The sequence below is a fragment of the Microtus pennsylvanicus genome, chromosome X (genome assembly GCF_037038515.1).
Source record: "Microtus pennsylvanicus isolate mMicPen1 chromosome X, mMicPen1.hap1, whole genome shotgun sequence".
NCBI lineage: Eukaryota > Metazoa > Chordata > Mammalia > Rodentia > Cricetidae > Microtus > Microtus pennsylvanicus.
In genome coordinates, this window is record NC_134601.1 from 43,072,046 (window position 1) to 43,144,134 (window position 72,089).

Consider the following 72,089-nt stretch of genomic DNA (forward strand, 5'->3'; position numbering starts at 1 on the left):
CTTTATTTATCTTTTGCCAGAGATTCATCCCAAGGCCCAAGCATACTAGGCAAGTACTCTATCAACTGAATTATATATGAATGTTATTTTTGAGACAGGGTCTCATGTAGCCCAGGGGACTTGCCTCAAACTCGCCTTGGAGCCACAGTTGACCTTGAACTTCTCACCCCCCCACCTTGCCTTCACCTTTCAAGGGCTGAGGATAAAGATGTGTGCCATATCTTTGTGACTAACTCTTCAAAATCCGTCTTTAGTGGGTTGTGATGACTTAAATCTAGATCAAGGTTCAGAAGCATAAAGAAGTATTAGAGTTGAGTCCCCAAAAGATTTGCAAGGCACTGTGGTGAGGTCATTTCAGTTTCTTCAGGCAATTCGTTTCCCATACAAGACTTAGACTCTTTAGGATAGAATGTTTACTAAAACATCTAGCATACGTTCCTTGCTTAATATTGTTTATGCTGGTTGAAATCCTAATCTTATACTTACTATCTGTTTTTAGTGTATATAGTTTCGTATTGGGTTTGGAACTCTCTTATTTAAGAAAAAGGGGAGGTGCTGTGGGAGTTTCTTCCATTCCTGTAGCCAATAGACTTTAAGATACTAGCCTACTTGGGTGTGGTCACTTATACTTACTATACTATGCTATACTTATACTTATACTTAAATGCAGCTGTAAAGCATGTGTGCTCTCATTCTTGCTTCTGGCTGCTAGACTCTGTTCCTGTTCCCCATTCTGTGATCTGTGAGTCTCCCCTAAATAAATAACCCTTTATTATACATAATTCTGAACTAGTGTAGGACTATTTGGTATCTTCCACAATCACATCTGCATCCACATAAACACTGAGAGAGCTTGCGAAGTAATTCTAGACACAAAAGAATATAGTTAAGAACAGCTTATTGATAGCAGCATATTCGCGGGTTGGCTCTGTTTGCTAGAGGAAAGTGCATCTCATTTAAGAGAGGCTTCCTGGCTCAGCTTTAGCTGCAAAAACCTTGCAGCTCTTTTAAGAGGCCCTGACACCAAACACTTAAATGGTGTTTATGAATTGCTGACAGAATTCTTCATGGTGGTGTCAGGGACCTTGAAATGCCATAGAGTTGTGGCAATAAACTTGGCTCTGGCCAGTACCTCTGCCATGAGGCTAGACTCTCAGAAAGCTAAAGAATGGGCTGGATCTAGCCGTCAAAGCTACAGGCTTTAATCCTAGCCATATAGCTTAGCAAATTAAAGACTTGTGTTGTCAAAAATGAGGGATATACAGTAAAGATAGATTCAAAGACAAAGAAACCTCTAAATGCTTTACACTGCATTTAAAAATATGTGTAGGCTTGGGAGGAAAAGAAAAAGGATAAAGTCCTTAAAAGAAAAAAAGAGAATAGTTGGGTGTGGTGGCACACACCTTTAATCTCAACACTTGGGAGACAGAGGCAGGTGAATCCCTGTGAGTTCAAGGACAACCTGGTCTACAGAGTGAGTGCCATGAAAGCCAGAGAAACCTAGCCTCAAAAAAAAACATAATTTAAAAATAAAAAAATAGAGTTTAAAATAAAGCCATATAAAGATGGAAAGTGCACACAAAGTCTGAACACTATATATGATTGTGTTGTCTTTGAACTGTATGAATACTGAGGAAGGAACGAAAGTTGCTATAAGATATTTGATTTTAAATGCTGCTGGATTAATCCAACATGTATATTTTGAAAATGCCTTGACTTCAAAATTTAAGTCAAAAGGTATGCTACTTTGGATAATAGATTTTGCTTTTGTCTCAAAAACATAAAACAACAACAACAAAAACAAACAAATAAACAAAAAGTTAAATCAAGGGGGGACGATTGTGCAAGAGGGGAATGCATATGAAATGAATGAATAAGGAAAAATTGTGACATATCTAAATAGAATATGATAATAAAGTAAATTACTCTGCATGTTAACATAAAATAAATTTTTAAAAAAATTATAAATTAATTTCAAACCAATAAAAAAGAATACTCAATTACTCATTTAAAGAAATAAATAAGAATAATGGGGCCTGTGAGATGACTCAGCAGGTAGAGAGATTGCCTCACAATCCTGGTGGATTTGAGTTCAATTTCTGGAAGCCACGTAAAAGTGGAAAGAGACAACTCATGCAGCAAATATGACTCTGACTTTCAAATGGGACGTGCATGTATGCCCTTCCACATCAGCACACACACACACACACACACACACGCACACACACACAAATGGAAAATAAGATGAAAAGGGAGAAATTATAGTATGTGTGATAGTAATAAAAAAGGAATATAAAGGCCTATTATTAAGACATTGGAAAAGTGAAAAGAAACCAATACATTCTAGAAACATACAACTTACTGAGGCAAATGAACCAGTGATTCAACACTATTGATGAGTTCTATTGTATGTTCAAATAGAAATTAAGGTTTGAGAGAGATGGTTCAGTAAGTAGGAGCAATTGCTGCTCAAACATGAGGACCTGAGTTTAGATCGAAGAAACCTGAAATTTCTGACTGCAGTGTGGCTGCAGTCAGACCTACAACCCCAGCACTGTATGGGTGGAGGTGGGAGGACCACTGTGGCTTTCTCGACATAAGTTCAAGCTCCAGATTCAGTGAGAGAGCTGGCCTCAGTGGAATAAAGCTGAGGAACAAAGAGGTAGAGAGGGTCACGAGACATCCACCTCTGGCCTTCAGGACTATACACACATGTAGATATACCAAATATACATGCACCACACTTACATATGCACAAGTGCACATGCACTAGCATACCCACATATAAAGTTAAAAGAGAATCAGGTCCAGTTCTTAAATTCTGTCAGGAAATGTCAGTAGAGGAAATCTACGTAAACCCATTTTATGATGTTGGCATAATGCTGGTACCAAAGAAAATACTCTCATTAGCTTGACACATACCATAAGGAAAATACCTAGAACTGGTGAGATGGCTCAACAGGTGAAGAAGCCTGCCACCAAGTCCTAGGACCTTGCTTGGATTCCTGGAGTATACATAATAGAAGAGAACTGACTCCTGTAGCTGCCCTTTGATCTTCATGTGTGCATGTATATATCCCTCCACCACAAAATAAGTAACTAAATGAACAAGATTTAAAAAGAACACTAGAGTCCAATAACACTAATGATGTAGATGCAAAAGTCCTCAATAAAATACTAACAGACTGAATTCCACAACCCATCCAAAAGATTACACACTATGATGGGGTGCGATTTATTTTGGGGATAAAATGTTACATGTTCATCAGTCAATTTGACACACCCAATGAACAGAATGAAAGACAAAAATGACATGGTCATCTCAAGATGCTTGACGACTTTCAGTTTCCATTCATGATAAAAATTCTCAAGATAGGAAATTTCCTAGCCAAATGCCATTTGTAACAAGTGCACCATTAACATCATATTCAGTAAGACAAATGGAAGTTTGACCTCTAAGGTCTGGTATATGGCAAGAATGTCTACTTTAAGCACCCTTATTTTTAATTTAAAGTTTTCTTCTCATTTGAGGTTATGGTTACTGATAGTTTTCCTGTGCTTCATTGGATAGCCCCACAACCTTTATTGGTTATCATATACACAAATGACATGAAATTAGTGGGGACCATTTTGTGTGAGACATGGAGGGAGTTAGAGGAAGACAGTGGGGGACAGATAATAATAATATTTCATTGTATACATGTATGAAATTCTCAATAATGAAGAAAACTTTAAAAATTTTGACCTTTTTTCAAATCAGTTCTGAAAATATTAAAGCAAGCAATCAGACAAGAGAAATAAATAAAACGCATTCATTTTTTAAAGAAGCAGATGAGCTGTCTATGCTGTCAGATGACATGCTGCAATATGTAGAAAATATGAAAAGACTCCATCAAAAAATTTATAACCAAAAAATATTTTGTAGCATTTTAGGACACAAAATTAACAGATAGCATTCAGTTGCATTTCATTTTCTTCTACCGCGTGCTACCATCCACAATGCTGAAAAGCAGATTCAGTTTCATGCATGGTAGGCAAGCATAGAACCAGGTGAGCGACAGCCCCAGCAGATATGATGAAAATGTCAAAATCCTATTTTCTAGCATTATAAAATGCGCAGAATTTTATTATTACACTTAATCGCCCACTGAATACTGTGGTGTCTTACTCCTACCATAAGAGACAATTACAAGATACTAACCACTAGATGAGTAAAATATTTTAACATTCACTCAAAAACATAGACAGCTTTAAAAAGACAATAAAAACATATATTGTACAAATAAAAAGTATAATTTTAGGACCATTTTCACTTTGAATTGTTTAAACTCAAAATTACATATGCATGTCACAAGTATATTTTTCATTGTCTTAGAGATTCATTATTTTCACGTGTTTGGGTGTTTTGCCTGTATGTAGTGTTTGGTTGGAAGTGTCACCCCAGACACTGGCATCCATATATCCAGAGTCTGGAATGTTTGGGTGGAAGTTTCATCCCAAGTCCCCTCCCCTGGAAGTTGCCTCAGTTCAGACTCCACCTCTGAGAAAGCCCACCAAATGATGACTCTTCCCCAGAGATGATCAAGACCACTCCCACCAGGTATTTAAATTGTACCCTAGAGACCAAACATGTGGTTTCATCCTGCCCTGTCTCCTCACTGCGTGGCTAGAAGGCTACCCGGGAGCATTGGTATCCATTAAACCTGGTCCTTTTCTAATTAAGATTGATTTCGTCTGATTTGGATTTGCGTCAGTGGAGAGGTTTATCGGGATGCAGAAACTTCTCATGTATGTCTGTACACAGTGCCTTCAGAGGCCAGAAGTCAGTGTTGGAACCCTGGGAAATGAAGGTATGGATGGTTAGGACTCAACATTTATGTTCTGGGATCCAAACCTGGGTCCTCTGGAACAGCAGACGGTGTTTTTCATTCCTGAACCATCTCTCCAACGCCTCTTTTTCATTTTTTATTTGCACATATTAATATTGCTTAAAGTTAATTCATAATAGCACTTCCATACCATGGGGGCCAGCCATGATAAGCTAAGTTCTTTACTTCCAAACATTCTACCTGCCAGAGAAGAAATCAGCCACCCATAAATTTAGTAAGAGGCCTGAGTCTCAGTAGTTTACCCTGAGGCAATACCTGGTTGCAGGAGGAAACACAAGCTGAGATTACCTGACCACTGCCCCAAAACAGACCATTCAAAGGAAATGCCTAACAGTCTAACCACTGTAGATAGGATCAGCTGCCAGTGCATGTTCACCAGGACACCCCAAGGCAAATGTCAACCAATCAGAGGTCCTGAACCTCAGAAACCCCTCATCCCCACCTTTACTACTATAAAAACCCAATTCTAATTGAGTTCGGGGCTCTTTAGTTATTCCAATTCGTTGGGCATACAGAGAGACCGAGTTTGCAAACTTGGTTAAAATAAAGGCTTTTTTTTTTTTAACATACAGGACTCGGTCTCCTTTTTTGCTTTTGCAGGGATTTTGCACATTTGGGCATAACATACATGCACAGAAGTGCTTTAGTCCCCCATTACTTTTTAATTCCTTCCAATCTGCCCTTCCTCCAATAGTCCCCCTTTTAATTTCATAGGCTTTTGTTAGACTCAGATTCCAAATAAGACAGAAAAAGGACTCTATTTGTTTTTATGGGAATAGCTTATTTTACTTAGCATCTATTTTCCTGAAAATGATATAATTTCATTCTTTATGGCCCAGACTAATTGAATACTTTTATTCTTCTTAATTACCCAGACTTAAACAGGGGGATGCAGGAGAATACAGATGACTTGCAAATCCACAGGGAGTCTAACTTCTAGGGAAGATAATCCACAGACCAAGCCTTCCAGGGAAGCAGGTGGACTCCCTCTGTTCTTCCTGATCCAATCCCCAGTCTTATCCCTAGCTCTGCTGCAGAAAAACTGCTGAACCCTTCCCTTCCCCAATGCCCCATCCCTTGTGTCTCCCGCAGACCTTTCCTTTCTAACAACCTTCCAGCCCCCAACTCCAGCAGGTGCACCCTGCTAATCCACAGGCTAGGCCTGCCACGGAAACAGGTTGGCTGACTGCAGCTGTTCACCTCGCCTGCTCTTCCATATTTGTCAGTCTCATTCCCAGCTCTGTAGACCACCTGCTGGGCTCTCCCTTTCCTCTCTGACCCCATCCCAGTGAATCACAAAGTTCCTTCAACCTTCCTTTTCCCAATTTATCCCATTATCCCAGTCTCCAAAAACAGTAGGGATTCCTTGTGAACACACCAGCTGAGAAGACCAGGGAAACAAATAAACTGACTACAGATTTTCACCTTTCTTCAATCCCCAGTCTCATTCCCAGCTCTGTGGGAGAACACATGTGGCAGCCCTCCCCCAAGTCCATTTCTAGTGAATCCTAAAGACCTTCCCCTCCTAACCAACCAACCTCATTTCCTCCACTTATTGCTTTATCTCAGCCCCCAACTCCAGCAGGCATCCCCTGCTAACCCACAGGCCACTCCCGCCAGGGAAGCAGGGGGGCTGACTGCAGAATTTCACTCTTTCTTCCATTCCTCCAGGTCCAATCCTCTAGTCTCAGCCTTGACTCTATATGAGACCTTCTAGCATGACCTCTCTCCACTGTCTGCTCCAATTCCAAGGAACCTAGATGAGCAGACCCTGTTGGAACACTCTGATTTCCTCAACCCTAGCCTATCCCCATTCCTAAATGTCAGTTGCTAATATCCAGAAACTCCTGGAACCCCCAGAGACTATCAGATGGTCAAAAAATTTCCCACCAAGCAAGACACAGCTACCACACTCTAAAACAAGAGAGGAATGAGAAACCAAGGGGAAAAAACACTCACCCAACAAAACCAACCAGATTTTATCAGCATCTACAATTATATTCTTACCAATCTCTGATGTCTAGATGCCAGTATAAAAACACAATAATCTCTAGGAAAATGCCTCCACTAGAGTCCAGCAACGCTATTACAGCAGGCCTTGAAAATCTTAATATAGCTGAAGCACAAATAAGACCTTAAAACAGCATGTATGAAAATGATAGAGATCACTAAAGAAGAAACTGTTATCATTCATAACACAGGTGACCCAAGGACAGTCCCACAAGGAGTGGCAGTAGGTGACGCGAGGCCTCAGGACTCCTAGTAGGAGGGAGACCTTGGCAGGTGACAGACAGACAGATGAGAGCTTGGGTATAGACTTTATAGTGGGTTATGGAGGTAGAGGGGAAGAGGAAAAGGGAGAGACACAAAAGTGGCCTCTCTAGAAGACATACTAAGAAGAGAAACACACACACAGAGAGAGAGACAGAGAGAGAGAGAGAGAGAGAGAGAGAGAGAGAGAGAGAGAGAGAGAGAGAGAGAGAGAGAGAGAAGGCTGGAGAGGAGGCCTGAGATCCCCTTGCTTTGGATGCAGGAAGGAGGAGATTGGAGTGGACAGGGTTTTTCTTTTAAATGGACAGTGTACCCAGGTAATAGGCCAGGCCAGCATATTTACTTTTACAACATAAAAGAATAAACATCTTAAGTAATGCAGGAAAACACAAACAACAGAAATAAATAAATAAATCCCATTTTAAAAATACAGGAAAATACAAACAGTGGAAAGAAATGTATAAAACTATTTAGGATCTGAAAATCAAAATAGAAACAATAAAGAAAACCTAAACTGAAGCAATTCTGGCAATGAAAAAAATCAGGAATTCAAACAGGAACCACAGAGACAAGCTACACAAACAGAATACAAGAGATAGAAATAAAATCTTAGAAATTGAAGATACATAGAGGAAATGGATACATTTGGTAAAGAAAATGTTAAATCTAAAAAACTCCCAACACACAACATCCAGAAAATCTGGGACACTGAAAAGATTCAATCTAAGAATAATAGGAACAGAGGAAGGAGAAGAAATAGAGGACCAAACACAAAAACTCTTTTCAGCAAAATCATAGAAAAAAATTTTTCCTAACCTAAAGAAGGATATCCCTATCAAGGTACAAGAAAGAAACTTACAAAACAACAAATACATTGGATCAGAAAAGGAAGTTCCCTCACCACACAATAATCAAAACACTAAATATACAAAACAAAGAATATTAGGAGTAACTTGCGTGGTGAGGGAACTCCCTTTTCTGATCCAATCTATTTGTATAGATAAAAGGGCTCACAATCTTCCCAGTACATCGGATTATTGCTGATATTCAGCAGCTTTAAATGGTTGGCTTGAGTGCACTCAGCTAGAAACTTGAAATCATTGCAAGAAAGTTCACAGAATGTTAGATGTTCAAACTGGTTGGTAGGACTCTTCAGAGAGAAAAAAGAAAAGGATTTCTAAAAGAAATGTGGACTCGAAGAGGAGAACTATATCTGTGAAACTAGAACAAACCGTTTTGCTCATCATCAGCAAATGATGTGAGCTTTCACACAATAGTCTTGTGGGTCTGTGAGAGATACTTTACCACCCTGGCAAATACTAGTTTAACTTTTACAATATGTTGAACATATTCTTATAAAGTTGTGTGAAAAACTTAGTGAAAATACTATCAACTTAGAAAATACAACATAACCAAAGGGGGAGCTAGTTCACCTGCTCAGAAGAGAGGGGACAGAAGGAGCAACCAACTAGAAACTCCCTTTGACCAGTCCATAAATAACAGCCTTTCCAGTCATGGCCTGAACCTTGGAGATTTTCCTCATGATATGACATTACCATATACGAGTGTATGACTATGTGCACCTGTGCCGGAACATAAAGTCTTTCAATTCCCCCTCTTTAACTCTCAATGGCCAGAGGAGAACTGCATTGTTCCTTTGACCTCAATATTTCTGGAATGAGCTCAGTGCCTACATGCTCATCTGACTATGCTTTTTGTAACTCCATTTTTGCCTTCAACTATAGAACAATACCATTCCATGGCTGTTTTAAAACTCCCAGCATTGCCCATTCTGAGGTAGAAGGAGAAAGGGTTATGGGAAGCTTAAGGATATCTAAGAATTATCTCTCTCATCGTAAAAACAGGCTGCTATTGGAAACCCAGTATTTATCCCAGGCCCTTATCTCAGGACAGTTTCAACATGATCTGTGATGGCAAAAGAATACAAACTGAGTTCATTTAGATGGTCCATACACCTCAGCTGTGAGACACAATTCCAAAACCTTTCTCATTCAAAGGTCTACAAGGGACTTTAGACTGACAAAGTCTGCTCAGGTGTCCCAACTGAGTCAAAAGGATGATGAACTCACTCAGACAGCCCTGAAACACTGACAGGTGATCAAGGCATTTGAGATCTAAATGGTTCAGAGTGTTTCTACGATCACCCAATTTATAGATTTACAAATCTCGGCAGCACAGGTGCAAAGAACCTGAACTCTCTTCTATTTTATTCAGAAGCAGAGCCAAATATTCACATTCCCTTAAGGTGCTACCGCTTCTGAGGGAAATGTTCACTCTTAATTCCATAGTCTTATTAGAGGGTTGAACCTCAGGATCTGAACTTGCAATAGGATACTGGTCCTTGATCTTCAAGATAGAGTGCTCCAAGTGAGCACAGGAGAACAAGCATGCAGGTGACATAGTATTGATCTCCAGCAGACGATCTTGCAGCCAGAATCCTCCCTTAAATCTAGGATCCTCAGTTTAGGGCTCCTGTAGGGAAAAGAGAACACAGAACACTAAGAGCTAGAAACATTACTATAACCAAGCTGTATCAATGACAACACGTAGTGACAAAATCATCTTTCTTTTTTTTCTTCCTTTTGTCATTCCATACACCAAATACCAGCAAGATTTTGTCATGTTAATACTATATCCTTTACTATTTTCTGTAATCAACTAATGTTCATAATACCTTGATATCCCTGTTTTCATGAAACATCTCCGTTTTGTATATTTATCAACAGCAGCCTCTCTCACCTCTATAACAAAATTAAAACCCTCTGTAAGACATCAGAGTTTTTAAGATAACCACAACTGATGTACCAACCAACTCACATAGATTTTCATTATTCACTGTTACCTAACTATGAGAGATTATCTGGTCCCCACTTGCAATAAGTTCCAGGATAATGTTTTGTTACCTTACCATATACATATTATACACATTCTTATTGAAAAGCTGAGTTCTTGGCAGTAAGACCGGAAGACTGAAGGCATAAGTCATTAACAATGCCACACCAGTTTGGAATTATGATTAATAGGGTGGTATTTATTTAAAGGGGAAAAAACTTACAGATCACCGTCAGCCCTCTGCGCAACCAGCAAGGGAGTCTAGTCGCCTGCAGAGCAGGAAGTGAAGAGAAGAGGAGAGGGAAGTGGCCGCTTTTTTAAAGAGAGAGAGACCACACCCCAATGGGCTGGTATCTCAGCAGCTATAGGCTGGAGGAACGGGAGGACCTCCCGCAACACCTCCCCCTTTTGTTTAAATAAGAGAGTTCTAAACCTACTATGAAATTATATACAATAAGTACAAATATCCTATTATAACTAGCTTAGGTCTTGTATAATAAATAACTTGGCCAAGTCATGAGAGAAAGTAACTACATTTATATAGTCTTCAACCCCATCAAAGATCTGAGAAGGGAAATAATGTTACCTGGGTAATTAGGAAGTTCAGTAAAACAACTTCCAAAACATGCAACACATCACAGAGACAACTAGCTACCTGGGCAATCACCCAAAGTCACGTTAGCAGCGTTGAAGCAACCAACTTTGGCTAAGGCCTAACATAACTGACATACCGTTTTCAAAGGCAAGCAACTTTTCAAAACTGTCTTACCCTGTCTAGGCAGGATATGACAGTCCTGTTTTATCCATTGATGCACGCTCTGTATCTTTGTCAGTGGTTGAGGTATGGGCATTTCTTTGCCCCAAGGCCAGTTCTGCCAAAAAGAAAGGCTCCAGGTGGAGTGTCTTTGGTGCTCAACATTCTCTCGGAGAATAGAGTGGTGTTGCCAGGAGCAATTGTGTCTCACTACCACAAAACTCTGAGTTAAGTTAAAGGTTATTTTCTACAGCTCTTTGAAGAAGTTGAAGATTATCTATCTATACTGAGTATAATCTCTATATATCTAAAGAACCTGATTCGTCTAATTATAAATGACAAACTTAGATGACTATTAGTCTATATAATTCTCAATATCTAACTTAAAGACTAAGACAATAAACGACTGTGAAACAAATGAGAACAATGACCTACAAATATAAACAATGTACAAATATACATTGCAGTAGGTAAATACATATCAATACAAAAACATTATATAAGTATCTTAATCAGAGGTAGAAATGTACACTGCAATATGGTAAATATATACAATATATATATCAATACAATATATGTCAATACATAAAAATGTTTTAAACAGAGGTAGAAACATGCATGCTTACAACAGTCAATATAATTTAACTTTGTATCAATATACAAGAATCTATACCAATATATTTGTCTAAAAACAGTAACTCACAATTACAAATCTATTATCCCATCATCCCTCTTTTTTTTTTCAAAATGGTCCCTGAGCTTATAAAATTCCTCCCCTAACCCTCAATCGTATACTAATTATAATCAACCCCTAAATGATGTCCCTAAACCCAAGGGCAAACTTTACTGGGAAAGGGAACGTGGTCCTCTAGAATTACTTCCAACTGTCATGGGGGCGACGTTCTTTCTGGGGGATCCTGTGAAAGTAAAATGATGGTTAAATTTCAAGATCAATGTCTTTTAAAATTGCCAATAGTCTCTGAGTATTTTGTGCAGGTCTGGCCAAAATGTTGAATAAGATGTGCACCATTTCAACTAACCAAGTTGGAACTGTCTTGTGCAGCTGGTACCCAAAGCAGTTCTTGTAGTAGCGCTATCAGTATCATGACGTCATATCAACCAGGTGGACTTGTTGTTGTGGGGCCCGATCTTCTTCCTGGAAACTTCAAATGTCACTTCAGGAAAAACTCATTGTTCATTGTGAAAAACTTAAACATTAATCATATAGACATATATAAATATATATATACATATATATATATATATATATTCACTGAAAGGCATGATAGATATATTCAATGAAAAGTATGATAGATATGAAGAAAAGCAAAGATGTTTTCTAAACTCATATTTCTTTCTGTCCCATATCATGGCTCTTGATATGAGACCGAAACTCCAGAAACTCTGGGTTTTTCTCTAACTAACAGGCTTGGAATTGGAGAGCGACTGAGCCAGAGTCCAACTTCAAAACAAGCTTTATAAATTTAGAAATATGGTTTAATATATTTTACTTACACAACTCATTCAGTTTTCTTGATATTTCCTATTGGGCAGGTATTTTTCCATCTGTCAGTATCCAAACATCCAGGGTCCCTTGAATTTTTCAAAGATGAGTGTTTTCCTGTGGAGATAAGAACAGAACCCTGCCCCCATTCTATATGTTTTTCTTACCACCTGTATGAATATCATCATTGTGGATGAGTTGTCATTTCTCCTTTCCAAGAGGTTTCTCCTCTTCAAATCGACACTTTATTAATTTTGATGGTATCCACAATTTTTCTTCTCCTGTGGAAACAAGAGCAAAACCCCTTCCCCAACGTAGCACATATACTGGCTTCCATTGAGAGGTCAGCACATCTTTGAAATAAATCGGTTGATTTAGTTCAGCAGAATTTTCCATTATCCAATGTCTTTCTGCTGTTTTCGTTCCATTCTCATTAGCATTAAGAAAATTTAAGTTTAATAAAGCATTATGTAATCTATTTCTGGGGGTATTTTCGGTCCCTTTCTGTTTGTTCAGCATATCCTTTATAGTATGATTTGATCTTTCTATAACTGCCTGACCTGTAGGATTATTTGGTATACCTGTAATGTGTTTTATATTATAATAATCAAAAAAGCGTTTCATTTTCTTAGATACATATGCTGGACCATTATCTGTCTTTATTTGTGCAGGTATACCCATGATGGCCATAACTTCCAATAAATGTGTGATTACTGAATCAGCCTTTTCTGAGCCCAGGGCAGTAGCCCATTGAAAACCTGAATACGTGTCTATGGTGTGGTGTACGTATTTTAATTTACCAAATTCCATAAAGTGGAACACATCCATCTGCCAGATTTCATTTCTCTTGGTGCCCTTTGGGTTACTCCCTGCAGGCAACAGTGTTTGATTATAGAAAGAACAAGTAGGACATCTCTATATAATGTCCTTAGCTTGTTGCCAAGTAATGGAAAATTCTTTCTTTAGGCCTTTACTATTGACATGATGCTTCTTATGAAATTCTGAGGTCTGCAACACACTTCCAATCAATAATTGATCAAGCTCAGCGTTGCCTTGGGCTAGTGGACCAGGCAGACCTGTATGGGACCGGATGTGTGTTATGTACATCGGACAAAGCCTGTTCCTGATTATGTCTTGTACCTGGACAAACAATGAAGTCAACTCTGTGTCATCTGGTATAAATTCAGCGGTTTCAATATGCAAGATAACTCTTTCTGCATATTGTGAATCTGTAACTGTATTAAGAGGTTCTTTAAAATCCCTTAGCACCATAAGAATGGCATATAATTCTGCCTTCTGGACAGAATTATAAGGGTTTGTTCCACCTTACTCAATTCATCTGACTTGAAACCTGCTTTCCCTGATTTATTTGCATCAGTATAGAACGTACGGCCTCCAGTTATTGGAGCATCACGTACAATTCTAGGAAGAATCCAAGAAGTTCTTTTTAAGAGGTTAAGTCTACCACTTTTGGGATAGTTGCTATTAATTTCTCCCAAAAAATTAGCACAAGCTCTTTGCCACAGTTCGTTGTCTTCCCATAACTTTTTTATTTTTTCAGTAGTAAAGGGCACTATAATTTCTGCTGGATATATAACTGCCAGTTGATGAAGTCTGAGGTTACCTTTTATAATTAACTCAGAGACTTTTTCCACATAAGTTTTTAATTTTTTACTTGGTTTATTAGGTATAAATGTCCACTCTAAAATAATATCTTTCCTCTGCATTAGAATCACTGTAGGAGAAATTCTGGAAGGCAATATGACTAGGATGCAGCTAAGATTTGGGTTCACCCTATCCACATGTGCCTCCTGTAATTTTTCCTCAGTCATTGTCAGTTCCTTTTCTGCTTCAGCTGTCAGTTTTCTTGGACTATTCAAATCTTTATCACCATCTAAGGTTTTGTTCAAATGAACTATTACATCAGGTGTTATCCCAACAGCTGGTCGTAGACTGGAAATGTCTCCTAACAATCTTTGGAAGTCATTAAGAGTCTTTAACCGGTCTCTCCTAATTTGTGCCTTTTGCATTTTAATTTTCTCTAACCCTATTCTGTAACCTAGGTAATTAATAGAATTTCTTCTTTGAATCTTTTCAGGGGCAATTTGTAATCCCCACCTAGGCAAGACTTTCTTTACTTCTTCAAACATCCTTTCTAAAGTATCTTTATTTGAATCAGATAACAAGATGTCATCCATGTTTGGGGAATTGTTTACGAATTATTTCCAATGGCTTACATACAAAATATTGGCACAATGTAGGACTATTGAGCATACCCTGTGGGAGGATAGTCCATTGATAACTCCCATTAGGCTGAGAATTATTATAAGTAGGCACTGTGAAGGCAAATTTTTCTCTATCCTTTTCTTGTAACGGTATAGTGAAAAAACAATCTTTCAAATCAATAACTATAAGAGGCCATCCTTTTGGTAACAGAGAAGGCAAAGGAATTCCAGATTGTAGTGGGCCCATAGGTTGAATTACTTTGTTGACAGCTCTTAAATCTGTCACCATTCTCCATTTACCAGATTTCTTTTTTACAACGAACACAGGAGAATTCCAAGGGCTGGTTGATTCTTCAATATGGTGAGCATCTAGTTGCTCTTGCACCAGCTGTTCCAATGCCTGTAATTTATCTTCAGCTAGAGGCCACTGTTTGATCCATATTGGCTTCTCAGTTAGCCATTTTAAATGTAGGGCTGTTGGTACCTCTAAAGGTTTGGTATTTGCTGTATGTTCTTGTACAGCCTGAATGGCTGGTGACCTTTTTCCATAATACCTCATCCTATCCTTCCCAGAATTATGAGTTCCTGGAAATACAGGAATGTTAATCTGGGTATTCCATTGCTGTAGCAGGTCACGGCCCCATAAATTTATGGCAATATTGGCTATATATGGACTTAGTCTTCCTATTTGCCCTTCGGGACCTATGCATTCAACCAATCTTGTGCTTTGTTTTACACGAGATAGGGTTCCAATTCCCAGGAACTGAACATCTACCTCTTGAAGAGGCCAATTCGGATGTCAAGATTCTGGGGTAATGATACTAACATCCACACCTGTGTCTAATAAGCCTTCAATAAAAGTGCCTCTTTTATTGAATAAATACAGACTCTTAGCTTTGGTCTTTGATCCTTAATAGAAGTCTGCCAAAATATATGTTTACTCTGTCCTACTGGTTTTTTTTGACTCATCCTCCACGTGTAATTCATCATTTATACCAGTATTACTTTTTACAGCAGAAATTGGAGCTTTTAATTTTCTTGGTGAGGCATGTTCTCCACTGTGACTGGGAATGACTGTGCCACTGTTGGCTTGGGGGCCTGCGAGAGGCCCCTCAAGGAGTTACCTGATGATATAGAATTGCCCTGTCTGTCTGTTGTTGACCTGCATTCGTTGGACCAATGCCGTCTTTAATGCATCTCCTACATATACCTGAAGGCCGAGGTCTCCTATTTTTGTCATTCCCAGAAGAGATATTATTACTAGAAATTCTGTGCCTGCAATCCCTTTGCAGATGTCCTAATTTACCCCAATAAAACACCTGGCAATTTGATGTCTCCTTATTGCTTTGGAAATGGCTTCTCCTACCCAAGATTCATCATTATAGCTAAACGTCTCAATATTCATTGTATGCTGAATCCATCAACTGATATAATGGGAGCTCACCAAGGCCTGCTGTACTGTTGCTTTCATTGGTTAATTAATAAAGAAAACTGCTTGGCCTGATAGGTCAGAACATAGGTAGGTGGGGAAGACAGAACAGAATGCTGGGAGGAATAAGGCAGTGAGACAGACGCCATAGCTCACCTCTCCAAGATGGACACAGGTTAAGATCCTTCCTGGTAAGCCACCAGCTCGTGGTGCTACACTGAGTAATAGAAATGGGTTAATCAAGATGTGAGAATTAGCCAGTCAGAGGCAAGATAATTGTAGTTACTCTCTACATTATTTAGTCACCTTGAAATAGAATGTTTAGCAAAACTTTTGTTATATGTTTCTTGCTTAATATTGGTTGTTATTTGTAATTTTATATTTGGTATCTGTTCCTACTGTATATAGTTGTATTGGGTTTAGTTCAATTTTGTTTAGAGAAAGGGGGAGATGATGGGGGACTTCAGCCAATCACATGCTGCTTAGGGTGTCCCCTGGGGCCACAGATAGCCAATAAAAGCATCCATGTGCTCTACCTCTCTCTCTTTGTGTCCCTATTCTCCTGAATCGCTGGAACCCTGGTTTTGTAAGTTTCCTTTCTTCTGTTTATTAAAGCTGAATATTATTTTAAGTTGGTTTGGTTAATTCCAACTTCTGATTGGCCTTGCCCATCAACACACAAATGTGATGTAAAAATTAGTTAATCAGAGGAATTAGTATGATGTGTTGAGATTTCCTATGCCAGACTTAGTCCATCACTTCTGATTTCAGGTCCCTGCAGCTCCTCAGGGTATAGACAGAATGCAGCCAGATTCTCTGAGAGGATGTAAGACAAATGGCATCTAACCTAGTTCCCAGTAGAGTCCTTGTTCCCCCTTGGAACCTCATGAGCACAGACTTTACTGTCTATGTTTCTATTGGCATTTTGGTCTTCCCATATTCCACCCATTATGCTTTACGTACAGTGTTCAAGGACTTTTCTAGCCAACAACTCAGAACTCTTCTACATTCCTCCAGTGACCTTATTTCTAAGGCCTATGGACTGCAAGGTCCCATTTATAACAATAATGATTCCCACCCTAGTACCAAGGTCCTGGCCTTATTTCATTTCTCATTTTCCTGACAAAATACCAGACCAAAGTACCTTCAGAAGACAAGGGCATAATTTGTGCAGGCTTTGGAGAGAATACAGCCCGTCATATTGTGATACCATGGCAGTGACAGTGGCTCCAGCTCTTGTGGCAGACTGTTGCGACAGCTCTTTATAATGTGCCAGTGGTGATGAGGCAGAGAATGATGATGCTCTGCTCAATTTGCTTTTCCCTTTTGTCCTCTTTGCTCACTCTTTGAGCCCAGCCCATTGACTGGTGCCGCCGACATTCCCCGGGTGTATTCCTTAAGAGCTGTCTCTCTAGAAATGTGCTACTCGACTGGCCCAAATTCACTTATGGTGGCAAGAAAGATCAACCACATAATCATAATGAAGACCATGTACGCCAACCTCTCACCAGCATTGTACTAAATGCGAGGAAACTGAAAGCATTTCATTTTGAAAAAGAAGGTGAAAAGTCCACTTTCTTCACTCTTACTCAATGCAGTGCTGAAATCTTAGTCAAAGCAATAAGACAAGAGACAGAAGCCAAAAGAAAACAGAAGTAGTCAAATTACCTCTCAGATACTGTACTTGAAAGATCCAAAGGAGTACTAGATCTCATAAGCATTTTCAGTAGCAGAATACCAAATAAACCTATAGAATTAGATTTTTCTCTTTATAAATACTGAGCTTACTGAGAAAGAAATAAAACAATTCCTTTAGCAATTGCAAAAATAGAAATACCTAGGAGACTGGACTAGAGAGATGGCCTACTGATAAGAGACCATGCTTCTCTTCCAGAGAACTAGAGTTTGGGTAGCTGACAATTTCCTCCATTTCAAGTTCCTTGAGATTCAGTGCTATCTTCTGTGCATTGAGGGCACTCGCATACACACACCTATACACAAAAACACATAATTATACATAATTAGACAAACAAAATAAGTCAAAAATTAACTGCCTAGGAATAAACCTAAATTTTAAGCTAAAAGTTTGTTCAAGGCACCTGAAATTATAATGAAGCTACGTGGTGGTGGCACATGCTTTTAATCCCAGCACTCTTGGAGGCAGAGGCAGGCAGATCTCTCTGAGATTGAGGCCAGCCTCCTCTACAGAACGAGTTCCAGGACAGACTCCAAAGCTACACATAGAAACCCTGTCTTGAAAAAACAAAATGAAGACACGTGCAATTAAAATTTTATTGTATTTTCCACTTCTTTCTTTGTGTGTGTGTGTGTACACATTCACTTCTTTCTTTGTGTGTGTATACACATTCACTTACCACTGTGAGTGTGTAGAGGTCTGAGAAAAACTTCAACCAAATAGCTCCCAGGAACTGAATGGTGCTTTTCAGACTTAGGAGCATATGCCATTACCTGTTCAGACATCTCTTTAGCCCTACAATTAAAAATGTAAAACAACAATTAGCAATTTTTATAGGACGGGGAGGGGAGAGGGTGAGTAGAGAAGTGGGAGGATGGGAGGAAGTGGAAATTTTGAATGACATTATTTATAAAGCAATAAAAAACCAAACAAATACAAAAGTAAAATGTAAAACATTTGGCCTGGAGAGATGGCTTGGCAATAGAGCACTGGCTGCTCGTCCAGAGGGTCCGGCTTCAATTCCCAGCACCCAGCTCACAACTGTCCAGTTCCAGAGGATCTGACACCTTCACACCAAAGCATATAAAATATATTTTCATAAATAATAAAAAGATTTAACAGACCAAAGAAACAATTTGAAGAATGACTTTCTGATATGAATTTAAAAATTAATATTGTGAAAATGGTGATCTTACCAAAAACAATTGACAGATTCAGTGCAATCCCAATCAAAATTAAAATGTTATTCTTCTCAGAATTCCTAAAGATCTTCCAAAATTCACACAGAGACACAAAACATCACACATAAACAAAGCTATCCTAAGCATGGCAACGCCCTAATTTGTTACACTACAGAACCACAGAGACAAAAACAGCATGCTACCAGCACCAAAACAGAGACAAAGACAAAGGAATAGAAAAGAGACTCAGAGTAAATCCACACAGGTACAGGTTGGCATGTGTGTCTGAGACAGGATCCCTTGCGGCCCAGGATGGTCTTGCCTTGAACTACTGATCCTCCTGCCATTATCTCCCAAGTCCTAGATTCACAGATGGTCATTTGACCTAACTTTTGACAAAGGTGCCAAAAGCTCACACCACAGAAAGTACCACTTTTTCACCAAATGGTGCTGAGAAAACTGTATGTTCTCCTGAAGAAGAATTAATCTAAGTCACTATCTCTCACCTTGTACAGAAGTCAATTAGGTTTGCCACAACGACCTTAATGGGAGGCTTTCAATTTTGAAACTGCTGGCCTGAAATGGGGAGAACACGTCATGATAGAGGCGAGGCATGGAAAGGACATTTTGACAAGAGCTCCAAGTGCTCAGGAGGCACAACTGACAGATTGGGTTTTCTAAAACTGTAGAGCTGCACAGCAAAGGGAATAGGCAGCAGAGTGGAGACACCACAAACAGAAAGAATGAATTTCTTGCTAGCTCTATACCTGACACTGAATTAATATACATAATATAGGAAAAACTCCAATATCAATATCCAAATTATCCGATCAATACATTGACCAATGAGCTAAACAAACGATTCTTAGAAGAAGAAAGGTAAATATGGCTGAAAAAGGTAGGAAAAGTGTTCAACATCCTTAGACAGCAGTAGGTCTGCAAGATCAAACTACATTCAGATTCCATCTCACTGCAGTCGAAATGGCCACCAAAAACAAAGCAGTGGCATCACATGCTGGCAAGAATGTGAAAAAATGAAACCTGGTGGAGATGTCAATCCAGCCACTATGGAAAATCACAGTGCAGGTTCCTCAAAGCACTGACAATAGAACTGTCACATGATGTATCTGCAGGACTTCTGGGAATCGCTGCAAGGGAATCTGAGCCAGCCTGTTACAGAGAGACGAGGGAGCCCCTGTTTCTTTTGTGGCACTATTCACAATGGCCAAGTTATGGCATCATCCTAGGTGTTCATCATCAGATTAATGGATAAAGGTAATTTGATGTCTCTCTCTCTCACACAGACACACACACATACAAGATATGAAAGAGGAAGAGTAACTATTTAGGGAGAGAAGGGGAACTAGGAGGAAAAAACAAAAGAGTAAAAAAGAGCATGAACAAACTACAATGATATGCGTGTATGGAAATGTCATATTGAAACTCATTGTTTTCTGTACAGTGAAAACTGTTAATTAAAAAATGTTCTATCTATAGTAAAAGCAATCACCAGGAAAACAAAGTAATTTGTAAGCTCTAATTACTTTTCTTGAATAGTCATTCCTACAAGGTCATCACAATTCCTGCATCTGTGTAGGACTATTTTGAATTTAATGCATCTTCAAGTGAATTTTGCCTGGCTTTGTTTCTGAACTTGTGACAAAGTAGCATCCAATTGCTTAAAAGTAACAGTCTTTAAATGGATCTCTATTTTGATTGCTTCTACAGACTAAACTTCTGTCACTGTGTGTCTATGTCTGCCTGTCTTTCTCTGTGTGTTAGAAGGTAAATAAAAAGCCCCTTCTTCTGTCATTTGTTTTTGTTTTTGTTGAGACAGGGTTTCTCTGTAGCTTGGAGCCTGTCCTGGAGCTAGCTCTTGTAGTCCAGGCTGGCCTCAAACTCAGAGATATCTGCCTGCCTCTGCCTCCCAAGTGCCGGGATCAAAGGTGTTTGCCACCACACCTTGAATTCACAAAGGTCTCTTTGCCTCCACCTCCCAGATTTGTGATTAAAGACATGTGACACCGCACTTTAAACTCACTGAGGTCTCTCTGCCTCTGCTTTCCAAGAACTGGGAGTAAAGACGTGTACCAACATGCCTTGAACTCATAGAGTTCTGCCTGCCTTTGTCTACCAAGAGTTGTGATTAACGGTTTATATCCCCACACCCATCTACTCTCTTTCTTTCTTTTGAATTTTAAAGACTTTAACCTTTAGCATGCATATATTTTTTAACACACTCTAAATCATCTAGAGGTTACTTCATATTGACTCTCTTATTACTATATATCTCTCTCTTTTTTCTGACCACATGATTCTTTAATTTCCTAAACAATATGGAAAGGATTGAGCCGTGGCTTCGACGGCTTGATCCAGCCCATTCCTTAGCTTTCTGAAATTCTAAGCTCATGGTGGAGGTATCAGCTGGAGCCATGTTTATTGCCACAACTGTATGGCATTTCAAGGCCCTTGCTGGCAAGCAAGCTGCAACAGTGTGTTAACAAACAACAATCAAATGCTCTCTCTGTAGCAGGACCTCCTGCCTCAAAGAGTCAGAGTTTGTACTGGTAAGACAGCCCAGAAAGCTGGCATTTTAAAATGGCACAGCATTTTTTCTGCTATCTCTGAAAATCATAATGTGTTTCACAAATTAGAAACAGAAGAGTCATTGCCAAATCTTTTATTTTTTTTGAAAAAACTACCACCTCCTCCAAGCCTCCCATTTCCTTCACCATCCCCCCTCCCTCTCCAGTCCAAAGAGCAGTCAGGGTTACCTGCCCTGTGGGAAGTCCAAGGTCCTCCCCCTTCCATCCAGGTCTAGGAAGGTGAGCATCCAAATAGGCTAGACTCCCACAAAGCCAGTACCTGCAGTAGGATCAAAACCCGTGTTGGAATGTCTTCAATTCCCACCTCTTCAGAACTCAGGATTTAGATAAGACCCTGTATAATAGAGACATGTTAAGACATAGGAGGTTACACCACAGCCTGCTTCTCTTGTTAGTCCAGTAACTTGAGGCCAATTTGTAAATAGTGTATCACTGTATGTAGAGACTGCCTGTTCATTCCCAGATGAATAATCCAAAAATAATCACTCAGAAACTATATTAATTACAACACTGATTGGCCTATTAGCTCGGGCTTTTAATGAACTGACTCTCACATCTTAAATTAACCCATTCCTATTATTTTGTATTTTACCATGAGGTTCATGGTTTACTGCTAAGGTTCTGGGTCATCTGTCTCTTTTGGCAGCTACATGGCATCTTCCTGACTCTGCCTTCTTTTTTCCTCTATATATACCTGACATTCCCACCCTGCTCTCTTCTGTACTGCCTTAGGCCCAAAGCAGATTCTTTATAAACCAATGGTAACAAAACATATTCACAGCATACAGACGGGAATCCCACATCATCTTACAATGTTGAATATGGAATGTAAGTGATTAAAGACACTGTTCACATGTTTGCATTATCATGTTATTATTGCATAGAAGAAAGACATAAATGTTAAAATTGCTGAGGATTGGTGGCAAACAAAAAAATGATGTGTGCTGTTTAGTGATAATTTTTGATCTGTTGTTCAGTGCTGTATCCTCAATTGAATGGGCATGAGAAGACACTGACAGCAATGGAGCTCCTTCTGCTCATTCAGCCAATAGCCTTTAAGATACCAGCTCACTTGGGCATGGTCTCTTTTGCTTTAAAAGACAGTGGTAGACTCGAACTCTCTCTCTTGCTTTGAACTCCCCTTCTGGCTAATAGACTCCTTTCCTGGTCGTGCAGAGGGCTGTTGTCTACGATGGTGATCTGTAAGTTTTTCCTTTAAATAAATAATCCTTTTATTAATAATAATTCCAAACTGGTTTGGGATTGTTTTGTGACTTATGCCTTCAGGGTATAGTCATTATGTAAGATCTGGCTCACTGTTAAGTTGAAAACCAGAGAGGAAGCAATGGAAATGTTTCTGAGTAGGTCATTTCATGCAGCTTGTGTAAATAGTAAAAGAGAAAATATGGCCCATCTGTGCAACTATGATCAATGTGTTCAATGGGGAATAGTCATCAGTAAATTATTGATCATAAAATCTAAAGTAGAGAACAGAAAACTGTATAGGAGAGTTGCTAATTGTCATACACACATTCATATGTACCGTGAAGCTATATACAAGGAGAAATGATTCTGTAACAAAATGCAAAGACAGTAAGAAAGGAGAAGCCTGAAGAAGTCTTCCATAGAAACAGACAAACTAAGAGAATAACAAAACAGGAACATATAACAACATTTAAGCCTAGATATTAATAAGTATTTTAAGCTTACTGTGATTCTGTAAAGATTTGAAAAGGCAAAGACTGAGGCTTTTATTTATATAACATTTAGAATTGTTTAGGTGAATTTCAAAAGCACGAGCTTAGGGTGTGATTTTGGTCAGAGCCAACACATGGTGTGCTTGGTCTGCATGTGTCAGGACATAAAGGGAATGCACACAATATTAATAAGTTTCTCTAGAAATCAAAGGAAACTCTCCCATACAATACATCCCAACCACAGTTTCCCCTCCCTCCAATCCCCTACTTCCAATACTCCCAAGGGAATACGAGCTGATGCCCTGGAGCAGACAACCACCCACCTGAGTGGGGCCCTAAGCCCAGCAATGGCTTCCCACCTGGTAAAAAACTGCAACTAGATGGACACAAGGCAAAGGGCAAGCAACTGTGTGCATTCTTGAGGACTCCAGTTTCGCTGGTCCCGAGTCCCATGGTCCCACATGTACCATGCTTTGATGGGAGAGGAGAATAGCCACAAGAAACCTTGGGCCTCATGCCTAGGCTACCCACCATCTGGCTTTAGGTGGTTGCAGCCCCACATTGTCCTCAGCTGGGAAAAGAGCGTGGCTGGGGACATCCACGACCTTGCACCAAGAGGCAGGCCTCCCAGGACCCTGTTGTGGGCACAAGGACACATTGAAAGAAGACACATTCCATCCCACCTGCCCCATTTCCTACTAGGCCCATGGCAGGCTCCCAGGCCTAGCACTGGCTGTCTTCTAGGCATCAGCAGGCAACCATTGTGAACTGCCTCCAGCTCTGTCATAATCTGTCCTCTCCCATACAGACCTCCCTCCATCCCCCACATTACCACCTTCAACCCACAGCAACCAACAAGCACTGTTGACTGAGGTTCCTGTCCTGTCCAGTTCCTGCATCCCTAAGTCCCAAAGAAGGCACACAGAGGTCTACATTAGTTATAAACTGATTAGCCCAGTATCTCAGGCTTCTTGTTAACTCCTACAACTTATATTAGCCCATTATTCTTATAATAAAAAGACCAAACCTAAGAATAATAGGAGTAGAAGAAGGAGAAGAATTAAAGCTCAACAGCCCAGAAAATATATTCAATAAAATTATAAAAGAAAACTTTCCCAACCTAAATAAAGATATTCCTATGAAGGTTCAAGAAGCATACAGAACACCGAATAGACTGGATCAAAGAAAAATCCTCTCACCATATAATAATCAAAACATATAGAATAAAGAAAGAATATTAAGAGCTGAAAAGGAAAAAGGTCATGTAACTTATAAAGGTAAACCTATCAGACTTACACCTAACTTCTCTATGGAAACCACAAAAGCCAGAAGGTCCTGGATAGATGTACCGCAGAAACTAAGAAACCATGAATGCAAGCCCAGACTACTATACCCAGCCAAGCTGTTGTACACTATCAATGGAGAAAACAAAATATTCCAGGATAAAAACAAATTTAAACAATACATTGCCACAAATCCAGCATTACAGAAATAGAAGGAAAATCACAAACCAAGGAATCCAGCAATGCCCACAATAACTCAGATATCTAGCGACTCTTCACCAGCACAACTCAGAGAAGGGAAACACACAAACTCTACTACCAAAAAGAAAATAACCCGAGTTAACACCCACTGGTCATTAATATCACTTAATATCAATAGACTCAACTCACCTATAAAAAGGCACAGGCTAAGAGGTTGGATACAAAAACATTCTGCTGTTACAAAAAACACGCCTCAACCACAAAGACAAACATCGACTCGGAGTAAAGGGTTGGGAAAAGGTTTATCAAGCAAATGGACCTATGAAACAAGTGGGTGTGGCCATACTAATTTCTAACAAAATTGACTTCAAACTAAAATCATTCAGAAGAGATGGAAAGGGACATTGTATACTCATAACAGGAAGTCTCAATCCTGAATATCTATGCCCCTAATATAAAAGCAGCCACTTATGTAAAAGAAACATTACTAGATATGAAGGCAAACATCAAAACCCACACACTAATAGTAGGAGACTTCAACACTCCCCTCTATTTAGGGCCCCACTCTTAGGGCCCCACTCAGGTGGGTGGTTTGTCTGCTCCAGGGCATCAGCCCATCTTCCCTTGGGAGTATTGGACGTAGGGGATTGGAGGGAGGGGAAACTGTGGTTGGGATGTATTATATGGGTTTCCTTTGATTTCTAGAGAAACTTATTAATATTGTGTGCATTCCCCTTATGTCCTGACACATGGACAGGTCAATCAGACAGAAACCTAACAGAGAAATAAGAGAATTAATGGAGGTAATGAATCAAATGGACTTAACAGGCATCTATAGAACTTTCCACCCAAATAGGAAAGAATATACCTTCTTCTCTGCAGCTCATGGAATCTTCTCGAAAATTGACCACAACTCGGTAACAAAGCAAGCTTCCACAGATACAAAAAAATATTAGTAACCACCTGTGTCTTATTGGAACACCATGGGATAAAGTTAGAATTTAACAATAATTCTACCCGAAGAAAGCCTACAAACTCATGGAAACTGAACAGTCAACTACTGAACCACCCCTGGGTCAGCGAAGAAATAGGGAAAGCAATTAAAGTCTTCCTTAAATTCAAAGAAAATAAAGACAAACATACCCAAACCTATGAGACACTATGAAATCAGTGCGAAGAGGAAAGTTCATAGCCCTAAGAGCCCACATTAAAAAAACGGAGGAGGCTCACATTAGAGACTTAACAGCACAGCTGAAAGTTCTAGAAAAAAAGAAGCAGACTCACTCAGGAGGAGTAGAAGACTGGAAATAATCAAACTGAGGGCTGAAATCAGCAAAATAGAAACACAGAAAACAATTCAAAGAATCAATGAAACAAAGAGCTGGTTCTTTAAGAAAGTCAACAAGATTGACAAACCTTTATCCAAACTAAGCAAAAGGCAGAGAAAGAACATGCAAATTAACAAGATCAGAAATGAAAAGGGGGACATACCCACAGACAATGAGGAAATTCAGAGAATCATTAGATCTTACTAAAAAGCTTATATGCCACAAAGTTAGAAAATGTAAAGGAAAAGGACTTCTTTATAGGTAAGTACTATTTACCAAAATTAAATCAAGACCGGCTGAACAATTTAAATATACCTATAAGTTTTGAGTAAATAGAAGGTATCATAAAAAACCTCCCAACCATAAAAGCCAAGGACCTGATGGCTTTAACGCAGAATTTTATCAAAACTTTCAAGAAGAGCTGATACCTATACTCCTTAATGTGTTACACATACAGAAACAGAAGAGTCATGGCCAAACTCTTTTTACAAAGCTACAGTCACCCTGATTCGAAAACCACACAAAGAACCAAACAGGAACGAAAATTAAAGACCAATCTCACTCATGAACGTTGATTCAAAAATTCTCAATAAAATTCTGGCAAACAGAATCCAAGAACACATTAAAAAATTATCCATTATGATCAAGTTGGCTTCATCCCAGAGATGCAGGGCTATTTCAACATACAAAAATCTATCAATGTAATCCATTATATAAATAAACTGAAAGAAAAAAACCTTATGATCATTTCAATAGATGAGGAAAAAGCATTTGACAAAATTCAACATCCCTTTAAGATAAAGGTTTTGGAGAGGTTAGGGATACAAGAATCATACCTAAATATAATAAAAGCAATATACAGCAAGCCAACAGCTAATACCAAATTAAATGGAGAGAAACTCAAATCCATTCCACTAAATTCAGGAACAAGACAATGCCATCCACTCTCACCATATCTCTTCGACATAGTTCTTGACCTTCTAGCAAGAGCAATAAGACAACATCAGAGGATCAAAAGGATTTGAAACGGAAAGGAAGAAATCAAACTTTCATTATTTGAAGATGATATGATAGTGTACATTAGTGATCCCCAAACCTCTACCAAAGAACTCCTACAGCAGATAAATAACTTCAGTGAAGTGGTAGGTTACAAGATCTACTCAAAAAAAATTGTATTGGCATAAAACAGAAATGTTGACCAATGGAATTGAATAGAAGACTCGGATTTTAACCCACAAATCTATGAACACCTGATTTTCGACAAAGGAGCTAAAAGTATACAATGGAAGAAAGAAGGCATCTTCAACAAATGGTGCTGGCATAACTGGATGTCAACCTGTAAAAGAATGAAAATTAACCCATATCTATCACCATGGACAAAACTCAAGTACAAATGGATATCAATATCGATCTGAACACAATGAACCTGATAGAAGAGAAAGTAGGAAATAGTCTACAACATACGGGCACAGGAGATTAATTCATATGTATAACCCCTGTAGCACAGACAATAAGAGCAACATTGAATAAATGGGACCTCCTGAAACTGAGAAGCTTCTGTAAACCTAAGGACACTGTCATTAAGACAAAAAGGCAACATACTGACTGGGAGAAGATCTTCACCAACCCCGAAACAGACAAAGGTCTGATCTCCAAAATATATAAAGAACTCAAGAAACTAGACTTTAAAATGCTAATTAACACAATTAAAAATATGGGGCACCGAACTGACCAGAGAGTTCGCAACAGAAGACATTCAAATGGCCAAAAGATACTTAAAGTCATGCTCAAACTCTATAGCCATCAGGGAGATGGATATCAAACAACATTGAGATACCTGTCAAAATGGCTAAAATCAAAAATACCAATGATAGCCTTTGCAGGAGAGGATGTGGACTAAGGGGAACAGTCATCTATTGCTGGTGGGAATGCAAACTTGTGCAACCACTTTGGAAATCAGTGTGGCGGTTTCTCATGGAATTCGGGATCAACCTACTCCAGGATCCAGCAATACCATTCTTGGGAATATACCCAAGAGATGCCCTAGCATACTACAAAAACATTTTTTCAACTATGTTCGTAGCAGCATTATTTGTAATAGCCAGAACCTGGCAACAACCTAGATGACCCTCAATGGAAGAATGGATAAAGAAAATGTTGAATATATATGCATTAGAGTACTACTCAACGGTAAAAAACAATGACATCTTGAATTTTGCATGCAAATGGATGGAAATAGAAAACACAATCCTGAGTGAGGTAATGCAGACCCGAATAGATGAATATGGAATGTACTCACTCATTAGTGGATTCTAGCCATAAATAGAGGACATTGAGCCTATATTTCATGATCCTAGAGAAGCTAAATAAGAAGGTGAACCCAAAGAAAAACATATAGTTCTCTTCCTGGATATTGGAAATAGAAAAGATTGTCAGGCAAAAATTGGTAATTTGTGAGTGGGGATGGGATGGAGGTAAGGGGAGATGGGGTGAAAAAAGTGAGAAGAGGAGGATGGGGAGAGATTGGGGGAATGGGATGGTTGGGATGGAGAAAGGGTAGATATGGGAGAAAGGAATTATATAGCTTAATAAAGGGAGCCATTTTATGTTTCGCAGGAGATTTGTCTCTAGAGGTGTTCCCAGGTGTCTATGAGATATCCTCAGCTAGATCCTTGGGCAGCTGAGGAGAGGGAGCCTGAAATGGCCCTGTCCTATAGCCATACTGATGGATATCTTACATATCACCATAAACCTTCATCTAATGATGGATGGAGATAGAGACAGAGACCCACATTAGAACACTGGACTGTGCTCCCAAGGTCCAAATGAGGAGCAGAAGGAGGAAGAACATGAGCAAGGAAGTCAGAAGGGTGAAGGGTGCACCCACCCACTGAGACGGTGGGGCTGATCTAATGGGAGCTCACTAAGACCAGCGGACTGGGAATGATGGAGCATGTGATCAAACCCGACTCTCTGAACGTGGCAGACAAGGAGGGCTGACTGAGAAGTTAAGGACAATGGCACTGGGTTTTGATCCTACTGCATGTACTGGCTTTGTGGGAACCTAGCCTGTTTGGATGCTCACCTTCCTAGACCTGGATGGAGGGGGAGGACCTTGGACTTCCCACAGGGCAGGAAACCCTGACTGCTCTTTGGACTGGAGAGAAAGAGGGAGAGGGACTGGGGGGAGGGGGAGAGAAATGGGAGGAGGGGAGGTGGTGGAAGTTTTTAAGTAAAAATAAATTTAAAAAAAGAAAAAATCAGTAGCCTGCCTATACACAAAGGATAGAGAAGCAGAGAGGAAATTCAGAGAAACTTCACCTTTTACGATAGCCAAAAATAGCATAAAATACCTTGGGTAACTCTAACCAAGGAAGTGAAAGATCTATTTCACAAGAACTGTAAGTCTTTGAAGAAAGAAATTGAAGAGTACACCAAAAAATGGAAAGACCTCCTATGCTCTTGATGGGTAGGGTCAACATAGTAAAAATGGTAATTCTACCAAAAGCAATCTATAAATTCAATGCAATCCCCATCAAAATCCCAACAAAATTCTTCACAGACATTAAGAGAACAGTAATCAACTCTATATGGAAAAACAAAAAACCCAGAATAGCCAAAACAACCTTATACAGTAAAGGAACATCTGGAGACATTACCATCCCTGACTTCAAACTCTATTCCAGAGTTACAGTAATGAAAACAGCTTGGTATTGACATAAAAACAGAGAAGTCGACAAATGGAATCAAACAGAAGACCCAGATATTAACCCACAAACCTATGAACACCTGATTTTTGAGAAAGGAGCTAAAAGTATACAATGGAAGAAAGAAGGCATCTTCAACAAATGGTGTTGGCATAACTGGATGTCAACATGTAGAAGAATGAAAATAGATTCATATCTATCACCATGCACAAAACTCAAGTCCAAATGGATTAAAGATCTCAATATCAATCTGAACACACTGAACGTGATAGAAAAGAAACTGGGAAATAGTCATAACATATGGGCACAGAAGAACACTTCCTATGTAGAACCCCTGTAGCACAGACAATAAGAGCAACATCGAATAAATGGGACCTCCTGAAACTGAGAAGCTTCTGTAAAGCAAAGGACACTGTCATTAAGACAAAAAGGCAACATACTGACTGGGAGAAGATCTTCACCAACCCCGAAACAGACAAAGGTCTGATCTCCAAAATATATAAAGAACACAAGAAACTAGACTTTAAAATGTTAATTAACCCAATTAAAAAATGGGGCACTGAACCGAACAGAGAATTCTCAACAGAAGAAGTTCAAATGGCCAAAAGACACTTTGGTCATGCTCAACCTCCTTAGCTATCAGGGAAATGCAAATCCAAACAACTTTGAGATACCATCTTACACATGTTAGAATGGCTGAAATCAAAAACACCAATCATAGCCTTTGCTGGAGAGGATGTGGACTAAGGGGAACACACATCCATTGCTGGTGGGAATGCAAACATGTGTAAACACTTTGGAAATCAGTGTGGCGGTTTCTCAGGAAATTCGAGATCAACCTACCCCAGGATCCAGCAATACCACTCCTGGGAATATACCCTAGAGATGCCCTATCATAGTACAAAAGCATTTGTGCAATTATGTTCATAGCAGCATTATTTGTAATTACCAGAACCTGGCAACAACCTAGATGCCCCTCAATGGAAGAATGGATAAAGAAAGTGTGGAATATACGCATTAGAGTATAACTCAGCGGTAAAAAACAATGACTTCTTGAATTATGCATAAAAATGGATGGAAGTATAGAACACTATCCTGAGTGAGGTTACCCAGACTCAAATAGATGAATATGGTATGTACTCACTAATTAGTGGATTCTAGCCATAAATAAAGTACATTGAGCCTATAATTCATGATCTGAGAGAAGCTAAATAGGAATAACTACACAAAAAGCATGTAGTTATTCTCCTGGATATTGGAAATAGGCAAGATTTCCAGGCAAAAATTGAGAGCTTGGGGGTATGGCTGGGATGGTGGTAAGGGTGATAGGGAGAAAGCAGTGAGAAGGGGAGGAGGAGGAGAACTTGGGGGTTGGGACAGTTGGGACGGAGGAGGAGTGGATATGGGAGCAGGGAAGTATATATCTTAATTAAGGGAGCCATATTATGGTTGGCAAGAGACTGGACTCTCCCACAGGCAGGGAACCCTGACTGCTCTTTGGACTGGAGAGGAAGAGGGAGGGGAAATTGGGGGAGGGGAAGGAAAATGGGAGGAGTTGAAAATTTGTAATAATAATAATACTAATAGAATGAAAAGGTGGGGAACACAGCAAGGGTGTCTGGGGAAATGGTTTGGAACCATGGCTTGGGGGGGACAACTGGACTCTGTGACAGGTCAGGAGGTAATCATGATTTCTACGAATAACCAAACAAACCCAGCAACTAGATGTCAGTTCTGTGTCTTTCTGGCACTGCCATAAATATATCCTTAGGAAGGATACCTTGGGCTCCAGCTATGCGGTTCATGGGTCAGAACTCGGTAAAGGGCCTCATGTCTTGAAAAGAACCAGTTTTACTCCCTGCCCCTTTAAACAATCCGCACATCATTATCGGTTTTTTCAAGACAAGGTTTCTCTTCATAACTGCTTTGACTGTCCTGGAATTCCCTTTATAGACTAGGTTGGTCTCAAACTCACAGAAACTCACAGAGATGCCTCTCTCTCTCTGCCTCTGCCTCTCTGCCTCTCTGCCTCTGCCTCTCTGCCTCTGCCTCTCTGCCTCTGCCTCTCTGCCTCTCTGCCTCTGCCTCTCTGCCTCTGCCTCTCTGCCTCTGCCTCTCTGAATCTAGCTCTCTGCCTCTGCCTCTGCCTCTTCCTCTGCTTCCCAATCCAGGCAGGAGGTGAGGTCCCTCCACCTCAGCAGCAGCCTCTGATGCCATTTTTTTTCTCTTTTGGAGCCCCATATAAATTTGCAGATTCCCTCGTAGAACAGATTGGTGGATGAAGGTCAAGGGACCCAGGGCCAGAAAGGGTGGAAGATTTTTCTCTGGTGAAGAGCACAGGAGAGCCAGAGTGTAAGCCTCTTCCCCGGGAGTGGTCACCACAGCCAGGTGCCACTTTGAAGGCTCTGTGGTACCGAGAACCCCCTCTCCTCTCGCCTGCAAGATCCTTCCCGACTAGTGGGGACCCCGAGGAGGGAAAGGGGCCCAGCTGCTACATTCATAGAGACATGACTAGAAAGAGCCAGTTACCCTCAAGGTTTGCCATCCTGCTGCCACGTCGAGTTCCATTCCATGGCATCTCAAAGAGGAGTGCACTCCATCCACGCCCGGGAATCACTTCCTCAGACTGGCGCTCTCCACAGTTGGCTAATGGCGCCCTCCAATAACTGCCCTTCCCTGCACTGTTGCCAAGGCTCAAAGGGCAGAATTTAGTTTAGGCCACTCAGCACCAGGCCTCCATCAGGAGGGAGGGGTGGGCTTTTCAAAACAGGGTTTCTCTGTGTAGTCTGGCTGCCTGGGAACTCACCAGGCTTGCCTAGAACTCAGAGATTCACCTATCTCTGCCTCCTGAGTGACCAGGATTTTAGACCTTTCCCACCACTGTCGGGTCACAAATCTTTTTTTATTTTTTATTTTAATTAAAAAAAAAAAACTGTTTTTAGCGAGGTGACAGTATTGGTTCAGCCCTTTAATCCCTGCACTAGGGAGGGGGAAGCAGGGAAATCTCTTTGAGTTTGAGGCCAATATTGACCACAAAGCAAGTTCCAGGACAGCTAGGGCTGTTACACAGATAAACAATCTCTTGAAAAAAAATTATAATAATAATAGTAATAATAATAATAAGTGAACAGTAGTAAAAATTGACAAGAGTAGTAAAATAATATAAGAGGTATTTCAGATTCAGGCAAGGATGTGGTAAAATGGAGAAAACTGTACCTTTGAAATACATAATTTACTTTATTTTTGTTTTATTTCCTTTTGGCTTTGAACTCATTGCTGTAGCTGAGGATTTTCTTTGACTCCTAATCTTCATAACTCAGCCTGATTACACTAATGTGTCACCATGGCTTTTTACCAGCTTCCTAAAGGTCTATCCCTTGTATATATTAGGAAAAGTTGTGATAATTAATATTTGGCTCTATTTTCTAATAACTTTATTTAATTTTAATTTTTAACTTTTAGCATATATTATGGGTATTACTTTGCTGCCAAGTAAGGCTATAAATCAAATGTATTCCCAGTGTGGTTCTTTTCAGTTGAGAAGATGTTACCTATCCCTGGAATCCAGAGTTACAGACAGTTTGTTTGCGCCTGCTATTTATTTATTTTGATTTGGGTGTTTTTTTTTGTTGTTGTTTGTTTTATTTTTCAAGACAGGGTTTTTCTGTGTAACAGTTCTAGCTGTCCTGGAACTAGCTCTTATAGACCAGGTTGGCCTCAAACTCACAAAAATCTGCCTGCTTCTGCCTCCTGAGTGCTGGGATTAAAGGTGTGCACCACTTTAATTCTGTATATGGTTTTTGTGTGTGTGTGTGTTTTGTACCAGGACATTGTATATACACATCTGTTGTTTTTCATTAACTTCAGTAGCTGCCCCTTAATCAACTGCTGTTCTAATCGATAATTGCAAATCTTCACCTATCATTAGGGGTTCTGCTGCACTGGCTGTAGCCTGGCGGGAATTCTAATAGGTCTCTACAACCACTGCGAAAGAGAACTTTATCTAGATCTCCATCCCCTTATAGAAGGAATTCCGAAGTCAAAGGTCAAGGTGAAATTCTACTTAGTCACAGAGGCTGAATAGCAAGTAGCTAATCTACTCTCCTATCTTGCCTCTCTTCCAAATAACCAGCACTCTTTCTGTTCAGCCTCCAGTTTAAGAACCCTAGCTATATATGGAGTGAGTACATATATAAGAATGGCCAAGATCAAAAACACTGATGACAACTTATGCTGGAGAAATTGTAGGGTAAATGGAGCACTCCTGCGTTGCTGATGGGAACATAAGTTGGTACAGCCCCTTTGGATGTCAGTATGGCAATTTCTTAGAAAATTAGAAAACAACCTTCCACAACAACCCAGTAATACCACTTTGGGTATATATCCAAAAGATGCTCAATCGTGCCACAAGGACGTGTGCTCAACTATGTTTATAACAGCATTGTTTGTTATAGCCAGAACCTGGAAGCAATCTAAATGCCCCTCAACCAAAGAATGGATAAGGAAAATGTGATATGTTTACATAATGAAGTACTACACAGCAGAGAAAAATAACGGCATCTTGAATTTTTCAGGAAAATGGAAAACATTGTAACATGAGGGCCTGCTTCATTTACATGTGAGCCAAGTGGTCCTGCTTGTTGGAGTTTCTGTCCTGCCCAGTTCCCACAGCAGGTAACCCCAAAGACATTCACACAGAGGTTTATATTAATTATAAGCTGATTGACCAATTAGCTCAGGCTTCTTATTAGCTCTATCACTTATATTAACCTATTATTCTTTTCTATGTTAGCCACATGGCTTGGTACCTTTCTCAGTGAGGCACATCACATCTTGCTTCTTCTGTGGTCTGGGCAGGACTTCTGAGAAAGCTTCCTGCTTCCCAGAATTCTTCTATTCTCCTTGCCCCGCCTCTACTTCCTGTCTGGTTGTCTCACTTATACATCCTTCCTGGCTAATGGCAAATCAGCATTTATTTAAATATTATTGACAGAATATAGAATTGTCCTACACTAAAACATCATTTTGAGTGTGGTAACTCAGAAAGAAGATGTCATAAGTGGTTTTAAACATAAAGCCAAGAAAAACAGCCCACAAATCACAATCCTGGAGAAAACAGACAACAATGAAGTCCCTAAGAGAGACATATATAGACCTAATCTACACAGGAAATAGAAAAAGACAAGATCTTCTGAGTAAATTGGGACCATAGGGTCTTTGGGAGAAGGTTGAAGGGGAGGCGAGAGGTAGAGAGGGGAGCCGAGAAAAATGTAGAGCTCAATAAAAATAATAATAATAATAATAATAATAATAATAATAATAATAATAATAATAAAATAAAAGTGAAATGTCACTACAATATTATAAAGAAAATAAACATTTAATGCCTGTAATATTTATTAGTATTTTTTCTAAGTTTTTGTGTTTGTGTCTGAATGCATGTTTAGGACATATGTCTGGCTCACAGAGGCCAGAAGAGGGCTGCTGAACTCCAGTACAGTTAGAAGCAGGTGTGAGCATTCTGATCTGAGTGCCAAGAATGAAACTCCAATACTCCCAAAGAGCACCAAGAGCCCTTGATCATTCCAGCATCTCTCTGTTGTCCAAGTACCTAAGCTAATGGCTGTGTAGATATATAGAATTGCAGAGAATACCTGTAGACCAAGAAGGAAATAATTTTTTATAAAACCTTGAGACAGTAGAAGCAGTTGAAGGTGGTAAGAATATTTCTCAGTCAAGTAACTAGTATTACCAGTACAATATGCAATATCTAGCAATGCTGTGTGCTGAAAAATTGCCAAAAGTATTTGAAGAGATCACAGATGCAAGTGTGGCCCAAACTTCATAGTGTATATTATAAATCAGAAACATTTAGAAGACCTACTAAAGCACAACTTGCATAGGTATGGTAGGCCAAACTTGAAATACCAGATAGGAAGATCAGAATTTGAAGCCACACTAGCCTACAACAGCATCAATGTAAGTTTGAAAAAGCCAAGGGCTATAATTTTTTATTTTGTAGTCATATTAATTAATGGAAGACACCAAGGAAGTAAAAAGCTACCATTGCCAGAGTTGGGTGACAGGGGAGCTATGGAGTGTGGAGTATCAGGACGTAAGTAATCTGATCAGGGAATAGGAAAAAGGAGTCTCTAATTACTGGTGAGGGAGTGGAATAAATATAGAAAAAGGAAGGTAAATAGTAGTAAGGATTTTTGGAAAATATATGAGAAATCCCTATTAACTATCTACACAAAAACAATACACTCAACTCACTCTCTCTCTCTCTCTCTGTCTCTCTCTCTCTGTCTCTCTCTGTCTCTCTCTGTCTCTCTCTGTCTCTCTCTCTCTCTCTCTCTCTCTCTCTTTCTCTCTCATGAATTTAAACTTTTATGGTACCATAAGAACATGCAAGCTTCCAATGGAGGGATGCAACCAACAGTCTTATCCTTGTAAGATACCTCTAAAACATGCCAACCATCAAGGCATGGTAAACTTAAGGTACAGTTTAAGTACTCATACCTTGACAGTAACCAACAGCTTGCCAATTGAATTAAATACCTCATCAACAAGAGAGAAATTATGACTGCTACTGAAAACCCAGCCAGCTACCCAGGTCCAATGCAGCCATGGGTTGTGAAGAAGAAACCACAACTACTTTATTATCTAACCAAAGTAATCTATACTTTTCCCAATTGTTTATTTTTCCCCCAGATAATTGTAGCCCTCAGATCTCATGCAGAAAAATCCTTGTAACAGATGTTGACTCTTACAAAAAAACACAACCAAAGAAAATGTATAGTTTTGAATCTGACCTTGCTAGGCTAATGTCAACTTGACTCAAGGTAGAGTTATCTGAAAAGGAAGGAACTCAGTTGGCAAAAAAAATGCATCCAGAAGACCCAGCTATAAGGCATTAGTGATTGATGGGAGAGGACCAAGCCCACCCCTGGGCCAGGGGTGATGCTGGGTTCTATACGAAAGTAGACTGAGTAAGCCATTGAAAGCAAGTCTGTAAGCAGCACCCATCCAAATGCTGTGACATCAACTCCTGCCTCCAGGTATCTGCCACGTTTGAGTTCCTATCCTGACTTCTTTCAGTGATGAACAGCAATATGGAAGTGTCAGCTAAGTAAACACTTTCCTCCCCAACTTGCTTTCGCTTATGGTGTTTTGTGGCAGCAATAGAAACATGGCTAAGCCAGGATCCCTGTCCCAATGGATACATCAACAAACCTACTCTCACATCTAAATTTTAAGGAAAATTATGGAAGGTATGAAAGACTTTAAGAGCCAGAGAAATGGAGAGTTCGCTGTGAGATTTTTATCTCTCTGTAATGTAAGAAGCTAAACCCATAAGGTCTCACCAAGCTGACTACCTTAAATGAGACCTGAACAAATAAGTCACCGTGTATGTGTATGTGTGTGTGAGACACAGAGATGTACTGTAGGGATAAGTCCCGCCCCTTAGGGGGCGTGTTCGCCTCGGGTTAATGTCTGCCTATAAATTTGGCAAGCATGCTCCCAGCTGTGGCTTCTGCTTTCCTGGTCTCCGCGGGAACGGTGGTTCTGTAAGTCTATTTCTACATTAAAACTATATATATTTTTACAATCTGTCTGCATTCGTTTACGCCGCAACAATATACATGTATGTATATAGTCACACAGACATACACCCATGTCCAAACAACTATTCATGAGAAAAAAAGCGTTTATTTTTTAAAGAGCAAGGAGAGGTATATGGGAGGTTTTGTAGGGAAAAAAGTGAACTGAAAAATCATGCAATTATTTTCATAATGTCATAAATTAAAACAAATGACTTGGAAAAATATCAATCCAAAATAAATTTTAAAAGTTTACAAATGAATCTGGTATTATGATTTATATGTACAATCTCAGCACTCAGAAATGTTAGGCAGGTAGCCTGCCCTTTGAAGCCAGTGTGGGCTACCCATTTTTGTCTCAGATGAGTCTTAGCTACATAGAAGTTTACAAAAAAGAAAAGAAAAATAAATGAATTAATCCATCAATGTTTAAATATAAATGTAAAAGGAATATTATTAATAAAGAAAATCTATGCTCCCAAAGTAGAAATATACCATGAGAATGAAGGGAAAAGATATCATATTTACTGTGTAAAAATATAAATGATTTTAATGGTAACGTTTCTTTAATTCTCTTTAAAAATGGTTCATTTTGAGTCTGTGTTTGGCAAACAACATTATAACATACAATGTTATAACTCTCATAACATGTGAAAAGTAAAGGGAAAATATTTCTGTTTTTAGACAGTCTATTAGGACTGCTGGAGAGATATCTCTGTAGATAAAGTGCTTACTGGGCAAGCTTTAGGGCCTGAACTGGATCCCCAGAAAACCTTCAACGCCCCTATGTGATGGCCAGTGAGATTGCTCAGTGGTTAAAGGCACTTGGTGCCATACTTGATGACTTATAGGGGATCCCTGGAACCAACATCATGAATGGAGAGTACAAACAAACAAATTGTTCTTTGATCTCCCATGTTCACTGTGGCAGGTCACATAATCCCTGAACAAATTAAATAAATAGTTCGTTTTAAAAATCTTTGAGCCATAAGGGTGTATACTTATAACCCTAGTGTCAAGGATGGAAAAAAGATAGGGGAATCCCTGGGACTCACTGGCAAGACAACCTGACCTAATGGGTAAAACTCAGTATCCAAAAGAGATTTGTTTCAAAGAAACATGTTGTTAGGTCCTATGTAACAAAACTAAATGTTGCCCTCTAGGTTTTACATGCACAAACATGTACAAGATTGCCTATGTGTATAAGTGCTACTGTGTACACATAAATATGCTCACCCCTCTGTACAGACAGAACTGTACACAAATGGCATTAGGAAAAAAGCAAAAAATAATTTCTCGGGTTCACAGTATTGAATTGCTAGATTAAATTAAATTGGTATGCAATCATTTTCTTACAGTCAGAGGTTTTCTCAAGTGTCTCCGTGTGGCCTGTCACAAGTCCTCACTGGATCCTTATTTGTGGTCCAGGATCAGCACACAATGAATTTCATAAAGAAAAAAACAAAGAACTACATAACCTTGCCTGGATTGGAGGCTCACAATAATAAATCCTGGCACTAGAGGGCAGAAAATACAGACTATGAAACTGAAGGCCAGTTTGTGCTGTACTGTGAGACCTTGTCTGAAAACATGAGAACAGTCAAAGGTTTGCTTTTGTAAAGCTTTGTTCGGAAGTGCGGAGGGAAACTTAGGGCAACTGTCTTAGTTGGGGTTTGTATTGCTTCAGTGAAACATTATGACCAAATTATCTCTGGGAGGAATATGTTTATTTGGTGCACTTCCATAGCACTGGATGAAGCTAGGGCATGAACTCAAGCAGAGTAGGAACCTGAAGGCAGGAGCTGGTGCATAGGCCATTGAGGGGTGCTGCTTACTAGCTTGCTCATCATGCCTTGCTCAGCCTGCTTTCTTATAGAAATGAGGACCTCCAGCCCAGAGATGGTACTAGATACAATGGTCTGGGCCCTCCCAACCAAAAAAAGGCCAGGACCTGATTGATGATTTAATGCAGAATTTTATCAGAACTTCCAAGAAGACCTGATACCTATACTCCTTAATGTGTTTCACATAACAGAAACAGAAGAGTCATTGCCAAACTCTTTTTACAAAGCTACAGTCACCCTGGTTCCAAAACCATACAAAGACCCAACCAAGAAAGAGAATTACAGACCAATCTCACTCATGAACATCGGTGCAAAAACTCTCAATAAAATTCTGGCAAACAGAATCTAAGAACACATTAAAAAATATCCATTATGATCAAGTAGGCTTCATCCCAGAGATGCAGGGCTGGTTCAACATATGAAAATCTATCAATGTAATCCATCATATAAATAAACTGAAAGAAAAATCCATATGATCATTTCAATGGATGCAGAAAAAGCATTTGACAAAATTCAACACCCCTTTATGGTAAAGCTTTTGCAGAGGTTAGGGATACAAGGATCCTACCTAAATATAATAAAAGCAATATACAGCAAGACAACAGCTAATATCAAGTTAAATGGAGAGAAACTCAAATCCATTCCACTAAATTCAGGGAGAAGACAATGCTGCCCACTCTCACCGTATCTCTTTAACATAGTTCTTGAAGTCCTAGCAATAGCAATAAGACATGATCAGGAGATCAAGGGAATTCTAATCTAAAAGGAAAAAGTCAAACTTTCGTTATTTGCAGACGATATGATAGTGTACATTAGTGACCCCCAAACCTCTACCAAAGAACTCCAATGGCTGATAAATAACTTCAGTGAAATGGCAGGCTACAAGATCAACTCAAAATAATCAGTAGCCCTCCTAGACACAAAGGATAGTGAAGCAGAGAGGGAATTCAGAGAAACTTCACCTTTTACAATAGTCACGAATAGCATAAAGTATCTTGGGTAACTCTAACCAAGGAAGAGAAAGATCTATTTGACAAGAACTTTAAGGCATTGAAGAAAGAAATTGAAGAGGACACCAGAATATGGAAAGACCTCCTATGCTCTTGGATGGGTAGGATAAACATAGTAAAAATGGCAATTCTCCCAAAGATAATCTATAAATTCAACACAATCCCCATCAAAACCCCAACAAAATTCTTCACAGACCTTGAGAGAACAATAATCAACTTTATTTGGAAAAACAAAAAAACCCAGGATAGCCAAAACAACCCTATATAATAAAAGAACTTCTGGAGGCATTAACATCCCTGACTTCAAACTCTATTACAGAGCTACAGTAGTGAAAACAGCTTGGTACTGGCATAAAAACAGAGAAGTAGATCAATGGAATCGAATAGAAGATCCAGATATTATCCCACAAATTTATGAACATCTGATTTTTGACAAAGGAGCTAAAAGTATACAATGAAAGAAAGAAAGCATCTTCAACAAATGGTGCTGGCAGAACTGGTTGTCAACATGTAGAAGAATGAAAATAGATCCATATCTATCACCATACAAAAAACTCAAGTCCGAATGGATTAAAAATCTCAGTATCGATCTGAACACATTGAACCTGATAGAAGAGAAAGTGGGAAATAGTCTACAACATACGGGCACAGGAGATTAATTCCTATGTATAACCCCTGTAGCACAGACAATAAGAGCAACATTGAATAAATGGGACCTCCTGAAACTGAGAAGCTTCTGTAAAGCAAAGGGCACTGGCATTAAGACAAAAAGGCAACCTACTGATTGGGAGAAGATCTTCACCAACCCCGCAACAGACAAAGGTCTGATCTGCAAAATATATAAAGAACTCAAGAATGGAGGTGGGTGGTCCTTGGACTTCGCACAGGGTAGGGAACCCTGATTGCTCTTTGAGCTAACGAGTGAGGGGGACTTGATTGGGGGAGGGGGAGGGAAATGGGAGGCAGTGGCGGGAAAGAGACAGAAATTTTAAGAAAGAAAGAAAGAAAGAAAGAAAGAAAAAAGAAAGAAAGAAAGAAAGAAAGAAAAGGATGAAAAAAAGAACTCAAGAACTAGACTTTAAAATGTTAATTAACCCAATTAAAAAATGGGGTACTGAACTGAACAGAGAATTATCAAAAGAAGAAGTTCAAATGGCCAAAAGACACTTAAGGTCATGCTCAACCTCCTTAGCAATCAGGGAAATGCAAATCAAAACAATTTTGAAATATCATCTCACACCTGGCAGAATGGCTAAAATCATAAACACCAATGATAGCCTTTGCTGTAGAGGATGTGGAGTAAGGGGAACACTCATCCATTGCTGGTGGGAATGCAAACATGTGTAAACACTTTGGAAATCAGTGTGGCGGTTTCTCAGGAAATTCGGGATCAACGTAATCCAGGATCCAGCAATACCACTCCTGGGAATATACCCAAGAGATGCCCTATTATATGACAAGAGCATTTGTTCAACTACGTTCATCGCAGCATTATTTGTAAATACCAGAACCTGGAAACAATCTGGATGCTCCTCAATGGAAGAATGGATAAAGAAAGTGTGGAATATATACGCATTAGAGTACTACTCAACGTTAAAAAAAAATGAAAACTTGAATTTTGCATGCAAATGGATGGAAATAGAGAACACTATTATGAATGAGGTAACCCAGACCCAAAAAGATGAATATGGTATGTACTCACTAATTAGTGGATTCTAGCCATAAATAAAGGACATTCAGCCTATAATTCATGATCCTAGAGAAGCTAAATAGGAAGGCGTAACCCCCCCAAAAAAACATGTAGTTATCCTCCTGGATGTTGGAAATAGGCAAGATTTCCTGGCAAAAATTGAGAGCTTGGGGGTGGGGGTGGGACAGGGGTAAGGGGAGACGGGGAGAGAAAAGTGAGAAGGGGAGGATGGGGAAAGCATGGAGGTATGGGACAGTTGGGATGGAGGAGGGGTGGATATGGGAGCAGGGAAGTATATATCTTAATTAAGGGAGCCATTTGAGTGTTGACTGGACTCTAGAGGGGTACCCAGGTGTCCAAGGAGATGTCCCCAGCTTGTTCCTTGAGCAGCTGAGGAGAGGAAGCCTGAACTGACCCTATACTATAGCCACTCTGATGAATATCTTGTATATCACCATAGAACCTTCATCTGGCAATGGATTGAGATAGAGTCAGAGACCCATATTGGAGCACTGGACTGAGCTCCCAAGGTCCAAATGAGGAGCTGAAGAAGAGAGAAAATGAGCAAGGAAGTCAGGGCCTCGAGGGGTGCGCAAATCCACTGTGACTTTGGGGCTGATCTAATGGGAATTTACCAAGGCCATGTGGACTGGGACTGATGAAGCATGTGATCAAACCGGACTCTCTGAACATGGCAGACAATGAAGGCTGATGAGAAGGCAAGGACAATGGCACTGGGTTTTGTTCCTACTGCATGTACTGGCTTTGTGGGAGCCTAGTCTATTTGGATACTCACCTTCCTAGACCTGGATGGAGAGGGTAGGACCTAGGACTTCCCACAGGGCAGGTAACCCTGACTGCTCTTTGGACTGGAGAGAGGGGGAAAGGGAATGGGGCGAGGAGGTTGGAAATGGGAGGAAGGGGGAGGTGAAAATTTGTAATAATAATAATAGTAGTAGTAGTAATAATAATAATAATAATAATAATAATAAGAAGAAGAAGAAGAAGAAGAAAAAGAAAACATAAAAAAAAGTGAGTAAAAGAATCTACACACATTCCCATAGAGTGGCTCAGTTTTTCTTTATTTCATACTTATTTGCCAAGGGTTGCAAAAATGAACAGACAAACAATACAAGGTTCCTGCCACTCAGATGCTTAATATTTCTGTGGCTTATCTGTTTATCCAGAGTGTATTAGTGCACAGAAGGAAGTTGTTTACCCTCTTGTGTCAGGAGCCATTTTCCCCCCAAAATTATTACAGGAACCATCGCCCTGGGGAGCCTGCAGAGAACCCCACACCCCCCAATTACATTGAGAAACTGTTCTATTGACAGAGCCTACCCCACACCCAATTAGCTGTTAATAGAGAGCTATCTCTGTTAGTGGAACCCGCCCCACATTCCAGACTATCTAGAAAACTAGGTGTGTCAACTCGTGACTTTCTGGCCTATGTGACCTGACCTTTCGTAACCTCCTGGCCTATGTGACCAACGTGAACCACGTGGCAAGAGCCCAGGCCCCTGTGCCCCCCCCCCAAATTCCTTATCCTATATAAGCTGTAACCCTGACTCTAATAAACGGAGGCTTCAACAAATCTGCCTGGCCTTCTTCCTCTCTCTTGCTCAAGTCTTTTCAGATAGTGCCTTTTCGGGACCCTGGAATTACTGAACTGCAGGGTGGGTTGCAACCCCTAGACTAAGTAACCCACCCAAGGCAATTTATACTTTTGGACCACATTTTAGTTCCCTTGTTCTTGGTACATGCTCTGTTCAAGACAAAGTGGACTCTATTACGTTCAGTCTCTTCCCACAGAATTAAAGGTTTCCATGTTCAGCCATCTTGGATGCTTTCTCTCACCTTTGTTTGATGTTTGCCTTCTGTCATTGTGGAAAATGTCTGACATAATAGACTATAGTAAGGAAGAGAAGTTTGTTTCCCGGATTTAGATGTTTCAGCACGCTTGTTTAATTGCACTGCTTTGGAACGTCAACAAGGCAGAACATGGTAAAGAGCTTGTGGCAGGGAGGATCCTGACGGTTCATGAAGCATGGAACCAGAGAGAGCAGGAGCTTGAGTCCTTACATAACCTTCCGGAGTGAGACTATACTGATCTGCATCCTTGAAACAGCCTGCTCTAAAGTTTCTACTACCTGACCTGGAGCCATTCTTGAACTAGCCTATTCAAAATTTTAACTACCTGCAATGAGCCATCAGCTTGGGTCTAACTTTTATTGTATTAGCTTAAGAAAACATTTAGGAGAAATGCATAACTCTTCCTTCATGCTATACATGATTGTGATAGAATGTTCTGCTGTCGATTTTGTATTAAAGTTGCCACAATTGCTATAATATTATATAACAAATATGTACATGGAGTCCTTCATATTTGGCACTTCAAAATGTGATTACTATACAGAGAAAAGCATGTCTGTTCAAGATATTCTACAAAAGAAGCATAAAAATCCAACTAATTAGTAATGTATTTATGTGCTTAATGTGTTGATGTGGGAAAACACAGCATTGCAAGGACATAGAAAAAGTGTATAAAATTTTGTTTGTTCTTGTCACATGCTGAAATGTTAACACCACTGCATTTTCATTATTTACTAAGGAAAAGAAATAAAAATAACCATATATGCAGGTTTTGAAAAAACCTAAGTGCAGTTTAAAGTTCTAGTTAATGTTGTAAGGAGGCCACTTGTTGGTTTCCGGCTGCCTAGACCCTAAATAATCACATAGAAACTATATTATTTAAATCACTGCTTGGCCCCTTACCTCTAGCTTCTTATTGGCTAAATCCTGCATATTACTTTACCCATTTCAAGTCATCTGTGTATGGCCACGTGACTGTTGCTTACCAGCTAAAATTCTGGCATCTGTCTCTGGTGGGGCTACATAGCATTTCTCTAGCTTCACCTTTCTTTCTCTCAGCATTCAGTTTAGTTTTCTCCACCTAGGTATATTCCCCTATAGCTCTGCTATAGGCTCAAAGCAGTTCTTTTATTCACCAATAATATTCACAGCATACAGAGGGGAATTCCACATCAAGTTAACAAAAACAAAATCGACGTTTCTATATTACTTCACACTTTAAAAGATAACATACTGGATTCCAGATCAACCAACAAAAATATAGTTATAAGTTGCAGAATTTTATTCATAGTTCCTCCATATTGAGATGATATTGAACTTTATTTTAGAGATATACTATATAAAAATACACCTACAAAACTGAACTTTGAATGATTACATTTACATGACAAAAGATTACCAAAGTCAAGAAGATATCACTAAAATCCACATGCAATTTTCTGGCATATGATTTATTTTTGTCACTCACATATATGTGATTTTATCGATAACATTATTAAGAACATATACAACACATATGTTAAAATTATTGATTCAAATTCAGAAGGTACATAGCAAAATTAAATTCAAATCAGTTGGGACAAGGTATGGGAACACGTGCCTTTAATCCCAGTACCTGCTAGTCAGTGGCAGAGACTTGCCTGTGAGTTCAAGGCCAGGCTGTTCTACATAGTGCCAACCATGGATGTATATTAAGACCTTGTCTCAAAAAAATTAAATAGGAAGAGTAAGATTACATTAACTCCTAAATGCATGCTTCAATATTTCTTTAATTATTTTAATTTTTAAGAAAGGATATATTTTCTCTTTTGTTTTTCTTTTTTTCTTTTTTTTTTTTGGTTTTTCGAGACAGGATTTCTCTGTGGTTTTGGAGCCTGTCCTGGAACTAGCTCTTGTAGACCAGGCTGGTCTCGAACTCACAGAGATCTGCCTGCCTCTGCCTCCCAAGGGCTGGTATTAAAGGCGTGCACCACCACCGCCAGGCTTCTCTTTTTACATACCAATAATATTTCCTGCTCCCTAACCTCCTTCCACCCCTGTCAACTCTCCCACCATCCACTCCTCAGAGAGGGTGAGGCTTGCTATGGGAAGTCAATAATGCCTGGCCCATTGCTTTTAGATAGGACAAAGACCTTCCATACTATATTTAGGCTGAGCAAGCTATCCCTCCAAAGAGAATGGGTTCCAAAGAGCCAGTAGACAAGCAGTATGGTTAAATCCTGGTCTCACAGGTGCCACAGTCATACAACTGTCACCCACATTCAGAGCGGCCTAATTCGGTCCTACGCTGGTTCCTCTACTGTTAGGCCTGAAGTAGTGAACTTCTAATTAGTTCAGGTAAGCTGTGTCACTGGGTATTCCCATCATGGTCTGACTCCTGTTTTCATATTATCACTGCTCCCTCTCTTCGACTAGACTTTGGAAGCTCAGACCAATGCTAGCCAGTATATCTCTGCATCTCTTTCCATCAGTTGCTGGATGAAGGTTCTATGATGACATATAAGAGAGTCATCCATCTGATTATAGGGCAGGGACAGTTCAGGCACCTTCTCCACAATTGCTTGGGTTGTTAGCTGGGTTCTCCTTGTGGATGCCTGGAAATTTCTCATACCAGGTTTCTTGCTAGCCCCACAATGACTCCCTCAATCTAGATATCTCTTTCCTTGCTCTCCCTCTCTGTCCTTCCCCCATCTCAATCATTCCCTTCTTTCATATTCTCCTCCCACTTCCCCTTCTCTCCTCCTCCTCCTCTGCTTCCCTCACTATTTCGCTCACCACTATGTTCCCAATTTTCTCTGCTAAGTATGACAGCATAGCACAATCCCTGACAAACATATAAATAATCAACAACAGAAATGAACCCTTCCCAGGGGAAGGCAATGAAAATATTGCAGACCTAAAGTATAAAGTCACCTGCTTGGCTAAGATAAAGAACCTCAGGGGCTCTATTGTTCTCCTGCCCCTTCCCTCTGATTGTTCTATTTCTTCTACCTAAGCAGCCAGAAAATAAGTGAGGGATAAACAAAACCAGTGAAGTCTGGGCCTTTGACCCAAGGCTGGGTCCAGCAGCATGCAGGTGGTCATAACAGGGGATTCAACTGGGAAAGAATACTGGAGGTGCAGAGTACAGGGAATGGAGGCAACAAACTCCACACTGATGGTGGCCTTTAAATGTCAGTTGCAAGACTGATGGTGTGGCTCAGCAGTTAGAGCCCGCTTGGCAATTCTGAGAGCACGGATTCCACTCCCAGCTCTAGATAACAAAGGCTATTATAACCACTCCTGCCTTGGGATTTCAGTGCCTTTACTCCTTTATTTTCTACCATGGATCTGGTCTCAAAGGGATACCCCTGAATCAGACATCCGTACGGAAAATAAATTAAAGAAATATTTTACAAAAGATCGTTTTAATCGGGCTTTTTTTGTCTGTGATTCTGATGGTGTGACCTCATATGCTTTTGCTGATCCAGGAGACAATGCCATGCCCAAGGTCTAAAGATAGTAAATACTCTTTGGATTAGTGCCTTTCCCATGTAAAAACACAGAAGCCAACTTGCCCTCCATCTCCACCCCCTTCATGAGTATTTCCCTAGCCCTAGTCTCCCCAGGGCCAGTTACCAGGTAAGTCTGGACTCATTTACTGAAATCATTCAAATTAACCAATCTTTAACCTGCTCACCTAGCCGAATACCCTTCCTACCTACACAAATCACAACAAGTGGACTTTTCTATTACACCTTAATAACAATGTGGCCAAATTCGTTCTGAGAACCTATGAACAATAAACTGTGTTCTTAGGAATCCCTATAAGCACATAGTTAATAGAATAGGTTAATTAAGGCTCTCTGAACTAGCTAAAAAACAAATCCAAGAGATTGACTGAGCATTTATAATTAATAAGAAGTACCTGTGTGGTTATTTGGGAAAAGTCCAACTTCAATACGCAAAGATAGCTGCTTGTTGTAACTTTCTAAACCAGTATGTGATATCCAGATTCTACAGGCATTCAACCTGTAGGAGCAAAAAGGTTGTTGCTTTTGCCCTAATCAAAGGCTAAGCAATAGGCAGTTCTTTAAATGACGTAGGGAACTAATAAGGAAATGTAAAGAATGAGAGACTAATGTAAAGTTGTACAGACTGGGATATAGCTTAAACAGGAGATTCAGTTTTCAGCATATTCACCCTTAAAAGGATTAAATATTTAATGATATGCAAATATATTTTCAGTAACTATAAAAAAGTGAACAAAATAACTAACAGACCAACTTCATTAAGATACATGCATTAAAATATTTATCAGTAATTTTACTTGGTGATGTATAACTTCAGCTACTCTAGAGATAAAGGCAGGAGGGTAGAAAGTTCTAAGCTAGCTTGGAATGCTTACACAGACCTTATCTCAAAACATTTTTTTCAAATTCAAAAGTGCTAGGGATGTAGTCCAAAATTACCTCACTCCAGTGATGAACAAAAAGACACACAATTAAGTAAATAGAGAGAATTATAGATTCCTAATAAAGGGCAACTATGTTTTTAATACCAGCACTTTGAAGGGAGGCAAAGGTAGATGGATCTCTTGAGGTCTAGGCCAGCCTGGTGTACATAGCCAATTCTGGGACAGAAAACACTACCAAAGGAACCCTGTCTCAAAAAAGAAAAAAAGAAAGAAAAAGAAAAATAGCCATTATTATTATCACTATCCCTTTCTTGTGATGTTGGGAGCTAAACCCAAAGCTCAACACAGGCAGCAATTTCTGCTTGGAAAGAAGTGTGATGAACTCAATTATTAGCACAATCATGAAATGATTTTTCCAAACAGTTTTGCTTGTATGCACAAAACACACACTTTGTGGGACTGATGTCAGGCTCTGTTTCACACATGAAAATAATTTATGTCTTTGCAGATGAGATGTGTGAATTTATCTAAAATAATATGTGAATTTGCCAAAAAGTAAGCATGAGGGTCTCTTTTCCCCCTCTAGCCGACAAGACAATTTTTCTCTCACAGCGTTCAGTGTGACAAAAAAAAAAATGATACAGATTATCGAATTCTGCTATAAGTTCTGTGCACTTGTATTTTCTTTGAACATCAAGGCTTGAACTTAAAAATGGGCATTGCCTATTTCATTTCCCTGTAGTGAAAGCTATGATGCTTATATTTAAGAGCATACTTTTGCTGATACAGTTCAAGAATATCACTAAATAATTCTAAATAATAATTTCTGCCTGTAAGCCAACAAAGATGATAATGGACTAAAACTTGGAAAATGTAAACCACCCCAATAAATATTTTGTGTTATAAGAGTTGTCATCTTCATGGTGTCTTTTTGCAGCAATAGAAATCATAAACAACCCTGTTCACATAGTTTAATGGAAATTATTCCATCTTGGGGATTGATGTTCTCCCATGGAAGTACAGACTTTTGAACAAAAATCTGGAGCCAGCTGTGTGAAACATCCCTTTAAGTTTTGTGGTTTGATGTTTCAAGAGATTCCCCCAGAACAATACAGGCTATTGACATTGGTCTGGCTGCCTACCAGAACTTGAGGACTTGACCCTATTGCTGGGCTGGAGAAATGACTCAGCAGTTAAGAGCAATCACTGTTCTTTCAAAACACCCAGGCACAATTCCCAGGACTTGTAAGGCAACTCACATCCAACTGTATCTAGAACTCCAAACCCACGGGCTCCAGTGCCCTCTCTCGTCCTCCTCTGGCCTCTGTGGACACTAGCAATGCATGAGGTATACATGCATACATTCATACGTTCATACATACATGCAAAGTATCCATAGGAGTATGGAAGCACAAAACTTTAATCCTTATTAAAATTTATTTAAGCTTGTGTTTTTCCGTAAATGCTTTCGAAGATCTTGAGGGTTAATTTCCCATTGTATGGGTCCTACTGTCCTCCCTTTGTCTCACATAAGGGAACCAAATCCTTTCTAAGCAAATTGCAAAGAAACCCACATGGCATTCCCAGGCCCACAGGTCCCCGCCCCTTTGAAACTCCTGGGCGGATCTGCTCTAGCTCTGTTATCCCCTGGGCGGGGCCAGCATTCAAAGGGATTGGATTACCTACCCCTTTTTTTCCCTACTTATCCCCAGCTAAGCATAGGGAGACTGTGGAGAAGGCGCAGAATGGGTGCTGCTGGCTTTTGTAGCCTTCCAAGTCTGAGATTGGAGCACAGGACAGTCTGGCCTCGACAAGGTAAGATTTTTGCATCATCCGCAGCCACCCTGTTGTGCCTGAGTGTGTGACCCTGAGCGTGGGACCTTGGGCCTTGGATCTCACTGGGAAAGCGCCGGGAGTTGGTGGTGGAGGCACCACGTGGTTTGGCCTAGGTCGTGAGTTTAGAAACACTGCAGTTTTGTGCACCGGGCAGCATCTGGAAAGCCTTGCCAGTAGGGTCTCCCGGGAAACTTGGAATCACTTCCCTGGGTCAGAGGACACTGCTGGAGGCCTGAGAGGGCTCAAGGACCTGCACACTAAGCAGGGGTCCCATTACTCTGCTCCTATGCACCGCCCGAGAAGCGCGGGTGCTGTGGTGGGTTAATCAAAGGGATTGATAAAGCCTGGCTAAGCAATTGTTAAAGTGTGGCCGCCCTGTGCATGGCTTTGTTCCCCAAACTTACTGGTAAGGACTTTTAATGGGAAGGATCTTTCAGGGAGGAAAAAAAAGGCAGCAAAAAAAAAACCCTAAAAAACAAACAAACAACCAAACAAAAGCCCTGCATTACTGTCGTTTACTGTGCAAAACTGAACATCAGCTGCTGTGTATATTCAATGGACAGAAGAGTATTAAAATATAAAAAAGCATTTACGCAAGTCCCTTGGCAAGTTCACGCAAAATCGGGACCATTAAGTTATTTTTTCTTTTTTGGTTTTCTGAGATATGGTTGTTTTGTGTAGCCCAGGCTGTATTGGAACTTGCTCTGTAGACCAGGCTGACCTCCAACTCAGAGATCCTTCTTTCTAAGTCTCTCAACTGCTGGGATGAAAGACACACAACAAAGGGCATTCACACTTTCACTGATCCAGATTCTAGACTCTAGGGTTTTATGAACTACAGAAGAAATGAAGTTATATTCATGAATATTTTACAGCACTCATTGGGGATACCAGCACCTTGCTTGTACAAATAAAACTACCTTGTCATAGAGTCACATGTTCCCAAAGATTTTAAAAAGGTAACAAAAATTAAATTTTAAATTTTTTGGAAAAGAAATAATTTCAGATACCAAGCTCTATAAGAAAAATAATGTGGCTAGGTTGAGGAAGTCTTATTGAAAAAAATGGCCAAAATGCTAATTATTTGCAAATAACAGCATTGTCTGTATTTGTAGCTGTTCCCGTATATCCTTGCATTTCTTGTTAATCATCCTGAAGCAGTAATCTCCAAAGCTGAATTATTGAAAATTTTTAATTTCTGAATAGATACATATACTAGTTCCTACTTTATTTACCATTCTGAATATCATGTACGCATCTGTCCATGGCTTTTGATTTTTGCACTTTTTATTCAAACATAGAAATACTTAAGCTTTCTCTATAGTCTTGAATGATAAAGGAAAGAACTAATATAAAAACAATAGAAAACAAAATAGATCTCCATTTCAGGTTCGCAGCCCTACAAAGTTCATCAAGGTTTATTCTTTGAACAAGGCTTTGAACATGAACCATTCCATGTTTCTTAAGTTGGTGCATACTCCAAGCTGAAGCTGTGGGTGAGTACTTTAAGGTTCTCTTCATTCAAATTTTTCTCTTTTTCAGACTTAGTGCCTTGTAACCTAACACATTCTTGCTTTCATCAAACCAATGGGGAGAAAACAGGCATTTCTAATACATCCACAACTGCAAAATTGTTTTGGAAATTATTTTATTTTTGAAACTTATGTGTGTGTGCAGAAGGTGTGTGTGTTCTCAAAGTCTATGTAAATGAAGTGCCTAACCCACTCTATTAACGGAGGACAGAGGAGATCTTTCTGAGTTGATTGTCAATTTCAACCTTGTCTGGCATAGGGTTTCTCTTGATTCTATATTTACAAAGCAAAACCAAACGTAGACAATCTATTTTTTTAATTTATTCAGAACCATTTTGAATTCCTGTTGCTTATAAAACAAAGGAGAGAGACATGGGCAGGTCTATCCGAGGATATTTATTTCTAGAAGCTAGTCTTAAGAGTCGAGAGAATCACAGGTGAGGACATAGTGTAGGAATGTTGAGGGTAGGGGTATCATATGTGTGCTAGTGTTTTATCATGAAGGTTAGTAGGCAAAAACATTGTGCCTATAGAAACCTGTTTCTGGTCCATGGGTCCAAAAGTGACCCATGAGGAGAGCAGTTTATGGGGACCATCCAAAAGTGGCAGTACCGTCATTATGATTGGTAAAATTGATGACATTTCTAGGAACTCAGAACTGGCTGCCAAGCACAGACATATGTCCCATATGTTGGTGTTTTGCCATACAGGTTTCTGGTCAGACGGACTCTGTCCATGGCCACACGTTTCTGTTCCATGGGTCTGGGCTCCTTGTATGTGGGGAAGCAAGGATATGAAAAGCCCTGGCCTGTGGCCTATGGATTCACCTGGAATCTTTTAGGATGTCACGAAGTAACTGGGATGGATACGTGCTGTAGGCATCCAAGTGCTACAAGTGAGTATAGCTCATTTCTACATTGGTGTCTAGGTGTCCTATCCTAGGTCTAATCGTATCCATGATTTGGAATTTGAATCCTCAGAATCCTAGAAGTGGTCTGTGAGAAGGCACCCCCCACCAACACCATCATGGACCACCTGCTTGTGCATACCGAGTGGGCAACAAGCTCACTTCGGGTTGATGGTTGGGTGAATCCGAGTAGAAGTAGCCAGGTCAGGGTATGGAATGGAGGCTGCCGAAAAGAGGCCAGGCAGGCCTGTGGGTACCATCCAGGCCAGGCTTCACTGCCCTTGCCCTCCAAGGCAAACCCCGGCTCTTTGATAAGGGGCGCCCGTGCAGGCGGCATACACCTGTCTTCTCCCGCCGAGGACACCCTGAGTAACTCCCAGGGAGAAGTCACAGGGTCTAGGGTCCAAAAGCCCCTTCACCAGCCCTGGGCTGTCCAGGCATCAGCTCAGCTACAAGAATACTCAGAGAAGACTCTGAAATTAACAGAGGGTATCAGTCCTGGGACATGCCCTAAGAAGTGCCTCAGAGGTCACAGCGTGTAACAGCTCTGTTGGTCAGCTCAGGCTTAATGGTGTATGGCACGTAGGTGAAGACTTTTAAGGCTGCATCCTTCAGTTCCAGCTCATGTGGGTAGAAGTATGGCGTTGTCCAGGAAACGGTGCGTTTTGGTGGGGTCAGGGGCTGTCTGTCCATGTTTCTTGATGGATGAGAGCAGTTTGTGGGAGCCACCCGGAAGTGGCAGTACCGTCGTTATCATTGGTCACACTGGCATTTCGAGGTTCTCAGAGCCGGCTGCCCAACACAGACATGTGTCCCTGCCACCCGCCCCCCCACACATTCCCTGGGGGTTCCATTTCTAGCCTCAGTGCAGAAGACTCCGGGAGGCTTGGTGGAGAGGGCGACTTGGAAGAGCTTAGACATGGTTGTCTCCAGGAGGCGGGGAGAGGGCTCACCTTTAAGTCCCTTCATTGACGTTCTCGGGAGTGTGGACCTGTGGAGGCCGGCCTCTGAGTGCCCACACGGGTAGGATTCCTGTTGGGCATGAAAAGCAATTCCCAAATGAACTCCGTCTCTCACCTGGTGTCCAGACAGGTCCAGCTTCCTAGGATACCACGGATGGGACTGTGCCCAGATGCCAGGGCTGGAGACAGCCGAGATAATAATGGTAGAGGTGGATTCGGAGGATAGGTGGATAGGCAGATACATAGATAGAGGGAAGGAGACGGGGATGGGGCGGCAGAAAGAGACTGAGTCTGGCCCGTTGGGTGTTTTTTAATGTGTGTTGGCGTTTTGCCTTGCCGGTGTGTGGGCAGAGGCACTCTGTCCATGGCCATGCGTTTCTTTTCCATGGGTCTTGGTCCCTTGGGGAGGGGCGGGGGATTTGAAGGCCCCTGGCCAGGGGACTTGGATTCACCTGGATCTTTTCGGAAGGATGTCACAGAAAAGGACAGGGGTGGGTATGTGCTGTAGGCATCCAAGTGCGACAAATGAGAAGAGCTCATTTCTCCCTTGGTGTCTAGGTTGGCTGTCCTGGGTCTCCTGGAATCTTTCGAGAGAGCTGTGAGTCCCCTGGCTGCCTAGGCCCGTCCGCAAGCAGGTATCTGAGAGGATACGGAGAGTTCCATGTCTGGGGGTGGGGGTCTTGGCGACTTTGGAGACAGGAGAGAAAAGTTTCTTGAGAGGTGCCTGGTGGTTGCTGTGGGTTGAAGGTGGTGGTGTGGGGGATGGAGGCCTGTGGGGGAGAGGACCGATTGTGACAGAGCTGGAGGCAGTTCACAATGGTTGCCTGGCGATGCCTAGAAGAGAGTGCTAGGCTTGGCAGCCTGCCCAGGGTTTGGTAGGCAAGGGGGCACGTGGGATGGAATGTGTCTTCTTCCATGTGTCCTTGTGTTCACAAGAGGGTCCTGGGGGCCTGCCAGGTGCGAGGTCGCAGATGACCCCTGGCTTGCTCGGGTCCCAGCTGAGGCCGCTGTGGGGTCACAGCCACCTGAAGTCGCATGGCGGGGAGCTTGGGCATGAAGTCCAAGGTGTCCTGTGGCTCTTCTCCTCTCCCCTAGGAGCATGGGACCCATGGGACCCTGGGCCTCGGGGCTCAGGCCGGCGAAACTGGCTCCCTCACGAACGCACACAGCTGCCTGCCCATTGCCTTGTGTCCTTCCATCCCGTTGCTGCCTTCTGCCAGGTGGGAAGGCGGTCCTGGGGCTGCGGACACACTCAGGTGGGTGGTGGTCTGCTCTGGGGCATCTGCCCATCTTCCCTGGGGGCCCTAATTCGCAGACTGGGCCCACCAGTCCCTACCTAGGTGCTGCCGTAGCCTAGGAGCACGGACGGGGTCAGCCTGGGAGGCAGGCCCCTTCTTGGCTGGCCACCAGGACCTGGAAGCTTGGTTTTTGCCCCGGTTTAATTTAAGGTGTCAGCAGACCCAAGGCCTACCTGGCAGCCTTCTTGTTCACACAGAGGGACAGGGTCAAGGAAGGAGTTGCTGCACCTGTGACAGGGCCAGGGGGCGGCTCTCAGAACACTCTGGCTGCACAGCTAGGTGGGGACCCTGGGCCCCATGTTCCCAAGTCCACGAATTGGAATTTGCTTCTGAGGCTCCTCCCCCGTGGTCCAGATTGGCATGCAGTGGCCTGCAGGCTGGCAAGCAGAGCACCCCTGGAACCAAAGGCAGAGCCTTCAGGGGCTGGCCTAAGCACAAAGCCCAGTGTCTCCCTCCAGGCAGTGTGGTGGAGAAGCTTAGAGGTTCCTGGAGCCCATCTCCGCACGGAACTCCTCCACCCCTCAGGGTCCACAGGCCCTTGGATCCCTTGCAAAAGGCCTAGGCACCCATCTCTGGCCAGGCCTGGCCCAGTGGGTTGGTTGGGGGCGGCCATCTTGGAGCTTGGCTAACTGGGCTTGGCTTTCTCTTTTTTCTGTTCGGAAAGGGCGGAGGGCGTGTGCCCGAGCCCCGCTACAGTAGGCATTCGCGGTGCACTACTGCCATCAAGAGGAATTGTTTTGCCGATCCCGCCAGCAGCTTCCCGTGCTCCCGTGAACATGGCGGCGGGCTGGCTAAAGGGCAGCTCCCCAGTGCTACTAAGATGGTTCCCCGCAGTTTCCTTGACCCACGAGAGGTGTGGGAGCAAGCCGGACCTAGGTGACCCGCGCCGAGCGCCACCGCCCATGGTTTGCTGGGCACCGGGAGCACAGCCTCCCGGGTCCTGAGGCCTCCATGTCTGGCAGGATCAGAGAACCTTGCTCCTTGCTCGCTGCAGGGCATTCTGCATCCTGGGCCTCCTCCGGGTTCCTTTGGGGACCTCGGGGTGCCCGCCACCCCACGTCCTGTGCACAGGCCCGCCCAGGGAACCTCTAGCTTTTGGCTCAGCCTCTCCAGCAGCACACACAGCTCCTGCCTGAAACCGTACACACAGCCCAGCATCTCTGGCCAGGTGCTCAGGGTCTCAGGGCCAGCTAACCATTGTGACACACACAGTGTCTGTCATCCACACAACTCCCTCCCTGCCATCCTCTCTCCTCTCTTTCGCTTTCTGCAGGGCCCTCCTTCTTTCCCTTTGCTTTCTCTGTGAGATGGCTTTTCCTTGAGCCGTGCTGGACTAGCAATTCAGGGACCGGGACCGGGACCGGCCAGAAGAGGTTTCAGATCCACAGCTAATTCCGCAGAACCCTACAAGGGGTCTGTGAGAAGGCACCCGCCACCAACACCATCATGGACCACCTGCTTGTGCATACCGAGAGGGAAAGGAGCTCACTTCGGGTTGATGGCTCAGGGTGAATCCGAGTAGAAGTAGCCAGGTCAGGGAGTGGAATGGAGGCTGCCGAAAAGAGGCCAGGCAGGCCTGTGGGTACCATCCAGGCCAGGCTTCACTGCCCTTGCCCTCCAAGGCAAACCCCCGCTCTTTGATAAGGGGCGCCCGTGCAGGCGGCATACACCTGTCTTCTCCCGCCGAGGACACCCTGAGTAACTCCCAGGGAGAAGTCACAGGGTCTAGGGTCCAAAAGCCCCTTCACCAGCCCTGGGCTGTCCAGGCATCAGCTCAGCTACAAGAATACTCAGAGAAGACTCTGAAATTAACAGAGGGTATCAGTCCTGGGACATGCCCTAAGAAGTGCCTCAGAGGTCACAGCGTGTAACAGCTCTGTTGGTCAGCTCAGGCTTAATGGTGTATGGCACGTAGGTGAAGACTTTTAAGGCTGCATCCTTCAGTTCCAGCTCATGTGGGTAGAAGTATGGCGTGGTCCAGGAAACGGTGCGTTTTGGTGGGGTCAGGGAGTGTCTGTCCATGTTTCTTGATGGATGAGAGCAGTTTGTGGGAGCCACCCGGAAGTGGCAGTACCGTCGTTATCATTGGTCACACTGGCATTTCGAGGTTCTCAGAGCCGGCTGCCCAACACAGACATGTGTCCCTGCCAACCCCCCCCCCCCCACACACACACACGCATTCCCTGGGGGTTCCATTTCTAGCCTCAGTGCAGAAGACTCCAGGAGGCTTCGTGGAGAGGGCGACTTGGAAGAGCTTAGACATGGTTGTCTCCAGGAGGCGGGGAGAGGGCTCACCTTTAAGTCCCTTCATTGACGTTCTCGGGAGTGTGGACCTGTGGAGGCCGGCCTCTGAGTGCCCACACGGGTAGGATTCCTGTTGGGCATGAAAAGCAATTCCCAAATGAACTCCGTCTCTCACCTGGTGTCCAGACAGGTCCAGCTTTATAGGATACCACGGATGGGACTGTGCCCAGATGCCAGGGCTGGAGACAGCCGAGATAATAATGGTAGAGGTGGATTCGGAGGATAGGTGGATAGGCAGATACATAGATAGAGGGAAGGAGACGGGGATGGGGCTGCAGAAAGAGACCGAGTCTGGCCTGCTGGGTGTTTTTTAATGTGTGTTGGTGTTTTGCCTTGCCGGTGGGTGAGCAGAGGCACTCTGTCCATGGCTATGCGTTTCTTTTCCATGGGTCTTGGTCCCTTGGGGAGGGGCGGGGGATTTGAAGGCCCCTGGCCAGGGGACTTGGATTCACCTGGATCTTTTCGGAAGGATGTCACAGAAAAGGACAGGGGTGGGTATGTGCTGTAGGCATCCAAGTGCGACAAATGAGAAGAGCTCATTTCTCCCTTGGTGTCTAGGTTGGCTGTCCTGGGTCTCCTGGAATCTTTCGAGAGAGCTGTGAGTCCCCTGGCTGCCTAGGCCCGTCCGCAAGCAGGTATCTGAGAGGATACGGAGAGTTCCATGTCTGGGGGTGGGGGTCTTGGCGACTTTGGAGACAGGAGAGAAAAGTTTCTTGGGAGGTGCCTGGTGGTTGCTGTGGGTTGAAGGTGGTGGTGTGGGGGATGGAGGCCTGTGGGGGAGAGGACCAATTGTGACAGAGCTGGAGGCAGTTCACAATGGTTGCCTGGCGATGCCTAGAAGAGAGTGCTAGGCTTGGCAGCCTGCCCAGGGTTTGGTAGGCAAGGGGGCACGTGGGATGGAATGTGTCTTCTTCCATGTGTCCTTGTGTTCACAAGAGGGTCCTGGGGGCCTGCCAGGTGCGAGGTCGCAGATGACCCCTGGCTTGCTCGGGTCCCAGCTGAGGCCGCTGTGGGGTCACAGCCACCTGAAGTCGCATGGCGGGGAGCTTGGGCATGAAGTCCAAGGTGTCCTGTGGCTCTTCTCCTCTCCCCTAGGAGCATGGGACCCATGGGACCCTGGTCCTCTGGGCTCAGGCCGGCGAAACTGGCTCCCTCACGAACGCACACAGCTGCCTGCCCATTGCCTTGTGTCCTTCCATCCCGTTGCTGCCTTCTGCCAGGTGGGAAGGCGGTCCTGGGGCTGCGGACACACTCAGGTGGGTGGTGGTCTGCTCTGGGGCATCTGCCCATCTTCCCTGGGGGCCCTAATTCGCAGACTGGGCCCACCAGTCCCTACCTAGGTGCTGCCGTAGCCTAGGAGCACGGACGGGGTCAGCCTGGGAGGCAGGCCCCTTCTTGGCTGGCCACCAGGACCTGGAAGCTTGGTTTTTGCCCCGGTTTAATTTAAGGTGTCAGCAGACCCAAGGCCTACCTGGCAGCCTTCTTGTTCACTCAGAGGGACAGGGTCAAGGAAGGAGTTGCTGGACCTGTGACAGGGCCAGGGGGCGGCTCTCAGAACACTCTGGCTGCACAGCTAGGTGGGGACCCTGGGCTCCATGTTCCCAAGTCCACGAATTGGAATTTGCTTCTGAGGCTCCTCCCCCGTGGTCCAGATTGGCATGCAGTGGCCTGCAGGCTGGCAAGCAGAGCACCCCTGGAACCAAAGGCAGAGCCTTCAGGGGCTGGCCTAAGCACAAAGCCCCGTGTCTCCCTCCAGGCAGTGTGGTGGAGAAGCTTAGAGGTTCCCGGAGCCCATCTCCGCACGGAACTCCTCCACCCCTCAGGGTCCACAGGCCCTTGGATCCCTTGCAAAAGGCCTAGGCACCCATCTCTGGCCAGGCCTGGCCCAGTGGGTTGATTGGGGGCGGCCATCTTGGAGCTTGGCTAACTGGGCTTGGCTTTCTCTTTTTTCTGTTCGGAAAGGGCGGAGGGCGTGTGCCCGAGCCCCGCTACAGTAGGCATTCGCGGTGCACTACTGCCATCAAGAGGAATTGTTTTGCCGATCCCGCCAGCAGCTTCCCGTGCTCCCGTGAACATGGCGGCGGGCTGGCTAAAGGGCAGCTCCCCAGTGCTACTAAGATGGTTCCCCGCAGTTTCCTTGACCCACGAGAGGTGTGGGAGCAAGCCGGACCTAGGTGATCCGCGCCGAGCGCCACCGCCCATGGTTTGCTGGGCACCGGGAGCACGGCCTCCCGGGTCCTGAGGCCGCCATGTCTGGCAGGATCAGAGAACCTTGCTCGCTGCAGGGCATTCTGCATCCTGGGCCTCCTCTGGGTTCCTTTGGGGACCTCGGGGTGCCCGCCACCCCACGTCCTGTGCACAGGCCCGCCCAGGGAACCTCTAGCTTTTGGCTCAGCCTCTCCAGCAGCACACACAGCTCCTGCCTGAAACCGTACACACAGCCCAGCATCTCTGGCCATGTGCTCAGGGTCTCAGGGCCAGCTAACCATTGTGACACAGAGAAGACTCTGAAATTAACAGAGGACACCACCTGGCTCTCTTGAACTTTGAACTCTTGTGTGTGTGTTTGTGTGAGTGTGTTTCTGTGTTGGTTTGGTTTATACTTCATCCGTGGACAGGAGACAAGCCTGGGACAGGCCGTTAGAAGTGCCTCAGACAATACCATCCCTACTTCAAACTCTATTACAGAGCTACAGTACTGAAAACAGCTTGTTATTGGCATAAAAACAGAGTAGTCGACCAATGGAATCGAATAGAAGACCCGGATTTTAACCCTCATTCCTATGAATGCCTGATATTTCATAATGGAGATAAAAGTATACAATGGAAGAAAGAAAGCATCTTCAACAAATGGTTCTGGATTAACTGGATGTCAAGCTGTAGAAGAATGAAATTAGATTCAATCTATCACCATGAACAAAATTCAAGTTCAAATGGATCAAAGACATCAATATCAATATGAACACACTGAACCTGATAGAAGAGAAAGTGGGAAATACTCTACAGCATAGGACACTAGAGTTTGCTTTCTACATATAATCCCAGCAGCACAGACATTAAATGCAACATTGAATAAATGGACCTCCTGAAACTGAGAAGCTTCTGTAAAGTAAAGGGCACTGTCACTAAGACAAAAAGGCAACCTACTGACTGGGAGAAGAACTTCACCAACTCCGCAACAGACAAAGGTCTGATCTTCAAAATATATAAAGAACTCAAGAAACTAGACTTCAAAATGGTAATTAACCAATTAAAAAAATGGGGCACTGAACTGAACAGAGAATTCTCAACAGAAGAGGTTCAAATGGCCAAAAAGGCACTTAAGGTCATGCTCAACCTCCTTAGTGATTAGGGAAATGCAAATCAAAACAACTTTGAGATACCATCTTACACCTGTCAGAATGGCTAAATGAAAAACACCAAAGATAGCCTTTGCTGGAGAGGTTGTGGGGTAAGGGGTACACTCATCCATTGCTGGTGGGAATGCAAACTTGTGCAACCACTTTGGAAATCAGTGTGGCGATTTCTCAGGAAATTCAGGACCATCCTACTCCAGGACCCAGCAATACCACTCTTGGGAATATACCCAAGAGATGCCTGATCATATGACAAACGCATTTGTTCACCTATGTTCATAGTAGCATTATTTGTAATAGCCAGAACCTGGGAAAAATGCAGATGCCCTTCAATGGAAGAATGAATGAAGAAAGTGTGTAATATATAAATATTAGAGTACTAGTCAGCGGTGAAAAACAATGACATCTTGAATTTTGCATGCAAATGGATGGAAATAGAAAACACTATCCTGAGTGAGTTAACCCAGACCCAAAAAACATAAACATGGGATGTACTCTCTCATAATTGGTTTTTAGCCTTAAATAAAGGACATTGAGCCTATAATTTGCGATCCTAGGGAAGCTAAATAAGAAGGTGAACCCAAAGAAAAACATATAGTTATCCTCCTGGATATTGGAAATAGATATGATTGCCAGGCAAAAATTGGGAAACTGGGAGTGGGTGGGATGGGGGTAAGGGGAAATTGGGAGAGAAAAGTGAGAAGGGGAGGATGGGGGGAACTTGAGGGAATGGGATAGTTGGGATACAGGAAGGGTGGATATGGGAGCAGGGAAGTATATGTGTTATTTAAGAGAGTCATCTTAGGGTTGAAAAGAGACTTGACTCTAGAGGGGTTCCCAGGTGTCCAGGGACATGTCCCCAGTTAGTTCCTTGGACAGCAGAGGAGAGGTAACTTGGAATGGCCCTATCCTATAGCCATACTGATCAATATTTTGAATATCACCATAGAACCTTTATCTGGCGATGGATGGAGATAAAAACAGAGACCCACATTGGAGCATTGGACTGAGCTCCCAAGGTCCCAATGAGGAGCAGAAGGAGGGAGAACATGAGCAAGGAAGTCAGGACCGCGAGGGGTGCACCCACCTACTGAGACAGTTGGGCTGATCTATTGTGAGCTCACCAAGGCCAGCTGGACTGGGTCTGAAAAAGCATGGGATAAAACCGGACTCACTGAATAAGGCAGACAATGAGGGCTAATGAGAAGCCAAGGACAATAGCATGGGGTTTTGATCCTACTGCATAAACTGGCTTTGTGGCAGCCTAGCCTGTTTGGATGCTCACCTTCTTGAACCTGGATGGAGCGGGGAGGACCTTGGACTTCCCACAGGGTAGGGAACCTTGACTTCTCTTTGGAGTAGAGAGGGAAGGAGAAAGGATTGGGGGTGGGGGAGAAGAGTGGGGGGAGGGGGAGAGAAACGGTAGGTAGGAAGGAGGCAGAAATTATTTCAATAATAAAAAAATTTAAAAATAACTCTTTTCAAAATTTAAACACTGCAACAAAAAAAGTAACTCAGAGGTCACAGTGTGTAACAGCTCTGTTGGTCAGCTCAGGGTTAATGGTGTACTGCACCTAGATGAAGACTTAGGCTCCATCTTTCAGTTCCAGCTCGTGTGGGTATAAGTATTGCATTCTCTAGTAAACGGTGCCCTTTTGTGTGGTCAGGGGTGTCTGTACGTGTTCTCTGATGGATGAGAGCAGTTTGTGGGAACTATCCGAAAGTGGCAGTACCGTCGTTCTCATTTGTCACACTGGCATTTCTAGGAACTCAGAGCTGGCTGCTCAACACAGACATATGTCCCTGCAAACAACCTCTCCCCCGCCACACACACACACTCTCCCTGGAAGCTCCATTTCTAACCTCAGAGCAGCTGCCTCCAGGAGGCCTCTTCATGCCCAGAAGAGTAGGATTCCTGTTGTACATGAAAAGCATTTTCCAAATGAACATGGTATATCACCTCGTGTCTTGACAGGTCCATCTTCCATGGATACCAGGGATGGGACTGTGCCTAGGTGCCAGGGCTGGAGTCAGTCAAGACAATGGAGGAGGTGGAGGCAGAGTATAAATCTATAGGTAGATTCATAGATAGAGATAAGCTGACTAGGTTTGTACTCTGTCTCGTTCCTGGACCATAATCTCTCATCTACACTAGTATCTTTTAAATATATATGATGATGGTCTTAGGAGAACATGAGTGTGCAGAAAATATATGTGTCAATATACAAACCTTTTTAGTGTCTGTGAACTCAAATATGAAACCTCTGAATCATGTCACAATTTTGTCTTCTAGTTTGATGGGAAATCATATTGCTTTCAATCATGCATGAGTAAAAATACATCCCAACATAGAATAAAATATGATTTCCTTTAATTCATAACTTCAACATTTATAGTTGATTCTCATTTAAATTTTGGTGGTACATTCAGCATATGCATATGATTTGTCATCATTGTAGGGAAATGTGGTACAGTAGTGGTGTTGGGATATCCTGAAGCCAGGATATACTTAGAGCCACAATAAGAGAGATCTGGAGGGGAAGAGCCACAATAGGACAGTTCTGGAGGGGTGGAGTCACAATAGAACAGTTCTAGAGGGGGTAGAACCTCAATAGGACTGCTCTGGAGTGGGAACATCACAATTGTACAGCTCTAGAGGCTGGTGCTGCAATAGGACAGCTCAGACCTGGAAGAAAGTAGTCCTGACTATCAGGAAGCCAAGTTACCTACAGAGTGAGTTCTAAGACAGCCAAAGATATAAAAAGAAACTCTGTATCAAAAAATCAAAAATTAAAAATAAAAATAAAAGAAATAGGTTTTAAAATAAAGTCACATTAAGACAAAAAATACTCAAAGAATCTCGATACTGTATGTTATCATGTTGTCTTTGAATTGTTTGATGGCTGAGGAACAACTGCTAAAAAAACATTTGATTATAAATGCTCTTGGTTTAATCCAACCTATGTATTTTGAAAATGCCTTGACTCCAAAATTTAAATCAAAATATGTTACTTGGGAGAAGAAGTTTTGCTATTGTTTCCACAGAAAAGGAGAGGGTGTGGATTCATTCTGGGTTAAGAAAAATCAGGTTTGATTAAGTAAGACTCCCTGAGAAATCTCCTATAGGAATGGATGGCCCAGATGTTTGAGTTCTCCATCTAGAACAGCATCAAGACTGCTGGCTGAGCTGATCGAGTCTCATTGAATATTCCAGTCAGGTCTTGACCATACTTATAAAATTTATTTAGATCCCCATAAGATTATCTGCACCCCAATCAGCAGGAAGTAGCCTATAAAACTATGCCCACATTCCCCCCAAATGGATTATGAATGTTTGTCTTTGCTTCAATTGTTGGTTACAAGTTGTTACAGATAATGGTCAGGAAAATAGCTAAACAAAGGCGGTTATATTCAGAGTTTTTGTTTTTTTTTAAAAAGGGGGAAGTGCTATGGAATAATAGTCTTGTGCCCTTTAAAGATTTGTCACCTGTATTGGTTTAAAAAATGCTGATTGGTCGATAGCCAGGCAGGAAGTATAGGCAGGGCTACCAGAGTAGGAGAATTTTGGGAAGAGAAAAGGCTCAGTCTGCAGTTATCAGCCAGACACAAAGGAAGCAAGATAAGAATGCCTCACTGATAAAAGGTACCAAGCCATGTGTCTAACACTGACAAGAATTTTGGGTTAATTTAAGATGTAAGAATTAGTTAATAAGAAGCCTGAGCTGTTGCAAAGAGAGGTTGCCTCTTTGTCCCAGCCACCCGGCCAGCTTAGCACTGAAATAAAAAAACAGAAATGGTATTAATTAAATCACTGCTTGGCCCATTAGCTCTAGTTTTTTTATTGGCTACTTCTTACATCTTGATTTAATCCATTTCTATTAATCTGAATTTTGCCACGTGGCAGTGGCTTACTGGTAAAATTCCTAGCGTCTGTCTCCAGTGGATCCATGGCAGCTCTCTCACTCTGCTTTCTTCCTCCCAGCATTTTGTTTAATTTTCCCTGCCTACCTAAGTTCTGCCCTACCAACGGCCCAAAGCAATTTCTTTATTAACCAATGAAAGCAACACAAAGACAGTAGGACCTCCTACACCACCTGAGCTAATAGGCCAACTAGTTTTAATTAATGTAGACCTCTGTGTCTTTCTTTGCACTGAATGGCTCCTGGACTGGGCAGGACAGAAAATTTTGTGTGTGTGTGTGTGTGTGTGTGTGTGTGTGTATTTCTGTGTATGTATATGGATAGAGAAAGAGAGTTACCATACAGTGATATGACAATTTCCCCACTAGATGTTATAGCATAACAAATATAAAGCCCAGTGCCAATGAAGGGATAACTCTTTTAGAGTTATTGGGCAATAAGGTGCATCAGAATCCCCAAAATTGCAGTCTATTCTGAGTATGATCAGTTGTCCCCCAGAACATGATGGAAAGATTCTATACTGAAGAAACAATATATCGAAGTCACAGAATACAGAAAAGCCAAATTGATACTGACCTGGAATCTTCATCCCTACTGCCTATCTTCTTAGTTCTGGAAGGTGTTATATAAAATGGAGGAGAAAATTAATCATAAGTCATACCCAAATGTGAACCCTTCAAGCAAAAATAATGACTGGCTTGGTAAGACATGGCCACTGATGTATCTTGTGCATAGAAAGAATGTCATGAGATTAACCAGTCACTTTCTGATTAGACTTAAGTCATGCTCCATAAGATGAAATCCAGACACAGCACCATTATTGACCAAGAACCTATGGCCAGAGAGAACTTAGGCCCTAAGAGTGAACATGATATTCTTATGCTGATAAATAGCCACTGTATTAAACAGCCTCCCAATAATGATTCTCTCATACTTATTAAAGAACCTTCTATTTGTAGTAAATGGTGATTAAAAGGTAAACCCCAAACTGGCACAGGCATAAGTATAAGAAATCATGAAATGCTCAGCCCTAAATAGAACTTCTATATCACACTCCCTACTTCCAAGATTTTGATATCATTGTGGAAGAGGAGAAGAAAATGTAGGATACAGCCATGGTGGTGACTATAAGGAAACAGCAGCTTAGGATGGAGCTGAGCAACAATACATATAAACTCAATGTAGTTATGACAACATTCACTAGAACTGTGCAATCACAAACCATATCAAATCCCAGTCTGTAGAAATGATGTTGGCATGAAGTAATAACCCTGATAGCTGTTGGAAAGTAGAAAATCAGTTTCCTTGAAGAGTATAGGCCTTAGTCAGTAAGCCATGTGATCAGGGAATGATACTTCAAAATGAATATAGGCAACACAAATTGGACTTCATAGATTAAAAACACAAAATTGAGTAGGTATGGAGTGTATGAATCTGGGAGATGGGGAATGGGTGGTGGTTATGATTAAAATATGTACAAAATTCTTAAAGAACTATTAAAATTTTTGCAATTAAATATAAAAACAAAGAGAAAGAAAATTATATAAGGCTTTAAATGCCAGGGTCAGAGGCATATTTCACAAAGCCATTTTAAACTTGAGCTTTTTCTGATTCTACCTACCAAAAATCTAATAACTTTGGCTAACAGAGCACCTTGTAATGTGGCATGTTTACTATTTTGATACAATATTAATTTAATCAATAGCTATATGCCTCTTGTGAGATGAAGACTCTTCATTGCCTAGGTGTCTTAAATTTTTTGTGAACCTTGATACTCATCCAAAAATGTGGATAGTGATTATTCCCCCCCAGATCAACAAATCAGCTATAATCTTTAAAATTCAAAAGTTTATGAAAGCAAATGAATGAAGGAACACTTCAGCTTACATTTTATGACCCGCATAGAATGTTTGAACAAATATTGAAATGTCACTTGATTGACAATATTTCAAGACTTTCCCCCTGCCATTTATATGAAGAAATACAAGAAACCTAGGGGAGTTCCTGTGATCAGGCACCTTTAGCTGTTTGTTGTGGGGTACCATTGGACATTTGAACCATCTTTATATAATAGCAATTTACTTGAGCAGACTGAGGTCTAATGATGAGAATTTGTATGAATACTACTGAGAATAATCTATAATAAAAATGAAGTGATGGTTATTTTAAAAAATATGACTGTTACAAAGCCAAATGCTCCAGCAAGATTACTCAGTGAGTAATGGGTTTTTCTACCAAGCTTGATAATGTGAGTTTGATCCTCAGTACTGACATAGTGTGAAAGATCAGTATCAGTTTCGATAAGTTGTTTTTTGACCTCTTCAGGAGCACTGTGGTATGTGTGTGCACACAAAAATACTCATGTGTGTGCACACACAAAATAAAATGAAAAAATATAGCAAAAAGTTTAATGTAAAATGAAAATTATGGTATAAACATGTGATATCTGAAATTTTAATTCAACTTAATTTTACTTTGATATGTGTTTGTCTTACTTGCATTTATGAGAAAAACATACATGCATTGTCCATGGATGTCAGAAGAAATAATGAGATGCAATGCTAGAAATAGAGCTAAAAATAAATAGAGAGGGTTCGCTATGGTTTTTATTGGTATAAATCTTAAGTTGAATGGCTGTCTACCTATAACGTTCCATAGTCAATGCCCTGTACTGACAAAAATAAATGTAAATGAATAAGCACAAATTTATTTGAGGAATTAATTAACTAAATTAATTTATTTTTGCAGAAGTTTAAGAGCACAAGGCCACTATGTACTTGGATCCTGGTGAGGCCTTGTGCTGATTCGGGCTGGAAGAAGAGAGGGGAACAAGAAGAATAGGCAAAGAGGGGTCTTATGTGGGAAAGAAAGGAAAGGAGGTTCAAGGCTTGCTTTATAAAGGTTCAATATCTCACAGCATCTAGAACAGGTCCTTGAAAGTGACTGACAGGTCAATCCAAAGAGGAATCATTAATATAATCAGAGTAGGCATCTGTGCCTGCAATGTAAATGCCTCTCAGTAGGATACCCATCTCAATAGTGCTATACTAAAAAATAAATATCCATGTGAGTTTTGGTGGTGATGAGCTGAATTTAAACCAAGTAGCACCTCAGATCATATCCTTTATAAATACTTCCTCATGACGGCAGGACTTAAGAAAAACCAAATGTTTGGGTTCATTTCATACGTATTTCTTTCATTTATTCCTATTGGATATAGAAGGGAAGTTTGTTTCAGTACTTAAATGAGATATTGGATTTTGAATTTTAGAGAAGATATTGAAATTAACTAAAAATGTGGCGCAGTTGGGTGAAATGAACCTATGATTGCTGTAAAGTGGATATTATTTTTAATATATCTTCTAACTTCTACACTGAGGACCAGGGTATATGTACACAAATACCATCTATTTTCAGGCCCAAAGATAATGAGATATTATATAATTCTAGACTACAGCTGAAGGAGAAAGCATCAGATACATATTTTCATTCCTAACAGCATAAATCTGAATGAAGTAATGAATGTGAGATCTGGAACAACTGTAAATGCAATGGAGGCACCTCAACTACAATTTAATGTTGAAGACAAATATAACTTGGCTGAATATTATAATTGCTGGGTTCATAGAAATAAAGGTGCCATATAGATTTACTGAGGAGGAGGTTAACAATGCTGATATTGTTCCATATGTGCCTTCTTAGAATTTTTCTCACACTAATTCCTTTGATTATTTCTACCATCAATATGGTTATACATATGGGCTTCCAGATGTTTCCAGGGATGAAAACCTAAGTTCATAGCCGTTGGGGACTGTGAACCCTCACATCCTGAATTTCCTGTGACCTGCTGCCTGCTGTAGTAAACAACTTGTTTTCCTATGCTAGCAGCTGCTCTGAGCAAACAACTTGTTTTGCAGCTATCCTGAGCAAGAGAAGGAGTTCCTGATGGCAGGGGAATGGGTTCTGGGGATCTTGCAGTTGAGAGTTAGGGCATGAAAGGAGACCCTATATAAGCTGCCCTGGAACACAATAAAGAGAGAATTCTTGGAGTGTTCTGGCATTACCCATGTCTCTCTCTCTGTGTGATTCAATATCTAGCCCCTTGCCCAACTCACAAATCATACAGTACTGCATGGTATGTAGAGCAGGCATTGCCCTACACAGAGCTCTTTTGGGACTTTATTTTCTTAGAGATGTAGGAGATATTTCCAAGGTTTCATAAACTTCAGTCCACACTCCTTTGAGGAGTAAAACACTGGTATAGGTAGCATAATAATGCTAGGTCCCAGGTCCTCCCCCCTCCGTCCATATCTAGGAAGGTGAACATCCAAACTGGCTAGGCTCCCACAAAGCCAGCGCATTACGTAGGACCAAAACTCCATGTCATTGTCCTTGGCTTCTCATCAGCCCTCATGGTTCGCCATGTTCAGAGAGTCCGGTTTTATCCCATGCTTTTTCAGTCACAGTCCAGCTGGCCTTGGTGAGCTCACAATAGATCAGCCCCACTGTCTCAGTGGGTGGGTGCACCCCTCGTGGTCCCGACTTCTTTGCTCATGTTCTCCCTCCTTCTGCTCCTCATTGGGACCTTGGGAGCTCAGTCCAGTGCTCCAGTGTGGGTCTCTGTCTCTATCTCCATCCATCACCAGATGAAGGTTCTATGGTGATATGCAAGATATTCGTCAGTATTGCTGTAGGATAGGGTCATTTCAGGTTCCCTATCCTCAGCTGCCCAAGGAACTAACTGGGGACATCGCATTAGGCTCCGGGGAGCCACTCTAGGTTCAAGTCTCTTGCCAACCCTAAGGTGGCTCCCTTAACTAAGAATTGTGCTTCCGTGTTCCCCTATCCAACCTTCCTTTATCCCAATCATCCTTTTTCCCCAAGTTCCCCACATCCTCCTCTTCTCCCTTATCTCTCCCCATCTCCCCTTACCCCCATCCCACCCCACCCCCAAGATCCTAATTTTCTCCCTGGCAATTTTGTCTACTTCCCATAGCCAGAGGATAACTATATGTTTTTCCTTTGGTTCACCTTCTTACTTAGCTTCTTGAGGTTCACCAATTGTAGACTCCGTGACGCTTATTTATGGCTAGAAACCAATTATGAGTGAGTACATCCCATGTTCATCTTTTTGGGTCTGGGTTACCTCACTCAGTATAGTGTTTTCTATTTCCATCCATTTGCATGCAAAATTCGAGAAGTCATTGTTTTTTACCGCAGCGTAGTACTCTAATGTGTATATATTCCACATTTTCTTCATCCATTCTTCCATTGAAGGACATCTAAGATGTTTCCAGGTTCTGGCGATTACAAATAATGCTACTATGAACATAGTTGAACAAATGCTCTTGTCATATGATAGGGCATCTCTTGGGTATATTCCCAACAGTGGTAGTGCTGGGTCCAGAGGTAGGTTGATCCCGAATTTCCTGAGAAACCGGCACACTGATTTCCAAAGTGGTTGTACAAGATTGCATTCCCACCAGCAATGGATGAGGGTACCTCTTCCTCCACAGCCTCTCCAGCAAGGCTATCATTGGAGATTTGATTTTAGCCATTCTGACAGGTGTAAGATGATATCTCAAAGTTGTTTTGATTTGCATTTCCCTGATCACTAAGGAGGTTGAGCATGACTTTAAGTGTCTTTTGGCCATTTGAACTTCTTCTGTTGAGAATTCTCTGTTCAGTTCAGTGCCCCATTTTTTAATTGGGATAATTAGCATTTTAAAATCCAGTTTCCTGAGTTCTCTATGTATTTTGCAGATCAGACCTTTGTCTGTTGCTGGGTTGGTAAAGGTCTTCTCCCAGTCAGTAGGTTGCCTTTTTGTCTTAGTGACAGTGTCCTTTGCTTTACAGAAGCTTCTCAGTTTTAGTAGTCCCATTTATTCAATGTTGCCCTTAATGTCTGTGCTGCTGGGGTTACACATAGGAAATGATCTCCTGTGCCCATCTGTTGTAGGGTACTTCCCACTTTCTCTTCTATCAGGTTCAATGTGTTCTAACTGATATTGAGGTCTTTAATCCATTTGGACTTGAGTTTTGTGCATGGTGATAGGTATGGGTCTATTTTCATTCTTCTACAGGTTGACATCCAGTTATGCCAGCACCATTTGTTGAAGATGCTTTCTTTCTTCCATTGTATACTTGTAGCTCCTTTATCGAAAATGAGGTGTTGATGGGTTTGTGGGTTAACATTCGGGTCTTCTATACGATTCCATTGGTCGATGTCTCTGTTTTTATGCCAGTACCACACTGTTTTCATCGCTGTAGCTCTGTAATAGAGTTTGAAGTCAGGGATGGTAATGCCTCCAGAAGATCTTTTATTGTATAGGATTGTTTTGGCTATCCTGGGTTTTTTGTTTTTCCATATAAAGTTGATTTTTGTCTTCTCAAGATCTGTGAAGAATTTTGATGGGACCTTGATGGGGATTGCATTGAATCTATAAATTGCCTTTGGTAGAATTGCCATTTTTACTATGTTGTTCCTCCCAATCCAAGAGAAAGGGAGGTCCTTCCATTTTCTGGTATCCTCCTCAATTTCTTTCTTCAATGCCTTAAAGTTCTTGTCAAATAGATCTTTCACTTCCTTGGTTGGAGTTACCCCAAGATATTTTATGCTGTTTATGGCTATCGTGAAAGGTGAAGCTTCTCTGATTTCCCTCTCTGCTTCCATATCCTTTGTGTATAAGAGGGCGACTGATTTTTTGGAGTTGATCTTGTATCCTGCCACATTACTAAAGCTGTTTATCAGCTGTAAAAGTTCTTTGGTGGAGTTTTGGGGGTCGCTTATGTACACTATCATATCATCTGCAAATAAAGTTTCTCTTCTTCCTTTCCAATTCGAATCCCCTTGACCCACTTATGTTGTCTTATTGCTATTGCTAGAACTTCAAGCACTATATTGAAGAGGTATGGAGAGATTGAACAGCCTTGTCGTATTCCTGAGTTTAGTGGGATGGCTTTGAGTTTCTCTCCATTTAATTTGATGTTAGCTGTGTGATTGCTGTATATAGCTTTTATTATATTTAGGTTTGACCCTTGTATCCCTAATCTCTCCAAGACTTTTATCATAAAGGGATGTTGAATTTTGGCAAATGCTTTTTCAGCATCTAATGAAATGATCATATGGTTTTTTTCTTTCAGTTTATATGATGGATTACATTGATAGATTTTCGTATGTTGAACCAGCCCGGCATCTCTGGGATGAAGCCTACTTGACCATAATGGATAATTTTTGTAATGTGTTCTTGGATTCGATTTGCCAGTATTTTGTTGAGGATTTTTGCGTCCATGTTCATGAGTGAGATTGACCTATAATTCTCTTTCTTGGTTGAGTCTTTGTGCGGTTTTGCTATCAGAGTAACTGTAGCTTCATAAAAGGCATTTGGCAATGCCTCTTCTGTTTCTATATTGTGAAATACATTAAAGAGTATAGGTATTAGGTCTTCTTCAAAGTTCTGGTAGAACTCCGCATTGAAACCATCTGGTCCTGGGCTTCTTTAGGTAGGGAGGTTTTTGATAACCGCTTCCAATTCTTCGCGACTAACAGGTCTATTTAGATTGTTCCCTGGTCCTGGTTTAACTTTGGTATATGGTATTTATCTAAAAAAGTATCCATTTCCTTTACATTTTCCAGTTTTGTGGCATATAGGGTTTTCTAGTAAGATCTAATGATTCTCTGAATTTCCTCTGTGTCTGTGGTTATGTTCCCCTTTTCATTTCTGATCTTATTAATTTGCAAATTCTCTCTCTCTACCGTTTGATTAGTTTGGATAGGGGTTTGTCAATCTTGATTTTCTCCAGGAACCAGCTTTTTGTTTCATTGATTCTTTGGATTGTTTTCTGTGTTTCTATTTTGTTGATTTCAGCCCTCAGTTTGATTATTTCCAGTCTTCTACTCCTCCTAGGTGAGTCTGCTTCTTTTTTTCTGGAGC

At 41.6% G+C, this 72,089-nt stretch overlaps 1 pseudogene; it reads right to left on the minus strand.

The window, feature by feature from the left end:
* Positions 1-8,956: 8,956 nt before the first annotated feature.
* On the minus strand, positions 8,957-53,008 carry LOC142840321 (uncharacterized; annotated as a pseudogene).
* Positions 53,009-72,089: the final 19,081 nt, after the last annotated feature.